Consider the following 72,089-nt stretch of genomic DNA (forward strand, 5'->3'; position numbering starts at 1 on the left):
GAGCAGTTGAGGTAAATGCCACCAGTTGGTTAAGTCCAATGACCCCTGGTGGTCCAGGACGCGGGGCCGGAAAGTTTGGTGAAGGGCAGAGACCAGATTGCTAAAAGTTTGCTGAGGAAGAGGGATCTGTAAATTTCCAAAAATAAATGGAGTTTGAGGGAGAAGAACCAACCCTGAAGGTCGGGACACAAGTGAAATCTAATGGACAGGTTGAGAGGATTAGCCCCAGCTGTGGTTCTTCTGATTTTTCTTTCCAACCCAAATCATGGTTAACATTTTGAGTCCCTAGAAGACAGGCTCTATATGGGAACCGCGGAGATGGCATTATTACAATAGGGAACTCGGTTGAATCTTGTCAGCACTTCTTGCTTGCCCTTTACAGCCCGCTACTTAATGTTCTCCCTTCTCCTGGGAGCCTGCCCTAAATGCAGAACTGCAGCCCCCCCTCAGACCTACTGGGTGGAATTCTGCATTTTAACCAGGTCTCCAGGTTTGAGAAGCACTTCTGGGAGAGCCAGATATACCCAGCTATAAAGAAAAGAGGCTCAGTCCTTCCTTGGGTATCTAACTGACCTCTATTAACTAATACCTAGCAAGAATAGCTCACAGAACTTCAGAAAGGGCTGCAGCAATATGAAGTATGTGGACGGGGAAAAGGGAGATACCAGAATAATATCCTGCCTCATTCCCAAGCCACCTATGTCCTACTAGAACGTTTCGCAAAGTAAGATCTAGTGGATTGCTGGCATCTGGGAAACCTAGAATGCTAGTTCTAAGTTCAAATCCTAGGGCCCCATGGCAAACCTTCCGAATATGAATTTATAGGAATGAAAGCCAGAAAATGCACATTAGCAAGTTCGCCTTGGTGATACATACTAAGATTTAAGAATGATTCTCCCTATTTCCTTTGATTACTATTGGAAGATTTCTCTTTCTCAGGAATAGAAGTAAGACCAACCTAACTTGGATAATACAGTGACCCTTCGTCCCTTTCTGCCCCTGGGTAATTCTTGGAAGAGGTGTGGATGTTATAGCGCTTGAAGGCAAAGCTGCCATTTTTTGGTGCTGCCGGCCTCTCTTAGGCGACGTTCAAGTCGTACTAACCCTTAGACACTTCAAACTCCAGGGCAACTCCGACAGCTGAAGCCAAAATGCCTTTGTACATACCTCATCAACCTTTTGCTGATTGGTTAAAAGAAAATTCCAAACAGCAATGGGAAAATATAGGTCATGGTGGTGGGGCTTCAGTGGTGGTGACAATGACATCTACACCCAGCCTAAAATAGATTTTTCTTCTTATTAACCTCAAGGGAACTAAAAGGAAATGCCAATATTTTCCTTGGCTGGGTTAGCATACCACTGGTTCACCAGTCAGGTACACTAATATGGGAAAATCTTTCCACACTGGAGCACAACTTTAATGGAATTTTTACAAGTCCTCATACCATGCCTGAAAAATGGTGTCTCTGTGCTTAGGTGTGGTTTTGTGTGACTTGGGAGTATTTGCTCACTTCTAGGTAAAATTGCCAGTTGTCTGAGGTTTGGAAGTGCCTTGTTAATCAGGGAATGACATCAACTGAAGTTGTCATTGTAATTGCTTACAGAATTAAAAGTCACACTGAATAATTCCTTAGGCAAGAAGCACATAACCTAATAGGAAACAGCCTGGGCTTGGCAAGAGCCACACTCTGGGTCCAAAGGGAAGTTCAGTGGTAAGTCAGACATTGTTCCCACATGACTAGGACTTGGGAGCCTTGGATTCTAGTTCCAGCAATGCCATTGACCTGGGAGACCCAAACTCTGGGAACTCCTAGCTGTCTCACATCTTAAGTTCTTCTGTAAAGTAAAGGGGCAGGCCTACTCTTTTCTAAGGTCTCATGTGGGTCTAAGACTCCAGATACCAGAGAGTTTTCAAATTTTAGTTGGTAATTTTAACATCGAATTGGCCAGAGGGGAAACAGCATCTGAAACCAGGAAAAGAAACTCAGGCAGGGTTGAAAAATACATTCTTGTAGAGCAAGTATTTAACCTTCTCTCTGATCTGAAACACATACGGCCAGGAGAAACACTCCTGGAAGTTATTTGTGAGAGCAGATGGTAAACGTGGGATGGGGGTGAGGGTAGCCTGCAGTGCCTCCAGGTGCTTCTCTAGCCCACCCATGCCCAGTTACCCTTTGAAAGCTATTAAACTGAGACCAGAATACATCACTGGAAAAAATCACGAGACGGGTATGTGTACAGTGGGACAAGGTGAATGGTGTACCATTGGGGGGGAGGGGGAAAAGTCACAACTCGCATTATCATTGATTAATTGAGTGATTTTAGTCAAGTGAATATTGATACATGGCAGGAGAAGCATGAAAATAAAATGAACACATACAGGAATTATTAACATAAGTGATAACATCAAAACATCTGGTAAAATGCAGTTAAAAAAAAACAACACAAATGAAATGGAATGTAAAACATTTTCACAGTATTCAAAGCTTTTGTAAAAGATTTAGACTCTAAAAGGAGTGCTACATGAAGGAACTAGAGGAAACAGGAATTTTGTCTGTGTCCTATGTATCTGCTGGTGACAGATCAGAATGGCCAGTACATTATTCCATGGGAGTTACCTAAAGTGTGCTTCTAAAACAGATCGTCTGAGCCCACCATACTTACAGAGTGACAGCAGAGAAATTAGTTACCAGAAGACTGATGAAAAACACATATTCTGGGCTTGGGCGAAGGTATTTCTGTAATTTACAGATGCAAATGAAAACTGGAGCTCTGATTGGATTCTACCTTAGAGAGACCTTGGTGCTAATTCAGTGGCACCAAGAGCCAAGTGTTATACGGGATATTCTAAAAGTTAAATGTTCTTGGAATTTTCACCTCTCTTTTTCTATTAGATAACCACTAATATTTTTCAAAGACTGAGCTGAGTTCTGCCAATGACCTCACAGGATTCTACCCAGAATGATTATTTTAAATCTTTGCATATATGACTTTTACACTAGCAATAATTACCAAATCACACACAGACCTCCTCTTTTGGAAACCAATGACCAAGCCAACGAGTCTGCACATTGGTTTTGTTGTATCCTTTGTTGAGAAAAACAAAGGTTTGTAATAAAAATGCAGCTTTGGTCCCTGAAATTGCCCATGTGTTGTAGACAAAGATGTCTCAAATCCACAGTAAAACTCAAAGCCTTAGAACTCTGTGCTCGGGATAAAACCTGTAGCTGCAATTCACATTTCCAATTTATTTTGAACTTTTTCTGAAACTGTCACCTTCTACCTGAGAATTCCCATTTAGAGAGCTGCACAGCATGGCCACCAATTCTTTCATAATCTGTCTGCAGTAACTGCTAATACCCCACATAAACCCCTCTCCCAAGGCCCCTGCCATGGACACACAACCCTGTTGCATGATGCGCTCTGTCAAAACAAGCAGATACATCAGATACACACGATCACTGAACTCTTGAGTTAATCAACCAAAACTAAGACTCAGATCCATGCACTCATGAAATTGCTCTGAATTTCAGTTGACAATAGGAAAGTAGAATATTTCTAATTAACTAATATATATACACATTTAAAAAAAAAAAAACATCCAAAATTACAGACAAATCACTTAAGTTCCCCAACACTTTATGATTAAAGGTCAGAGAGAACCAAAAAAAGTTAAAATGATGGGATCACTAATTGTGGGAGGTTAATTACATCAGTATAACCCTCAAGTAGGTAATGAAGTTGGCAGGCTGTTTTTTCAAACTGGAGTCTTGAAAAGTTAACAGAATCTTCCACTCCTTCTGTGTCAGGACGGGGCCACACTGCAGCATCCAGACTGGGTAAAACCACTCTCCCAGAGGTACACTCACTAAAGTCCTATAGGTGTTACAGAGAATTAAGAATCAGGCTTGGGGAAGAAATTAACATCGATCATTCAGAATTACTTCCTATACACCAAACAAGAAGGATAAAGTTGCTTAAGTGAACAGGGTTATATACACCACTTATGAAACACAAGAGCTTTGAGAAGGATCTTAGGGCACTCAGGGAAAACTGTACAGATGTGTTGTCATTGAAACGCTCTCCCTGGATGGGGACACTTGCAGCTTAACCTTCCCTCTACAGAAATAAACATTTTTTAAATGCAGGAGGACAAGGAGGCTGGCTGTTCTGAATTTCTTTGACCTATAGTAATCAAGTTTAAAAGAACCCATTTCTTCACAGGAAAGAAAAGAATGGGAAGCACTGTGAGTTTTGATTAGTGTTGCTGCAGCCAGAACAATCCAGAACTCAGGAAGGAGGCCCATACGACTATGCTACCAGGCCAATCTGCCTCCCACCCAAAATGCCTAGCGACAGTACTGCTCTACTAGAAAGTAGCTTCAAATGCACCAAGAGACACTGGTCTTAGTACACCTTTCAAATGTTCACTGTAGACATTTTTTTAAGATCTTGAAAAGTAAATGGGCTTTTTGTTTTATAAAATAATATGAAATGAACAAACAGATGAAATTAGAATACTAAGCTCTTTACCCTGACTAGCAATTTGCTGCACTACTCTAAATTTATTTTTTCTTCTTTAAGTATGTTTTCAAAAACCACTAACCATGGCCTTCTCAGTCTGAAAATCATCGTCTCATGCCATGGGTCTGGTACCCACGATGTTTCCTTTTCCTCACACAAAGGTGGGCATGCAACACCCTCCATATGTCCAGAGGTTAGGTCATGCACTGAGGCCAATGTCAACTGCCACTCACATGGCATGTGAGACTGGGTGACTCATAGCAAAAGACAATCACACATTGTAACAACTTATGCTTTTCTCCCTGGACCTATTACTTTCTGGAAGTGATCTTAAGTTGTAAGTATGGTGTCTGTCTGTTTCTGTCTAAAGCAGACAGAAAGAGAAATTACTCTGGAATTGAAAGCAATGCATCTTAGCAATAGTTAAATTTTTTTAGTTCTGAAGGCACAGATTAGCTGATTGACCTACAAGCAATTTGTAATGACACAAAGAAAGTTGCAGAATTTAGTCTTTGCTGCTGTCTCTTACTTTTTGCCTAATCCTTCTTTTTACCAGCAAAATCTTTTTTAGTGACTATGTCTCTGTTTGAAAAGGTTTTGCATCTCCTTTTACTCAGTGACACACTGTTCCACACTATAGATCTTAAAAGGCGTCCTAATCTAAATGGTTTTCCTTACCTGGTGTGCGGCTTTAAATATTGGCTACATTGGGGTATGGAGTGTGGCTATGGAGGGGAATAGTGGGGATGCTGCAAGGGGAAAGCCAACTGGATTACGAGGTCCTCTACCCATAGAAGGAGCAGTGAGTTCCAGGGTTGTCTGCTCAGCCCCAACCCCTCACCCCAACCCACCGCTCCCTCTCCAACCTGCCCAGTAAGATTCACTTAAAAACTGACTGAAAAGTAGGACATTCATGATTTTTCATTTTCTTCATGAAGTTTTTGAATTCCTTGTTTTTCTTGTCCCACTTGTGGATGGCCGTCAGCAAATACTGGCTCTTCACTTTCCGGCCCATGATGAGAAAATGGTGGCTGAGGTTGTCCAGCTGGTGGCAGGGGCAGTCGGCCCCGTTCTTCAGGTATAGGACGAGCTTCTTCAGTTCCTTCTTCTTGATGGGCCCCAACTTCAAGGGCTTCTTCTTCTTGGGGACAATCTTTTTGTCACCATTTTCTTTTTTCACTTCTTTTATTTTCATCCTCAGTGCTAAAGATGACGCGGGCAGGGAAGGGAAAAGAAGAAAAGGAAGGAAAAAAAGCATTTTAGAACACAGCTTTCCATCTAAAATGATAACCCAAACTTATGGCTGAGAAGGAGGGCAAAATAAAAGGCAAATAACAACCAGAAGGAGGCAGTTTTATAAATAAGAATCAAGGTCTCCATAACTTTTTTGTGCTGATTCTGGCCCCCTCGTTTTGTGATGCCTAACAGTATCTCAGTAGTTACTACAGGGTACCATACGAGTCTCAAATACATTTTCAAAACCAAATCATATTTCTTTTTAAAATGCAGTGAGTCAGAATATAACACAATGCTTAAGAGAAGGGGATCATATAATCCAATATAATTCATATACTCTAATGCTATAGACCCCCCCGCCTTCAAAGAAAAATTTACCCTGAGGGTTTTTAAGAGAAAGTTATTGGTTTAGTTTTTTAACATCCAAAAATCCTAAAATTCCTTGAAAATTGTGTCCTGTAAGCAAGACAAACAGACACTATCTGCGCACACCAAGCAAGGGAAAGTTACCGGATGCTTCAAATTGTCATGTTCAAGTGCATTAAACATCAACGTCTAACTTCAGCACTGGAAAATCAGAGCCCCCATCAACATGCCAGGCCCTGCTAATATTCTGTTTTGACAGCAGGTCCTGCTAATATTCTGTCAACCACTAATCAGCCTCTAGCCAGTGCCACGAATGTTCTACGCACTGAGTAGACTCACACAGAACCAAACTCTACTTTGACTTCCTCATACATTAGAGCAAGTCCTGGTGAAGTCTTGATAGTTAAAACCTGGTGACAATCTCCCCTAAAATCCAACACGGTGCACGGGCTTCTTCTGTTCTCGGCATGTCTCCCTGCAGGAAAGTCAGTGTGTCCACCAACTCTGCCTTCTCTTTTCTTTGTCTCTGTAGACCCTGAGTGAACACTGTTTAATGTTAATGTGAGGACCTGATACTATAGTGATGGCTATACAGGGTCTACTGGTGAAGATAAATCAGTGTGGAGGCATTCTATACTTTCTAAACATATTAACACACAGTATCAGTTACAATCAATTCTCCTTTAAGACCAGCCAGCCCCAGATATTTCTAAAGGAGTAAGATGTCATTTTCTAGATGCTAGTCACCATATAATTCATCCATCCTCTGAATCCTTCTGAATTCAAAATTACTAAGCCTCCTCTTTTAAACATCTCAAAGCTTCCACCCACACTCCATGGGGAAAGGCTTGAAACTGAACTCAATAACAATAGCTAACAATTATGAAAGCATACGGCATGCCAGGAAGTGTGCTGAGTATTTTCCATGCTTTTCCTCAATTAAACCTAACAATTCCATGAAGAAGGTACAATTATTTCCCTCATCTAACATATGAGAAAACCGAAGCATAGGGGTTAAGTTTACTTGCCCAAAGTCACTAATCCTAAATTGAGACCCATGTCTAAATGTGTACTTTTAATCACCATGCTGTCCATGCTTACTCTATGGTTACAAAATTCTTTATAATGAACCCAAGACTTAGAGTACTAAGTGGACCAAGAAAATAAGAAGGAGTTGCTCAGACTCTTCCCAGTTTCACTCACATCTCAAAATGATTTTACTTAGGAAATGGTAAAAGAGTTCCTCCTGGTTGAAAGAGACTATTCTAGTAAAGGAAAAACTATATTTGTAAAGGTTTTATTACCTAACATTTAGTTGATTAGAAAACACACTCGTGCCTAACCCAAGAATAATGAAGAGAAGGAAAAATCCTAGGAACAAATCTTTAATGAATGAGTCAAAGTCAATAAATTAAACATGCTCGCACTGCTTTTTTTCTTTTCCTTCCAAAAAGAGCTCTAGACTTTGCAGCCCACTTCACTCCATCTAATCCCTAGGCCTGGTGCCCAGTAAGAAATGCCTCACTCCCAAGGGTGGCAGGAAGTTCCAGGCACTAAGCAGCAGGTGCTCTCGCTGAGGGTTAACGCTGACTCATAGGCTGGTCCAGGCTTCCCGACACACATGGGAGTGAGCTGAGAGCATGGCTTCCCCCTGAGTTCCTTTCTTTAACTCTCCCCCAAGCCCAAACCAGCCGTTTCCCAGCACTCCTGATTATGCTTGACTCCCACCCACTGTGCACAGAGCATAGTGCAACCAGCAGTGGGGGTGCAGAATAGAAGGCCCTCACCCCAGACATGCCCTCACCCTAGACATGCCCAAACAGGCCCACACTGGTTTAGCTTCCTTTATTGGCTTACAAACCTTGTACATGGGGCTTACTTGAGAAAAGACTTCAACTATTCTAGTCTGTGGCTCACTGAATGAGAAAAGTTCTCAGCAAGGTTGAGTGAGGGACCAGGAGAGGGACTCACTGGCCAGGCCAAGGCAAAGTCAAGTCTCTATCTCTGCCTCTCCTCTTCCAAAGAGAGCAAACGGGACTGGGAGAAACCCCAAAGCAAAGCAGCAAAGCGTACTGCAGGGAAGCAGGGCAGTCAGAACAATTCTGCTCCTTTCACAGATCTTCTAAGAAGTGGCCCCATGCTCAGATGAGTCCCAAACTATTTCCCAAAGTCTAAGTCTGGGAACCAAGCTTTACTATTGGAGTGAACGATTACATCACCAAGAGAAGCGAATGTATGCCCCAGCTGACAATGGGGGCCGCCTCTTTTCTGCAGAAAACTGAGCCATCATTTTTTGAGTACCCACCATGTATCAGGCTTTGTCTATGAGCGTAGAATAGTTGCCTGTAGGTATGGCTCCTGATTTAATTCTCAACAGCAACTATTGTGAAGAATCATCATTATTATTTACTACAACAAGGAGGACTCAAGTTAAATAATGACAACATGAGGCCACCATTTGTAAGAGAATCAGGATTAGAACCCACACCTAACCCCAAAGACCATGTTCTTTCCTAGTGTACCATGACTGGGTTTAAAATGATATTGATTTAGTGGAAATTACTTCACTCTTTTGATTATGTTACTTTTAATCACAACTCAAATCAAAAATTAATGGTCCTTTGCCATGACCGTGTAAAGGAATTTAGTTTACATAAGTGGGGGGACAGCAAGGAGAGAAGGGAAATCAAATGACGGAAATGTGTTCTGCATTAGACTCTTTATTTCTTGCCATTTGGCTCACTTTCTTTTTTGAGGTGGGGAAAGTAGGGAAGGAGGAGGCACATATGGCCAGAAATTACTAACATCTTTCCACCTTTCAAGGGTTTATTTTAGGGATGCAGATTACCAGCAATGTTTGGACAGGCGATTAGCCGTCAGAGGTTGATTTCATTGTGCCTGTGGATACGTGGGCAACCCCCCACCATGCCTCATCCAGGGGCTGCTGGGACGGGAGTGGATGCTGGCCCAGGAGCAGCCTGGGACTGATCACCACTTCCTCCCCACCCCCAGCTCCCACCGCACTAACAGGGCCTGGACCCCAGGGGTTTCCCCCCTGGACTGTGTTCACAGTTTGTAATGCACATGGCGGTGGTGGGCGATGAGGAAAAGCCCCAGGAGGCAGCAGCTGGTGCAATGGATGGAGTCCTGGGTCCTGAGTTCTAACCGTGTGACTACAAAATCTGGTTTTGAGCTCCCCGAGTGTCAATTTTCCATCTGTAAAGTGTAGAGGGCAGTCTGCAGAGCTAGCAGTACTACCATCCGAAGGAACCATGTTGGGAAATACTGGGGAGCCAGCAAAGCTCATCTCCAGAACCCCCACCCTGTGCTCATTCTTCTCTTCCCTCACCACAAGCCACCATGGGAGAGAATGCCATAGCCTCAGGCCCTTGACATCAGCTACTGTAATAGCTGACCCTGAACTAAAACAAAACAAAACAACAAACAAAATATTTCTTTGGTTTTTCATGTTGTTTGTTTTGGTTTGGTTTGATTTGGTTTGAGGGGGCCAGTGTTTAGCAACAACTTATTCTCCAAGAGTAGAATATACATACTCCCACCTCTCACCTTACTGGTCACTGTCAGCAAGAATTCAGAGACCTAGAAACTTTGAAAACCCAAAAGTTAAGGTCACCATTAGGAGCTGTCTAGGTATTTCCCTAACAGTCTTAAAATAAATCATCCCTTATATTCAGGTAGATCCCTAAAGTTTCATTCCACTTTCAGTCACCTAAGCCATATTTTTTGCTCACAAATTATACTTCCTTGGTAGCCTCCCCCACAAGGTTTGGCCATATTTCTGAGGCTAAAATAAGAATAGGTAACTCATTACACTGGTCCCAAACCCACGCTCTCTTTACAACCATCTCTTCCTCCTAACCTGCTTATACTAATGGTGCCACCATTCTTCCAGTTTACCTAGACAGGTGCTTGGATGTAGGGTAACCATTAGCTAAAGGCCAGTCATTTATACAACCAACAACATGGAACTGCTATAGAAATGCAAGAAGGATCTAATGGGAAAGGTAGGAATGGGGCTGAGTCAATAATTAGATCTGTGTTTCATCTGATTACAGATAATAGTTACCATAAAGAGTAAAAGTACAGAGAAGAGAAGAGAATGAGGGATCTGGAGATGACAAAAAGTCATCAGAGGCACAGATGGAAAACCAGGCAGTCCAGTGTCTCAGAAAGCAATAGAGGAAGGTATTTCAAATGGAGAAAATTCTCCTCAATCCCAGATGCTGTAGAATTTAAAAATGAGTGTAGAATAGATCATTCGACTTAACGACGAGGGGGTCACTGATGGCCTGTGGGAAGCCAGGACCCAAAGGGGCGAGAGTGAATTCCAGAGAGCTAAAAATCAACAATAGGTGGAAAGAAAAGGTATGCCATACTGACAACCATCGAGCTCCAGGAATGTTTGTGAAGAATTGCCACTGGCCACTTCTAGCCAAACATATTAGACTGAACACACACAATCATTTCTACCCCATTCTGAAGTCAGTTTAAAATTGTAGTTAAAAACAAGAAGTTATAAACACATGCGAGAAAATGGTAAAGGAAACAAGAACATATCAACATTTAGTATAATAGAAAGCAAATGGATGGTGGAACCTGACTTGACGGGGAGAAGAAAAGCTAAAACCTAGCTGCCAGTAAGAAACAAGTAAATCCACACTGCAGGAAAGGCTCATGAATTAGGGCCACTGGGTGCTTTTGCACTCCATAACAGGGGATGTATTAAATATATAGGAATTGGTAAAAAGTCTGTATAAAGGCATTCAGATCCACTGCTCTGGGCCATAAATCCGCGTGACTGTCCCTCACCAACTCCAGCAGCAGCCAAGAGCTTTATTCTCTACAGAAGGTTTGAATCAGACTGTGAGCTTCGGTCCACCAGACACTTAGAAGGACAGGATGGTGAGGTGCTGCACTGACACCAAAGGTTAAGTGAATGTCTATACAGTAAATAGTGAGACCCTCAGGCCTCAGAACACTACATTTATATCTCCCATTTAGAAGAGTGAAAGATTTCTATTTAAAGAAACCATAGCACAAAAGAAAAGACCTACAGTTCCCCACAACAAAACTCTAAAGTGAGGCCCAACAAATCACAAGCCATGCATATGCGCACAAGCTTCTAATTTAGTGCTCTGCTCTTAAATACAAATGGCCAGCCAAGGATCAGCAGGCATTTAAGGAAAGCTTCTAGATGTAAACCACAGAGACCAAAACATAAAAACAAAGGAAAAAAAGGAAGAATTTGGAGATAACAGAAACAATGTAGGGAATATAAAAAATTTTTTAAGAAGATAATATTAGAAATTGTATTCATAAATCCGTAACAGAACGCTATTAAGAGGAATGTTTAAAGAACAGAAAGAGTATTTGGAAATTTAAAATATAAAAGCAGAAGTAAAGAATGCAATACAAGTGTTTTAAGATAAGATTGAAAAAATTTCCTGGAAAACTGAACAAAATGACACAGAGATGGGAAAAGGAGAAAGATAAGATAGAGGATCAAGCCGGAAAGTTTCAAGATGTGAATAAGTGTCATTATAGAAAGAAAATGAATGAGGAAAAAAATCAGAGAAATAATACAAGAAAATTTCCCAGAAATGAGGAACACGAGTTCTCATTAAATAGTGCCCAGAGCTCAATGAATCACGACATTTAGAAGCGCCAGGGATAAAGAGAGCTTTTAAAATCCTCTGAAGAAAAAGAGAGTGTACATCTAATACAAAGGGTCGGGCACCAGAATGGCACTGGATTTATCAGTGGCAACACTACAAGATGGAAGATAATGGATCAATGCCTTTAAAATTCCCACACTTGACACTGAATCTAACTATCAATCAAGGTGAGAGTAAAATAATGACATCTTCAGACATTCAATGATTAAAGAAAAATTAGCTCCTACGTATCTGTCCTTTTGTAGAATCCTACTCCAAAATGTATTCTACAAAAATGCAGAACAAGAAGACAAAGGATTCGGAAAACAAAAGATCTAACTTAAAATAAAAGCAATGGAAGTCTTAGAATGGTTTTTCCAGAACTGTGTGCAGGCCTGTATCTCAACCAGTCTAGACAGAAACAGGAGGAGAGGGGGCTCAGGCAGATTGCCTGCAGGAAATTTGGGGCCGAATTCATAATACAAACATAGGAACTGGGAATGTAAAACGAGGCAATTACCAACTCAAGGGAAAACAAAAAGGTATACAAGAAAGGAAATACAAATGGAGTACACTACATGGCTCAGCTGCAAATAATATTTACATAACTAGAATAAATTAAACATTGAATATTAATGTTTAATGGGAAGAAGTGGGGAGATGGTGTAAAACAGAAAAATCTTCATCCTGAATAACAGAAAATAATGTCTAAAAATTAAAATTAAGAAATCAGATTATAACCATGTTATTTTGCTATATATCACAAGAAAGAGCTAAAATTATTACCTCAGGGTTGTGGAAGTTAGTAGTAAAAAGGCATGGGGCAGGGGAGTGCAGTTTTTCCTTAAAAGGCTTTTATTACTATTTGACTTTTTTACTGCATTTATTTTGAAGCAAAAAACTTAAATTTTTAAAAAACATTCTAGTAAAGAACTTGAATGTGTATGAAATATACATGAATCACAAAATGTGAGATCTTAAAAGAAACACAAAGTTTACATTTCCAGGTCGTCCACTGTCCCTCCTATTAGAATGGTCTGGCATTAGTTAGGACTCACGGGTTATATATGAGTAAGAATTCTGCTTTTTCAGTTACTCTTTGGGGGACGGGGCATAGCCTACACATCTAGTCAATCTCCATTATTTTTCATATAAAAAATCAATTAGGTTAGAATTTGGATTATTTCTTTTGAAGTGGAAGGGATGTTAAACGTAGTTCAACTGATGCTCAAAATTAACCCGCCCAAGGTCATACAACTGGAGGTTCCCACAGCTCTCCCGGGACCTGCTTCCCCCGCCTCTCCAGCAGAGCTCATTGCTCTATTCCACAGTTCCTCTGAAAAGCAAGAGGGACTGAATGGGGTTCTGGCAGATTCTAGGGACAACTGGACAAGCACGTGGATACATTTTCTCTAACAGGTGCTCATGAAAATTCATCACTCAGCAGATAACAGCACATACCCAGATTCCTAGTGGCTTGCCTTGTTCCTAAATTACTTTCTCTTGCACAGAGAGCTGAAGTTCCCAACAGATGATTTGAGGAGGAAGGTAGTAAGACTGGCAAAGTCTTCACAAAGTGGCTTGTTACTGGCCCTTTGGATCAGGAGGGGCCCACAGATGGGTGGCATCAGCCCTGTGGCCTCAGTTCATGCCTATCATCCCACAGCCTCCAGATGAAAAAGGCTATTTAGATAACAAGACCTCGCCAAGCAATGAAGACAGAGAGGACCCAATCTTCTGCCTCTCGCCCCATTTTCGCAAACCTCTTGGAGGGGCTTCCCCGAGGCAGAGAGCACCATCCCTAAATCTAACTGTGCAAATGAGACTTGGTAATAGCACTGGGTAAGGGCTGGATTGTGAGAAACTGCAGCTTCCTTCCAACACAGCGCAAAGGGTTTGGGCCCCATGGCGAGCTGGCTTTGAGGCATTAGGGCCAAGTGAGTCCTACTGACAAAGGCCTTGCAATGGTAGCTTAACAGACCTCTCTTTTCCCAGCAGGAGCCAGTGTTTGGCATCATTAATTCGTTTAGCAAAGAAAGGAGCTCGCACTTGGTCACAATAACTCAGACTCTCTCCCTTGACCACAAACCACATGCTGCATACTTACATGCATTTACTGACTACAGGACATATATTATGAGAGGAAAGAGAGGGAGAGGAAAAAGAAAAAGAGAAGGAAAAAGAAAAAGGAAGAAAGCAAAAACAAAACCATCAAAAAAAGATTAAAAGCAGCTTTTTCTCTCATTTACAAAAAAACAAAAAAACAAACAAACAAAACAGCAGAAAATGCTCCTGAGTGACTTATTTGGGGCAAATTACTTATTGACATTGTTTTGTTTTCTGGATCCCAGACATCTTGGGGAGGTTGGGGGGTGGTCAAGCTGCAGAATGCCTTTGCCACTTTACAAGCCCCTCCCCAACACACTCACACATGCAGTACAGCAGCACTGATGTCAGCCAGCCCGGATCCTGCTGCCTAATTGCTTTATTTCACGGACGGTGTTAAGTCCCCACTGATTTAAGCTAACAGTGCAAAATGAAAACCCCACTTTGAGAGCGAAAAGCTGCCTGGTGTGGTTTTATTTAGGACGACGTGTGCATTGGCAGCCCTGGCAGTAGGGGCACGGGCCTCAGAGTGGGACAAAGAAGAGCTTCAGCCCCCACCTTCCCCGTAAGCACTGTATCCCTCCTCCCCAAGCAGGAGACAGAGGAAAAGAGAACTGCTTAAATAAAGTCAATCATTAGGATTGATTGAATCTTGGCTCCAAGTCCAGGCAAACCTGCCAAGGCAAACAGTTCTTCCTGCCGTGGGGTCACTGGTTTTCCATTCCTCTCCATCCCACCCCCCAGTGTTTGCCCAAATGGCAAGCTGGAGTGTGGAATGGTCTCTTGGAAGGAAAAAGGTGGGGTTTGGGTTTCACAGCCAATGAACCAGAAAAGCCATGAGCTATCCCTAGCTCTGAAAGATACTTTAAAAAGGGGTTCTCAAACTTTAGTGTCCTCAGAATCATGTGGAGGACTTGTTGAGAAAATTCATATTGCTGAGTCACTCCCCGAGTTTCTGATTCAGTAGCAATGGGATAGGGCCCAAGAATCTGCATTTCTAACAAGTTCCCAAGTGATGCTGCTGCTGCTGCTCTGGGGACCACACTTGAGAACCACTGGTTCAAAGAGTTTCAGGGTGGGAATAGGGTAGGCTTTTTGATTTGTCACCTTGGTTATAGAGTGGTCCATACTGAAGACTCTTCCTTGGGTGGTGTTTAAATGTCCTAGAGGCCCAAGACAGCCCTCCAAACTCGCTGAAGCTCAGGCTAAGTCAGCAAGATCAATATGGGCATGTCCAAGACCCAGCTGGCCTCGGGCGACCTGGTCCAGCACTGTCTTCAAAATCGTTAAGTTCTGTGGGCCCCTATCCCTCAGCAGTGCATTCTCTCAGTCAGGAAAACAAAGGCTTTGATAGCAAGAGGCGCACATTTCAGAGGAAAGGACTCTAAGTTCAGAGTCAGCAGACTCCAGCTTCTGGTTCAGACTCCATCACTAAACATTTGTACAAACTTGGGTAAATCACTTTACTTCTCTGAGTCTCTGTATACCCTTTTCGACCAATGAATCTCAAAGTCCATTTCAGCACAAGTGGTCTTTCGGAACCATCATATTTCCTTTCTATGTCTTAAAATCCAATATAGAATCCCTAATAATACAAGGGAAAGTATCCCTCATCTCGTGGTCACATCACCTAGGGACCTCGCTTACACTTACCACAGCCCAGTCTTAGTGAACACACTGGCACAAGAGTCCTGTCCTGGTCGCGAAGCTGTTTAAACTCAAAGACAGCCCCAGAAAAGCATCCAACACACTCCAAGCATAGAGGAGTGTGTCGGGAGCTATCCCATTTGACAGATGGGAGAAGAAGTGTGCCCCGGCCCCTTGGCTGGCTCTGGACTCTAGGCTGGACTATCCCTAAAGAAGCTGTAAGTCCAATGCCTGAGAAATGGCAGCAGAAGCACCTCCGCTCTTATCCCTTTATCGTTTCTTTAGTTGATCCCTCTGAAGACTGAAGGTACACGTCAGACAAAATGTATGTTTTTCCTACCCACTCTTCCGGCCAAGCTACAGACCAACTTCTCCCCAAAGTGTCCCTAGCCCTGTCCAGCCATGCCCAAGGAAAAGGGCATTCTAGGTATGAAAGGAGGCTGAGAGGGACGCACCTCCCTGAGTCATCATGGACTTCTCTAAAGCATCAAGCTAAGAAAGCACAGAGGAAGAAGCCTGTGTCCCAGATCGTTCATCCTAATCGTCACAGGATTCGCTCTGAAGCAGAAACAGAAGTCTCATCTCTGGACCTGAGCCAACACCACCCCCGATATTAAGGTTCTTCTCATTTGAATTTCTGACCTTACGTATCTATCCAACTTTCTGCACTTGCGTTTTCTGTTTTTCTTTTTTTCAGGCTTTCTGAGTCAAGGAGACTCAGAAAATGCAGTCGCCTTGGCAGTCTGCCCGACTATGGCCCTTGGCAGGCACCAAGGTCCAGCACGAGTCTGGGCTACAATGCACACCTTCCCTGTCCATTGGATTGAGCAGTGCCCAGTTTCACTACAAACTCCCAGGAAGAGGAGACAGAGAACATATGGTTCTCCAGGTGGGAGAACTTGGCCAAATCCCGCCAAAACAGACCTGTATCTGGTTAGATTACAATGTACACCAAACAGGATGGCAAGGAATGCTGGTCTTCCGAAGGTGACATTTGTCTTGGCCTGAGGTACTTTTGACTGATGCTGAAATCTAAAATAATGAATGGGAGTCAGCACTAAGTCCTAGCTTAAAGCTGGCCCGCTATTTCCTAGGGTTTGCCCTCTCTGCTGAGTTCAGCTGTCACACACTCATGGTGGCTGGATGGTAGTGGCCTCGAGCTAGATGTTCTGACTCCTGCTTCTAGGTCCTCTGATCTTCACTGACTTTTCTTTTTCTCCACCCATTTGGAGCCTCCCATACAATAATGGGGCAAAAGTTCTGAGAGCCTAAGGGGAGAGGTGGTGCGAGGAATAGAAATGGAGTGGGAATGCCTACATCCTCACTCTATGGTCCTGCTTTTTCGGGAAAGCCACTTATTAAAAAGAGACGAAAACAAAAATAAATTAATGAACAAGCAAAGAAACTTCCCCATGGCTATGGAGGCCAAGTTGGCCCCAGAGGAGGGACAAACAGCCCCAGCCCCAGAGGAGAGCCACATCAAGTCTGGTGGATGAACAAAGACGCGGGGTACTGAAGAGACAGAGTTTGGCAGGAAACAGGTATCTGGACCACATTCTGGGGTGCTGCCCCCAACTCTCAAAGGCATTCCTGCCATGCAGGTGGCAAATGCTTTCTGCGTGTTTACCAAGTTCCTGACTCTAGAACTGGCAGGTTGTCTTTGAATATGCCCCAGTACTCTCCATATACAGTGCATCCCTTCCCACTAATGGCAGTCACAGTCCCAAGGGTTAGGGGTGATGGCTCTGGCTTGGTGTGCCACAGGCAGTCCTGTAAACATGCAGCTCTCCCAGCAGGTGTTCCCATTTCTGCAAGAGAGCCAGTGGATCTGATGCTCAGAGCAGATACTCACATTCCCCCCGTTCCTTTCTCCAGTTCTCCTGCTACCTGCCAGGTGCTCCTACTTCTCATTCATGGGCTTCTGCCCCACCCAGGGAGTGAGGGGATGTCCCTCTCCTGAAGCTCCTCTCCAATGCCTCAGTTATTGCAACAGAGGGCACTCATCACACCACCACTGCAAAGGCCTCACCAGCAAGCTTTGCCTCACTACGAACCTAGAGAAGTCCAGCAGGCTGAGCAGGTCTTTCCCAGATTTGCTAAAGAAATGGGGACAAAGCATCCCTCACTGTCTCAGCATAGGAGGATTGATGTGACAGCCACAGACAGGGGAAGATGGAAGATGAATGTCACTTTGCATATGACCATAGCTAGAGCAGCAGCACAGTCAGTTCAGAACAGAAAATGTTTGAGCTCATAGCTACCATCCGAAGATTTCAGAAAAACTGGTAAGTGGGAAGGTAAGTGTCAATTGTCAGGTGCTATACAAACACCAGGACGAGTTTAGATCTTTCATGGACAGATGTGTATAGAGAGACACCATATAAATAACAGCCACAGTACCAATTTGTCAAAAATTGAGGGTTCGCTGTGAAACCACCCTTCATATGGCATTCACACCACGGCTAATTATGATCAGTAGCCTGAGGGGCTGTGCGCAGTGTTCAGAGGAAACTGACACACCCTCTGCGATACAGAATTTCATGTACATGTCCAGTCAAGAAAGATGCAGTCTCAAGATTTAGCATCACTGTGCAATGCTGCCGGGTCTTTTCTGGAGAGAGGCATGGAACAGACCCTCCCTTAGAGCTCCAGAAGGAAACAAGATTTTTCCCTTCTGACCTTCTCAAACTGTGAGGGAATAAAGTTCTGTTGTTTAAAGCCACATGGTTTGTGGTCATTTGTCATGGCAGCCCTAGGAAACCAATATAAGCCAAACTCAACCCCACTGCATTACTGCCTCTCAACAGGTACAGCCAGTCGGCTATGGCTACGGGAAACAGGAAACGTAGCCATAGTCGACTGGCTGTACCTGTTGAGGGGCAGTAATGCAGTGGGGTTGTAATGCAGTAATGCAGTTTGCTGACATGCCTGATTCCTGAGGCCTGCCCAGCCTGCCCTGTGTTTGACTCCCAGCTCTGCTGTGTGACTGTGGGGAAGTCATGTAACCTCTCTGAGCTTCATTTTCCTCAACCTAAAAGGAGGAATAATAATACTTTCCACACATCACAGGGTCTTCGGTAGGCTCAATATAAAAATAAGCTCATGTAGGAAAAGCATTTTGAAAATGGCAAACTCCCCCTTACTTTTAAATCTTTACTATTTTGTACACTTTTTTATTTTATACCATACGAATATATTGCTTTTCGAAACTAAATTATATGTTCAAAATTAAATTATATATATGTATGTACATATAGATTTATGTTTTTATTTATGTTTTATTCATTCATTTATTTTATTCATCTAAACTTCCATCCAATTTTTAAGTACCTCTCTGCCTTCAGGAGAAGTAGAAAAGTACAAATAAGGTTTCTACTGTGTTTAGGCCAAAATAACTCTAGCTTTAGAATTTGGGTTCATTTCCCTATGGTCTTTCTAGAAGTTTTCTGTGACTACCTATGATCTCATTCTTCTTCATCCCATTCCCAAAAGAGTAAAGATTCCAACTATTTCACAGATAAGAACACTGCTGAATTTCAATCCTTGTTTTTTATTATGTGACCTCTGACAACACATAACCCTTGCCTTATTAATATCTCCCTTTCGTCACTTAGATTTCAATACCTTTATTTCTCCAGGACACAGCCACATCTTTGCTTTTTTCCTTTGCTATAACAAAAAGTACATTTCTCTGACATGTGTTAGAATTAGAGAGACTACTGGGTGGCGGTCACATGTATCTCCTCCTCGTGTCCCTCTTCAAAGCTTGTGGATTCTCCCTTTGAAATGGGAATGGAACAATCTAGGCCTTTTCCTGGGAATATATCAAGTCTTCCATATCAGACAGACCTGGTTGGTGATGGATAGAAAATCCAGTGAAACCGTTCTTGGAAAGACAAGGTGTTGGCACCAGGTTGCTTTGTAAGCCATTCTCAAGACTTACTAAAAGACAATCCAATGGAGGTTTTTAGTAGTTGAGCTAAAAACCTTCCAGATCAATATCATTCTAGACAGAAAAAAAAATTCATTCCTCCAATTTCCTTGTATCTATTGATTACATCATATAATAACGGTGTTGATTAGAGCTTATTCCTTTGCTCAGACTGACTGCTCTACCCAGCCTATCCCTGGATACAGGTGTCCTAGTGGGGTCACAGCACAACTGGTAGTGATGCCCACCCAGCCTCCAATGCCAGCATTATTATCTATGAGTGCAGAATAACTTTAGGGAGAAAAACTTAACCCTAAGATTCTCAGTGATTGGGACCCATATATATGCAGGAACATCTAGAGGAACTGCCAAGAGCCACATCACTGAGAGGATAAGAAGCCACTGGAGACATCCAGGAGAGATAAAAATCTGGCTCATTAGCCCAGATCCAAAAGCAGGACCCGAGGGAAGGAGGGAATCATGGCTCCGGGTGCAGCACAGTGGTCGTTGTGGACTAGCCACACCATGGGGAGAATATGCGCTGTGGACAGACATTAAAGAGCTGTTTCACTTGAGGCTATAACACACTGGAACCCAGGTACCGTTGTGTAGAGCCCGTCCCCCAGAGAACCCCTTCAGGGCCGAGCAAAGCAGTCCTGGGGCTCTCTGAGTATTGGGAGCCCCAGCTCAAGCACAATCTCCCACAGAGACTGCCACCAAGCCTTGGGTGGGCAGAAGAAGAACTCAAGCAAGGGCAGGCTAGCTAGCTAGCACAGTTTGGATGGAAATATCATCATTTGTACCCACGGGCTGCTGGGCAGGGGCCATTTGGTAAAGGTCCCAATGTTCCATCCAGGAAGAAAGTACAGGTGAGTATCTCATTGGATAATCCAGCCCTTCTTCCCTGAGGTCGCACACCCTTCCACATGTCCCGGCAACTTAAAAGAGTGAGTGTCAGATGTGCCCTTAGAATAAAAAGTAGCCAAGCCAACCCAGCTACAGGTCCCCTCCTCTTCCAACCCAGTGGCCTATGTTGACCAGATTTCTATAATAGAGTTCAGGGTAAGATTTCCATTGAAGAAAGATTTTGCTTCATGGCACGTGTGTGTTCAAAGAACAGTAAGTTAGGTAGGGCACAGGAGCACAGATTCTTACAGAGGAATGGGATTTAAGAGGCCATCTAGCCAAAGTCTCATTTCAGAGATCAGAACACCAAGATGGGAGGAAATGAGTGCCACAGTCTCAGCTGTCAGCAGCTGATCAGGAGCTGGAGCCAGGACTCTGACTCCCCATGGCCACCGTGTTCCCCCTCATTCCCCAAGCATATCCCCCTCCTGTTTTTGTCCTTCAAACACACTCTGTCTCAGAAAGACAATTCCCCCAACCCTCAGGCTCCAGCCCATGTGATCACACAGCCTCCCTTCTTCCTTGTCCAAATGCAAGAAACCCTTTCCCTATTTCAAAGCCAGAACAAAATGCCCCAAACCAGGAAACTGAGCTCCATCTAGGCTGAAGAAGTACAACCCTAGTTTACTATCAGATAAGTCACTTCCTACAAAAAAATGTGGCTGTGGTGAAGGAGGAAAATTGGACCAGAAGACCCTCTGCCAGCTCCCCAGCCCCTTCAGCGAGAACCTGAGAAGTGCTGCCCGGCCCCTGGCCCCTCACTCTGGCCCAGAACCATGGATCAGATAAAAACAGTGGGCTGCAGCCCCATACTCAATCCCCTCCAATTCAGGGAAGTCTTACTGAGCAATCCTGGGGCCTGCCCAAGTGAGTCTTCAACTTATCTTCCTCTGAGGAGCACTCTGGAGTGCAATAGGGACGAGGACAGAAGGATATGCTCCTGTGAGCTCACTCATTAGAGAGCAGCCCCCAAAATGGGCTCATGGACCTCACACCACCACCAGATAATCAGACCTGGGGGATCCCAATCTTCCCTCTCAGACCACTTCAGAAGGAGCTCTCTGTCAGTGTCTTACGTCAACTTCTTGCGATGAGGGCCCCCAGGAAACTTCCTTGCTGAGGGCTCCAAGGAAGGAACGAGCAGCTTCTCAATTACAACCTGGGTTTCTCACTCTCAGGAACCGGGAGGGCAAGGCAGGAGCACAGAGAGTTTTCTGCTGGCCCAGACCATTCAGCTCACCAACCAACTCCTAAAGAGTATCAGGACAGGGGACTGGCATGAGACAATGAGCAAAAGAAAGGGAAAGCGCCAAGCTCTTTGCAAGGCTTGCCTGTTCTCCACTTTGAATAATCATTCAAAACAAGGAAACCTGCCAGAAGACACATTAAGTCTGTAAGAAAAGAAGGCTACAGGCGAAGAGCTGTCAGTCACGCAGAAAAATCAACACAATCTATTGATTCTTCTCCTTTTCCAGGGAAGGGGCAGCTTCATGCTCAACCTTCTCACCACCCTTCCCCCATCCTACACACAATTATACAACTGTGAAGGCAAAAAGAGATTTTTTTTTTTTTAAGTCACCAAGAAAACTGATACCAAGGAGTGAGGGGTAGACCAGATGGTCTTACTTGTCTAAAGGAAAGGGCAGGAGAGGGAGGCAGGAAAAGAGGGAGGCCCAGTCTGAAGTCTGCACTTCATTCCAGGTCCATGGGGCCCCCTCTCTGGCAAGTGGAGGACCATTCCCCAAGAGTCATGACCACTAGGATGCTCTAAACCATCTGGTCTTCATCACAAAGACATACGACTAGGAATGAATTTGAGGTTCTGTTTTCGCATGCCCAGGAGCCAGCCCTTTCCTCACTGAAGAGTGGGTCTATACGGAGGTTGGAAATGAACAGGCAACACATTTCGAGGATGGCATTCCATGTGGCTGGGTGATCTAGGGAACCAGGGGCCTGTCAACCAATGGTTGTTGGTGCCACCTGAATGCCAATTTGGAGTGCAGTAAAGAAGGAAATTTTGTTCAGTGCAATCGGTTCAATTGTGATACAGCATGCTCTGAGAACAGCTCAGTAGTGTTACTGCTCAATTAGGAAGCAGCAGGGCTGCGAGGCAGCCCCAGGGCCAGGCCCCTCTCCAGCTAGACAGCTCTGCTCTGCTCTGGTCTGCTCTACCTGCTCCAGTCTGTTCCGCTCTACCCTGAACTGGTCTGCTAAGCTCTGCTCTGCTCCAGGGATACGTCCTTGGTGTTTTAGCTCCAGTGTTTCAGCTTCAGCCAGGGAAATCTTCAGTCTTTGGTGGGAAGGAAACGTGCACTCTCTGAGCTCGAGGGGAACTGACTTCTATAGACAGAAGTCCCCACCCAAGCCCCTGCTTGGTCCATGTTCATGCAAATGAGTGCTCCAAATCCTCTCAGTTGATTGGTCCAAAAGGCACTCTCTTGATTAGCCAGAACAGAGCAGTTCTCATTGGTCAGCGAAGATGCTGATATAGCTGTGCAGCTCCAATTGGACAGGGAAAGTCTCAGTCCGATTGGTTGAATTAGGATTCCAAGAACTCCTCTATAAGGGCTGGCTCAGAAGGCAGAAACATAGTGCAGGAGGCATATAGCTTAAGGCAGGCTTCTTCCTAAAGTACGGTTTGTGTGAGAGACCCCTGTATAGAAATGGCTGCTAGGCTCTGTTTTTGTTTTTGTTTTTGTTTTTAATTTGAGTCCATTTAGCCAGTAGGAGCCCTTCTTAGTAGGTATTTTCTTTCTCAGGGTCCAGAGGCCCCAGTTTATTCCTCCACCTTCCTCAGGAAAATCATCTGACATCTTCATGAGAAGGAAGGTTCACCCACAAACAAAGCCACCTCCCAGGTGTAAGTCATCAGCAAGAAAACAGACAGCAGGTGTTCCATAAACCACTAAATCATGGAATCTGCAGGACTGGAAAAGACCATAGTGTTATGCCTTCTGGCTTTCTGCCAAACACAGGTCTTTCGTGTATCACAGGCAAAAAGCCAGCCAGCCAGCTCCTGTGGTGGGGACCCCGCGACCTTGTTGATCAAGGTTTTATTTCCTCACCAAGCCAGATACTACCAGATGGACTAGACAATCTCAGTTCTTTCGACTACTGGCACTTGTAGTCCTGAGAGACAGAAGTCATCAAACACACAGGCTCATCCATTTGAAGGAGGATATGGGAGAACTGTCAGGCCCCTTAGAAATGGGAAATAGCCGACCTAACCCTGCAACATCTAGGTCTAGCAACAATGGCTGGGCAGCTCAGTTTCTGACACTTCACAGCTCCTGTACACAAAATATCTGCCATCAGCAACTATGGGCCAAAAAGATGCTGAATACTCATTCTACATGCTGGTATCAGAGCACAGGAACAGCACAGAGTATCAGTGAAAGCACCAGGTCACTCCCAGATATGACACGTCTGCACCGGGGCCTGCCCTGGCCACTATGCCCTCTTTGGGGGCCAGGCTGGCACAAAGACTCAGGCCTCGATTTTCCAAGTTTCCTCTCCCACTCCATGCTTTGGACCTCACGTTTCAAGAACTATGTGTTCCCTTGTGAGTCCAGAGATGTTTAGGGCTTAGATCAGCCTGTATTTTAATATCCTCTAAAACTCTTTTTAAACTCCTCTAAGAGAAACATCACCATTACTACCCTGCTTCGGTTTTAGCATATCTGTTAAACACATTCACCCTTTATGTTTCCATGTTTAAGAAACGCCAAGTGTGTAGCTTATGTTATAAATGCTTTAGGGAAAAAATAGCATTCTGGGCATGCTAACAGCCCCTGCTTGGGCACAAAGCCTTTCCTGAGAATGCCAAGCAGAGCTGGGAGATGGCCTCTGTGACCGGCTGCCACAAGGTAACACGTTAGGTGTGAGTTTACATTTTGCCACTTCCAGGACACTTCAATACTATCTCACAGATCTATACACCAGTCCTGAGAGTATGCACAATTACCCCTATTTGGTAAGTGAGAAAACCGAGATTCAGAGAACTGAACCTGGCCAAAGTCTTATGGCTGGTAAATTGTGGAGCCGGAATTAAAACTCGATACTGAGGATTAGATAGCGCTCCTTAAATGCCAGCTCCATGTTTCCAAACTGCTTTTCCATCAGTCTGTGTCTTCCCCGTGCAGGCAAAAAGGGTCCTATGCCCTCCATCCCTGGGTGTCTAAGTATGCACAGAGAATAATAGCAAGAACCTTGGGAACGTGGTCAGAAGAGGGATTCCAAATGTGAAACCAGTCAGAGGAGAAGGCTGAAGTCGGGATGCCCAGCAGCCCCAGGCCCTGTCCGAGAACACTGACTTACAATGTAACAATGCATTGTGCTTTGTGGTTCTACAACTCCAACTGCCCCATCCCCAACTCAACTTTTCATCCGTTGCACACTCTTAGACACTGACTTCTCTTCCACAGGTGTCTACGATGAAGGCCAAGTATTCCCAGCGAACACGCCTGGGGAGCAGGGAGGTGCCAAAAAAATATTTTATCAAGAAACCAAGTCATAGAGTTTTTGCGGAACAAAACCATACAAGTTCAGAAAGAGCCTTGAAGATCACCTAGGGCAGCGGCACTCTCCATCTTTTTGGCACCAGGGACCAGTGCTCCTATGAAAATCTAATGCCTGATGATCTGAGGTGGAGCTGAGACGATGATGTTAGTGCTGGGGAGCGGCTGCAGACACAGATGAAGCTTCGTTCACTCACCTGCCATTCACCTTATACTGTGGGGCCCGGTTCCTAACAGGCCACTGACTGGTACCAGTCAGTGGCCCAGAGTTTGTGGACTCCTGACCTAGGGTGACACCTTCAATTTGCTTAAGGAAACAGGCTCAGAGACTTTAATTGACTGGCCCAAGTCACAAAGCTATTTAGTAGCAGTACTGGAATCAGATTCCAGGACTCCAGAATTTGTGTTATTATCTATCAAATCACATGTTATCTATCTCCTTGCACAGAAGTTTTTATTTTTGTTTTGTGACAGATGGGTAAACTGGGTTATAGAGAGGTTAAGGAGCTTGCCTGAGCTAAACAGCATGTGGCTGAACCAGGCCTTGACCTCAGGTCTGTATGACTCTTAAGGCTATGCATGTTCTTTCCAATCTACTTTTAAATCCTTGGGATTACAGCATGCCCTGTATGACAATCCCCGCTAACCACTGGAATCTGCTAAGGAAGTGAATCCTGCCCAGGGAACCAGCGGTTCTAAATGGACTTGCTGCAAACACTAAAACCTAGACAAAATAGGCCAAGTTGGCATTTGGAGTAATAAACAAAACACTAAGACTGTAGAAGTGTTTCCCAGACTTACAAAGATGGCCCTGGGTCTGCATAAAGGCACGTTGCAGGGAAATCCTTTTGGGCTTCGCTAAAGCTGCCCTGAACCAGGGGAAATCAATGGCATGTTTTAGAAGGCCTCTCTCTGAAGAGATGGGGGAAGGATTAAGCCTCTAAATCTTGCCAGTGAAGAGGCCAGGGTGGCTGTAAGAGGCAGGCTGTCATTAACTGTGCAAGCAGCTGAATGCCGTGGTCAAGCTCACCAGGCATGCACACACAAGCACACGTAAGTGCACATGCACATGGCCCAATGTACCACTCACTACACAAGTGTCTACACTCACATCTCAGACATACTCTTGCACATATATATTTAAACACACACAAACCACGCATACACCACTTGTCCCTCATTGTAGCCACAGCCCCTCCTGCCTCCCTCCTCCAGAAAACCCTATACACCTGAGCTGACCCAGCCCCTCAGGCCTTAACTAATGTCATTACCAATCCAACGATTAAGAGGCTGGCTCCAGAAGCGCTGCGTTTGCTGCCTGCTAGGCCACTAACAAGGTCTGGGGAGAAAAGTCAGGGCAGTTTATGACAGCTCCTAATGACGACTACTCTTGGTAATGACCAGCTCTGCGGTGACCCAAGTATGAGTTGATTACAAGCTCTGGCTCCTGCTCCACACATCCAGAACAAAGGTTCCTCAGGGGTGCTGACCACAGCAGATGGCCCCTGTCCTGGCTGCCCAGGCTGCGTGCTGACCTCATCGGGCCAGCCTTCAGGAGCTCTTTCAAGCGGGTGGCCCAGACCTGATCCAGGCCTGGCCAGCACTGCCATGAGCCATGTCTTACGGGATCTGACTCGAGGGCTTCCTCTCTCCCCGCCCCCCCAGCCTCACTCACAGGCTCCCCCATCCTCACCATCTCACCCTGATGCCTGAAGTGCTGCTGTTGGTACTCTGTCACATAGATTAACGAGTACCTTCTCTTTCAGGAGTCCTTCTCCTCCTCTCTCCCATTCTCCACCCAAGGTCTTCTCTGAAGATGGGAGTCACAGTAACATTTTAAAATAGGCTCCTGATGCCTCTCCATTGCCAAAAGACGAATGCTCCATTCCCTAACATGGCATTCGGGGCCCTTCAGGAGCTGACGTTTGCCAGCTTTGTTGATCTCATTTCTAGATCCACACGCCTCATATATAAGCTGACCCCAAAAAGATTCACCACGCCCCAATATACAGATGCCATGCCTCCATGTGTTGATCTCTGCTGGGCCCTCTACCTAGAATATTCTACCCATACCCATCTTTTCAAACTGGCAAACTCCTACCCATTCCTTGGAGGACAGCACAAGATATTCCCTCTCTGGAGCCTCCCTTAACCTCTCCCTAGGAAGAACTGTTCCCTTCCTTCTGAGCTCTCAATAGTTCTTACCTGTTAAAGGAATTTCAGCATTTGATGACATGATATTATATTCATTTGTTTTCTCCTCTATATCCCCTCTAGATGGTGAGGTCAGGCACCACATCCCAATCAGCCCACACAACCATTCCTAGGTACACTAACCAGCGCTGAGCCTGACACATGATACATCCTCAATTCAATTCCGTGGGCATTTATTCAATCTCTAACACTAACATGTGGTCAGTTCATTGAGGTACTTCCCTCTCAAAGGCAGGAAACACCATATTAAGTAGCACAAAAGTATTGGGGGCCAGGGCCTGTGAGGCAGAAAAGAAGCACCTTGGGAAGCCCATCACAAATGAAGCTTTGTCTTCAAGCTGGTCCCTGAAATAGGGAGAGCAAGGTGCCCTAGTCCTCCTATGAGCCCACCCAGATATACCCTCACCCCATCACCAAAACTCACCAGCTCCTATTCAGTCAGATGTAGGCATGATAAAGTGGGGTGCTCTCACCTTATCAAGGTGGCTTATAGGGATCTCACTCAGAATTCAACTTAAAAGGCATAACTCAACAGGATGGAATTGGACCTACTAAAAATCTCCCCTGCCTCTACTTATGTGCAGGGGACCTATCTTCTCGTCAGCTTTTACCTTCCTTGCCGAGGGCTCAGCTCAAAATTCAGAGAACCTGGGGACAAAGGCAGTTGCTCTCTTTGGCTTTGACTATGGGGACACCCCTCTTGCCAGGCCCTAGAAAAAAATGATACAAACACTGGTGTCTGCACAACTGAAATCTCTTTGGGTGTTGATCCCAAAGTCAGCATATAAAGTATAAGCAGGGCCACGTACACAGTAGAAGTCCCACAACTGTCTGTTGAATTATTGGGCAAGAGTGCACACCTTCTGCGGATGGTTAGATTTTCAAAAGAAGATGCACGCACACGTGTGCACATGCACATACACACATATATCATACACCTTTACTCTATGTGTTTAGAGTAAAGAAGCTGTAACCCAAGAACCTAGGAGTTGGCTGGCATTTGGCACCTTGCAGGTGTCCGAGCCCGTTTGCACCTCTGCATCTCAGAACGAAGGCCGTGACTCTTCCCAGGCAGCTCCCCTGCATGGAAGCGGCTGCACATTATAAAGTTAGAGGCCGCCACCCTCATCAGCTCAGTCTTACCCTTCCACTTCTCAGCACTTTGCCTAGAGCGGATACTTATCAACTGACCTTCTTACCTCCTGCAGTCATGTCCCACCAAGTGGTGTCTCTGCCTCGGGCCCATGGCCACACTGAATGGGTAACCACTGTAACGCACCTGCTCATTCCAACTGCTGCTCAACGGGGAGCAGGCCTGGTGCTACTAGGACCCCGCCACCCTCCCAGCAGGGTACACAGCCAGAGGTGAATCAGAAAGACCAACTCTCCCTCACACCTCCACTCAGCCTTTGAGATCCCACATTTTTGGCCGGAGCTAGCTAGCTCTTACACAGGATGCTGAGTTAGTTACCAGAAAGAACAAATGACATTCTTTACCTGCATTTATTTACCCGAAGTAGGTTTTGTCATGTTAAGAATCACTATTTGTTTCGAGCCTTCACTCCCTTTTCCAGCACTCATCTCCTGACCCCAGGAATGCCTTTTTTTCACTTTCTCCATCAATCCCAAGCCTAAAATTAATCCTCTCCTCTTGGAAACTTCCCTGAACTTGTCCAGCCCCCAAAGAAGACCTCGTCTTCCTTCAGGCCTGGGAATTGGAACTATACACTAAATCACCTGAAATTACCGGGAACAGAGACAAACAAGCATGGCCAAGGCCTGCCTCATCCACCGGATTCTTAAATTTGTTGAGGACAGGGTACTCAAGTACAGAGCCAAGATCTCAGGAAGCCTGGAAGAAGCACAGGCTACCTCTGCCAGACACAAGTACCTGCATCCAAGAGCTGTGCCTGGCAACATGTCACCCTGCCCCATGTGGAGTGCTGCATGAGGGACTCATTCTTTAGGTGCCAGCTGTTTATGAGGGTTTAAAGTGCTTACTCCAGCCCCTGTTTCTAGCTCTGCTGCCAGATGCAAGAGGTAGGGATTTCCTTCAGCCATAAAACCATTTCCAGAAGCTGAATGGATCTGCTGTGGAAGACACACCAGTGTAAGCTAACTTTTAAAGGGCTCACAAAGAGAAGAGAGGCCATCCAAGGTATTCCCTGAAGGAAATGTCCTGGGGAGAACGCTGACAGAAATGCTAGAGAAAACAAGGGACAGAAAATCGCACTCATAATCCCGCCTGGAGTGAGAACAGAGTGTAAGGAAGCTGATTCCTAATTTCTCCCCACTGCCAAAGTGCCATTTTGGCATCTCTACAACTCACAGACATCCTATGAGAATTTATAAATGATTTCCCTTAATTCCAGCCCTAAAGAATATATTCCTTTATTTCTCTAAATATCTGCAAGCCAGTAGGCATCTATTATGCGTACCTTAAGCCCTAAGAGCGGTCAGAACAGCCTGGCCTCACATACCCACAGCCTTTCCAAGCCAGAAGGACCAACATCATTTATTCTCAAGACTCACACATGAGTATGGATGCTCTGCTCAATCCCCAAAGCCCTCATCAAAAGGATACAAATGTCACTCCTTCTCTGGGGTCCTTGCTTCCCTTCCCTTAACCTCCTAGGAAGTCAGGATGAGAGAAACCCAGGGTAGGACCCAGGTCCCAGGCTCCAGCCTCTGGGACTGGGACTACGAGAATTAGTGATTTATAACTCAGTGATCCCTCCCTGAAAAGCCACTGTGAACAACAACCACGGTAACTTCCTTTCAAAATGGGGAAGGCTTTATTTCCTCTCTTCTCCATCATCACCTTTCATTTATTCATTCGCTCATCACTCACACCTGTCCTGGACACTCACTGCAGCACTCACAGAGCTGGCTCTGCCCTCTTTATTCCCAAATGGATCTCTCACAACCACCAATGAGCCAAGCCAGAGATCCTGGGGCAACATCTCCGCACTTTCGGCCACTATGATTCCAGGTCAGCAGAATTCACAACATAATTTTGTCCCCTTCCACCATGCCCTGGCCCCAGCTCCCAAATCATTCAACATGCCCCAGCCCCCTGCCAATTTGGTTTAATAAATGTCTATTTTCATAGAAACCTAAACTGGCTGCTTCTGGTTCACTTTCCTCATAACTCATCACAGGCCGTTTGCGGGATGCTGAGGGAAGCTGTCCTGAGGCTTGTCTCCTCTGAGCCAGGAAGTCCCCAGTGCCAACATTAAGTGGCACTCAAGCCCAGGAAGGCCCACACAGCAGGGGTGTCTCCTGTACATAGGGCCCTGCCAGTCCTTGCTCCTGGTGGCCCGGACAGCCACGCTGTAGTGCCAGCTCCTCTAGCACACAGAGAGAGTGACAGGGCTAGTGACAGGCCGAGCTTCTTACACAGCAAAGCTGTAGCTCATATATTTATTGTACGTGTCTGGCTTTCACACGGAATTTGCAACCTGCCAGTTACCAGTGTTTACCTTGGTAGAAATTCACGGGAAATCTTAGCCTGAACAGGCCCAGAGTTTATTTTACTGCCAGATAAACAACTTTCTTTGATAAATCATCCATGTGACGGTGTTCCTGAAAGACTAAACAAAGATTTCAAGCACAATCTATAGGCCGTTGAGAAGCCTTCCAAAGCTAATGCATGGTTAATTGGCTGCTCTAAGCAAGCCGAAGCAGGGCAAGGGCCTGAAATTTCTTTGGCTGTTTGTTCTCTTTAAAAAATAAAATAAAATACAGATTGGAGCTTCTGGCTCATTTCTGCACAACTAGACAAAATTTACCAATATTTAAATGTTCCGTTGCTTCTGAACATAGCCTGTCTTTTGGTTGACGGGAGTAGATATCACAAATATCATAAGGCGGCTATTGGAAAAGAAATTAAAAACTGCCCTGGGGATACTGCTCGAGAAAAAGGGGAGGGCGGAGTGAAGTACAATACACAAGACCTAAAATCTCTTACACAGACTCCAAAATTGTGAGTAGAAAAATTCACATTAGGAGTAAGTAAGAATTATGAGTAGAAAAACTCATATTAGGAATAAGATTTCTACAAAACACACAAAAACTCAAAAGAAAAAACTTGGGTAAGCGTGTCCTGGAATTGGTCTTTACTCAGCCCAAGTTTCGAGTGTTCTGCAGCCTTTAATGATCCGATGATGACATCCAGTTTTACAACGACTTAAGGGTGCCATCTAAGTAAACCTACTAGTACGTAGGGTTGTTTTTTTGTTTGCTTTCATTTGCTTTGGTTTTTGCTTTGGTTTGGTTTTTTAATTATAGCACCTTGAATCTGCATAAAGTTTTAAAAGTTCTTCCGAATGGGCTATTAAAAAGGATTCTTCAGTTTAATTATCTTGTTAACCAGAGATTAACCAAGACATCTTTCTATTTCCTAAAATTCTTTTGTCAGACAAGCAATTTCGTTAGTGCTAGCATCTTCTTCCTACCTAGGCTAATTTCCATCCTGAAACAATTCTTTCGAAAAAGAAGAGATAATTATTATGAATTGAGCAGCCGCCATATTCCAGGAACTGTACACACGTGATTAATTCAGTTCTCACCACAGTAACACAGGAAGCACCATCCACATTTTGCAAATGAGGTGACAGGCTCAGGGAGGTTAAGAGACTACCTCACGATTGCTCAGCTTATCAGGTTGAGATTTAATCCAAGCCTGTCTGGCCTTAAGGCTATGTTCTGTCCACTCTATCGCACTGCCTCCTTCTCTCCACAAAAAATATCAAAGACTGCTGATTTCTTTCTATGTGTTAGGCACAGGCATCAGTCCATTGATGTCCCACAAACTCTGAGATAGAGAGAAAAGTAGTGAAGGAGAACCCTACGCCGCCTTCCCAGAGGGCTTCCTCTAACCATTCCTGGCAGGATGGAAATGTGATGGGCATGAGAGAACATGAGAGAAGAAGCGTATGGAATCTGGACTGGCTACCCAGGTAAGTGCCAATGGGAATGAAAACTGCAAGGGATGCCAGGCAGAGTGGCCTTGGGCAATCAAGTGACTAACTCCTCTATCCGAGTCTTACTTTCCTCAATCTGTAATATGAGAGACCTAGACTAGCTGATCTTTGAGGTTCCACTAAGCTCAGCAGATCTTTAGAATGACAAAGGGGCACAGATGAGCAAGGCAACACCAAAGAAATGGGCCACTTGTGTGGGCTGTGAATAGCTCCTTTATCCCATCTCATCTCTTAAACTCTCTTTCTCCAACCACTCCCAGAAAAGCTTCAGAGAACAGGGGTGAACTTGAGGGTAAATCCTCCTTGCCCTCCTTCTCCATGATAGTTTATATATATGTCAAATGATAAGAAGGACATTTTGTTAAGTGAAATAAGCCAGACACCAAAGGACAAATATTGTAGGATTCCATTTATATGCAGTACCTAGAACGGTCAAATTCACAGAGACAGAAAGTAGAATGGTGGTTTCTGGAGTTGAGGGGAGGGAAGATTGGGAGGTATGTGTTTGGGTACAGAGTTTCAGATTGGAATAATGAAAAATATCCAAAGATGGATGGTGGTGATGGTTGCACAACAATGTGATTGTACTTAATGCCACTGAAGTGTATATTTAAAAATGGTTAAAATGGTAAATTTTATGTTATATATATTTCATCACAATAATTTTTTTTAAAAGACAAGGAGGGCTACAAATTGGGGTGCGAGGTGCTCACAACCAGAGAATTACAGAATTGCAGGTTGGAGAGTGCATCAAAGAACCCCCAAACCACACCATTTGACAACTGACCATCCCAAGAAATACTCTAGTCAGAACTGAATCTAACCTCAAAGAAGTCATGTACCAGCCAACCCTGAACCAACCATGTCCACACTTAAATCTGTCTTAGGACAAAGAAAAGCAATCATTCCAGAGTGATATAAAGAGCGGAGAGGGCTGAAAACAGAATTCAGTTCAGGAAAGATTTCAATAAATACGCTGAGAGCAGAGGACAGAGAGTTTCTAAGATGCACCTCTTACTTGTTTGGTGAGAGCCATGAAGGGAGGCCTCATTGGCCCAGGACAGGTACCCAGGCTACTGCCATCCTTGCAAAGGGCACCTGTGAATGTTTAGTGAGTCCAGTCTGCAAGCCGGGCCAAGGGCTAGGTTCCTTACACACTATCTCAGCTACATCTATATCTCACTGAAACCTATATCTGGCTATCAGTTGCCATTTCACAGAGAAAAACTGGAAAGGTTAAGAGCTTTGCTCGGTGTTGCAAAGCACATACATAGTGGCAGAGAGAGGATTAAACTCAGTTCCAGAGAAAGCCATGCCCCATCCATGGATCCTGGGTTTCTGTGTCCTTTCTCATACTTCAACATACTTTCCCAGGTTCAAATATGCTAAAGAGCAATGCTTCTCATTGAAATTTGTCTTATCTATCTTCCTGCCACAGGTATAACCAAGAAGGAATTAGAAATGGAGATAGAATGCACCATGTTCACCAGAAATCTGCTGTCTTCCCAGCTTTCCCTCAGTTCCTCAATCAGGCTTCAGCTTGCAAAGTGCTCCCCATGTTACCTCAAGCCAAACTGCCCAAGACCTGATTTCTCTGACCAGGTTTGGGGCCTGCTCAGGAACTCTCCAATCTGAAACAGTGAGTGAGCAGGGAATTGACATCTCAACTCACCCGGACAACTTGAAGACCTCAAAAGTTCCGTGGTTCAGCTCCGGTCCCTGCACTGTCCAACCCAGCCCCACGCAGGGGAACACTACTGTAGACTGGTACCCAGACCATGAGCTGGGAGTTATACTTCCAGTGCCCTTAAAGTGCCTGGCCCCATGTTCTCCTGCATGTGAAATGCCACAACTCTTTCCAAGTATATGTATTTTAGAGATCGTCAGTGATGATTAAAAACAGTTGTTTTCATTCTGCCAACTCCCCCAACCTGGGATAACAGTTTCTTCTCTCATGTCTATTTAATTTTACTTTGACTGAACTAGGTTTCTGAATGTTAGGGATTTTTTTTTTTTTTTTTTACATAAACCATCAGTCACCTAAAACAGGGCATGCAATTTTCCTTGAACTTAATAAACTAGTGGCACATATTCCTTGAAAGAGCTTTCTCCTTTTATGAAGAAGAAGGAAGAAGAAGGAAGAAGAGGAGGAGGAGGGAGGAGGAGGAGGAGGAGGAGGAGGAGGGGAATTCGTCCAATTTCCAGATCCCTGCCGTCCTCTGTCATTCGTATTCTCATCTGACAAACTATCATTTTATGTCTCCATGTGTAAGACACTGTGCCAGAGACTACTGAAGTACAATCTGGCCTTGTTTTGTTCATGCTTAGACACAGATTATCGATACATTTGAACATGAAGTATATTTTCTTTGTCAGTGGTACAAAATGAATAGCACATCTCACAACAACTGATGGGCATCTTACATTAGGTAAAATATGGTACAAGATACAGACCCTGCTCTCAAGCAGCTTACAGGTGTTGCAATTACTGTGCTGGCAGCCAGTTCTCATCTGTGGGAGGAAACCCATGATTTAGTTTGGAAAGGCTGAACCTATTTTTTTGCAAGAGATCAATCTGCCCTTCAGAGTAAAACACTGTGCCTCCAAACAGCAGCACTGCCAAGACACTTTGAAAAAGGAGTGAGAACAAATTTAGTGAAGGTGCAGGAAACTCCAAAAATATTTCTTTTAGAAAATACTCCCAAACGCTGAGAGCTGATTTTTCTTTCCTATGTGATTCATTTTAGTGTTGCAAAGTATGGTTTTGCTCTTTATGAGGAAACATATAAATGGGGGGGAAAATCCTTCCAGAAGGCAAGGAAAATTTCCGGGGGCAAAGAAATCTTTTTCCACAGAGAGAAAATACCAGGCTAAAGAAGCTGTCACCTGAACTCTCAAGCTTAAAAAACTGGAGAAGCCAGTACAAGAGAAAGCTCTGAACTATCTTTAGCAGAAGTATATCGTCATGAACATTTCTACCAAAAAAAGGCTTAAGGGTGTTTGTAGATACTGCAGAAGCAGCTACACAGAGTGGCCAGAGGTGGGGTCCTAACCTCACAGCAATTATAAATCAGAGCCTTACATCCCTGGGGTAAGCTTACCCCAAAGAAAGGCTGCTGTGGGCACTGAGTTGTTAACAGCAGGATTATGAGTGCAGCGGCTTGCAAATACTATATTGGTCTGTTTAAGAGAAGAGAGCGGCATCCTGTTGTCATATAGCAGGAAAAGCAGAGACAGAACATAAAGCAGATCAGTGCGACCTAAGTTCAGCAGGCAGGCTGACTGCCATGTTGAATTCAGAGACTTTGCACCACCTAACTTTTGGCTTTCCTACATCTGGTGCTTGATCCAGGCTGATCCAGCTGCATTCCTGAGCATCAGCACACAGGTGTTTCTACTGATGCTTTTCCCTGTTGGGGGAAAAAAATGTGTTCTGAACTGAGGGGGTACAGTGCAGGGGTGGAGAGACTAGTGGCCAGACCAGCCAGAGAGTTAAAAATGTACTGCCCGAGGAGGAGTAATGGTTCGGGCATGAAGGAATCCGAGGATGCATTGGCGGGAGGATGGGTGTGCAAGCTGACCCAGAAGGAATGCGCCCCTTGTTTCTGGAGCTCACAGAGCCTTCCAACAACCCGATGTCTTCCGGCCAGCGATGTCAGGGCCACTTAATGCAAAGTTTGATCCCTGGAGTAGGGTGTAAAACATTCTTTTTCTTTTCTGTAGTGTGTCAGTTTGCATTGCTGAATTTCTTTGTTTCCTAACTGAATCTCATCAGCGTGGCTGACTGCCTCCCTTACTTGAAATGAACTAAGCTAGGAAACAAGTTTCTCAACAAGGCTGCATTCCCCAGGGTGCTGAGAGGGCCAGAGCTAAACTCGGCCCCTGCAGAGAGAGGGAGGAAAAATCCTATTTATCGTCTTACAAGAACATTACAAACAAAAAAATTTGTGCCTCTCCTGCCTCCAGATCAAAGAAGCCTAGCATACACCATACCTATGCTGAGGAAATAAATGCCTCTATAGCATAGCAGCTGTTTATCTTAAGTGTAGAAGGCAGCGTGACAGAAAGTAAAAGATCTCCAGTTGGGAAAGTCAGATTCCTTATTTACAAAATGAGTGGATTTGATCAGATGACCTGCAGGGTCCAGAAGGAACTCAAAAGTTCTATGAACCCAAGAAGAAAATAACCTCAGAGCTAAAAGAACACAGTCCCAAACAGCTAATCACTCAGATTCACCAAGACCTGATTGGTTATTAAAATAAGATATACCTCTCCCTCTCACAAGCAGTGAGCAAGTGCTTGCTGACTTAGTAGGGACGTACTGCAGTAGGCAAAGGATGTCCACCCCCCAGCTGAGTTCCCTGAGTACCCTCTGGTCCCTTGCTCTACACCACAAGGTCGACCTTCCACATTCAAATTATTTCCCAAGGCTTGCCTCTTCAGCTCACGTCTAGGAAATGTCTCTGGTTTAACTAGTCGCCACAATGCCCACGGCTATCAGAATTTTGATGAGCAACTCAAGGAGGAGGGAGGAACCTAATGACAAGTTCGGGTTAGGAAGCCTCAGACAATAACCTGAACATAAGCATGGATTCTCTTCTCACAGCTCCTTAAGCACTAACTTTGGCCTTGAGTTCCACAGCCCCCTCTGAGCCAATGAGCTATAAAGTGATTCTCTAAGAAATCAATGATTAGTGTTCGGCCAAGATTTTTTAAATTTTTAAATTAAATTTTAATTTATTCTAAGTATTTTCGGCTATGGCATCTAGCACAGTGATTTGCACTCAAGAAATGTTGAATGGATACATGAATCAATGAATGATCAGATGCACTGAATCTGCATTCCCTAATTGGGAGGCATCACCTGCTAGTCAACTCCACACACTCAGTTCCAGGGTTTTCCATCATGCTTCCCTCAGGAGCTGAGCCTGATAAAAGTCATATGAGCATATACATTAGCTGATATATTACTTTTCAGAGTTTACTCTAACACGATTCCCTGGATTTGATGAAAATGTCAGGGGGCCAATTTGCAAAAGTGAGTGTGGTGATTTACAATATCTAAAGAGGATCAATGAAATCTCAAGAGCAGCCCCTTAGTTGTTCCTCATAAGGATCCTTCAGGAACACAGCTATACCTGAGCAGATTCTTCCTGACCCAGCCATGCAGCAAAACTCTTCCCATCAAGATTTCTGAGAGATTTTATTTGTCCCTTTTCTCTTCATCCAAATGTGTCTTTGGGAAGGAATCTCAACCCCATTTGTGGCAGAAAAGCTTATTGCTAAGGCAGTGTGGGGCTGTGCACCCACAAGCTTTACAGCAAGAGGACTGCCAGGCTCAGCCCGGCGTTCAGCACCCCCCAACGAAGCAAGAGTGTGAACATTGAGAAGCAAACATCGCCGTGGTCAGATGGAAGAGTAATCAGAGCCTTCTCCAATTTTATTTGAGTTCACTTAAAATGACAATAAGAAAAAGAGTGTGACAAACATAAACAGCAAAATGCAAAGCAGACTGAATCTTCCTAGAGGTCCCGCTGTCCCCTAAGAACGAAGGAGGCGGGCAGAGGTACCCAGTACAGAAACAAAGTGCACAAAATGCCTCGAGAAGCTCTCTGTGGCAAAGGGTCTGAATTCTCCAACTTCTGTCTTCAGTCACAAGGATAAACACCTGAGAATATGTCTGTCACATATACAATTTCCTTTAATGCTCATGTGCACTCACATGTGTGGGGGGGGGCTCATTCAAATATGGCACTCTGCCAGTACAAGGCCCTTTCATGAACTTTATTATGGTTCATGAAGACATGGAGTAGGTAGTTCTGAATGGACACAGGACTCGCATTACCTACCGTTCTGCTTTTCCTGGTAAGAATGCTGTACGAAATCCAGCCTCAAGGACACAATGCAGGCAGCATGAGAAACACACTGTTCGGTGTCAAGCTGAACCTGTCCTTCAACAAAGCAGGCCTGGCCCTAGCTGCTTCTCAGCATCCATATAAAATACAGGCAGGCACGAGGACTAAGCCCTTCAAATGAATGTGGTATATGTTTACTTTTCCCGCCCCCAAAGTGTCTGGAACATGGGTCTTCTGCAGACCAGGCTCTAAGAGACCGTTCCTGATAAGCCACCTGAGATCTGCTCCCCAGGCCACATCCAGCCCTTCTCCTGGGGCTAAAAGTGCTGATTCAAAAATTCCTGTTTAACCAGGAGTGATTTGAAGAAAATGGAGAGAAATCTCTTTGCCGGGAAGGACTTGATGGGGGCCCTTCCTCTAAATGCCTTCATGTTGGCCTCTCCCATCCCCGGGAAGGCACCCCACCGTCAGCCACTCCAGATCCCTGGTAGAGTGGTGCTGACACCTAGAGGTGGATGCAGAAAGAGCCAGTGTGGGGATAAGACCAGCCCAAGCCGCCCGCTGCATCTCCTGGTAGTGTCCCAGGAGAAGTGTTTTCCCATAGCTCTTGTCCACCTGTCCCCAAAGCTACCTCCCTACTCCTAGAAAAGGTCCCCAAAAACCCGTGCAGTGATCTTTCACACAGAAGGGCAAAAGCAAAATTTGACTTTAATAAAAAACCTGGGCAGTTCTCCCACCCTATCTAGTCTTCCATCTGCCTGAGAAGAGCAGCCATTGAGGAGCCTGGAGGTAGAAAATATAAAGGTCCAAAAAAGATGCATCAACAGGCTCTATTCAGCAGGAACATGAGCCAGAAGGAACTGGGGAACCGGGGAACACCAAACCTCCCCAAGGCGGCCAGGGACACTTTCTTACCAAACTCGCTCGCACAGAGATGTTCAATTATGGCTTCAGATTTCAACTCATTGTCACATGGAGGACACACGGTTGTGCCTAGGAATGGAAAGGGAGAAAAACAAGAGCTGTGAGTTATGGGAGTATGGGTACAGGAACCACCCCTTGGAAAGAGACCAGTCTACCACCAGGATGAATAGTTAAAGATCTTCTGGAATTTCTGAAGGGCAACCCAAGAATCAAAAAGAAGAGTCCTGGAGCTAAAGCTATAAACAGGCATATGGTTTATTGGAAACTTAAGGGATAGAGCTGTTGAATATGGCACAACTATTTAAACCAAATTTCTCTGGAGCTGGATAGGAATTGTGGCTTGATGGGGTCCCTAGGAAAAGTTGACTTGTAAAGCAAACATATGTATTCCAGTTGTTTGTTTCCTATTCTTTCTCCCCTCTCCTCTGATTCCTGCCCATTTCCTATTCCCAAACTCCCAAGACAGCAGATCAATCTGACCAACTCTCTAAGAAAGAAACCTCTTCCAGATTCACAAACTCTTAACCCCAGGCTCTGAACACCCTTCTACAAAAGGGCTGTTGCAATATGAGTTCCTAACAAAAGCTGCCAAATGGGAGGACAGAGCTGGATGGGAGAGACCCTCTCGAGCCATTTTCAAGGCACTGTGGAGTGCTTTGAAGAGGAGGTATGTGTTTGGCCGGTATGAGGGCCACTAGGAGATGGCTATGCCCAGGGGAGGAGGCGTCTGAGGCCAGGGCTAGAAGTCTCCTCTGAGCCAAAATGCTACTGATGCTGGAAGGATCCCTGGGAGGAAAAGTACCTTCGAGGACAGGGAGAAAGCCTACAGTGAAATCCTAAGCGGGGTGAGGTGGCTCATCACCACTACCACCCTCACCATCACCATCAATGCTACCACCACCGCCATCACCATCACCATCGCCATCTTTCAAATTACTTGGAGTTTTATCCATGATCTAGGAAAGCATTAGCATGTTCTAAGGGCATTCCATCCCTGGCACAGCATTGGAAGCCAAACCAGGCTGGAGCTAAGGGGCACAAGAAAGTCACCACCAAGGTAACCAGGGAAGAATGATGTGCAGAGAGACCTCTGCTCAGATATAAGGGTCCTTGTCTTCCTCCTTCCCTTCCTTCTCCATGGCTTCTCAGTGATCTCTGTGACTCAGTGAAATGGGCAAAGCCTCTGAAGATGGAAGATAAGGAGGGATCTACACAGCCCTTCCAAACCAATGCTGCTCCCAGGACACAGCTGATCCAGAGTTGGCCACCCCCACCCCACCCTCACTTCCAAGCAGGCTCCCTTCATGGCCTTAGTCTTTGCTAACAGATTCCTCTCTCACCTTTATTCTATACCCAGGGCCAAACACCATCCAGATTCTCAGTGTAGCAAAAACCACAGACATACTCCAAGCAGAAAACTGTGACTGTCTTTTGGCCCAGATGCTAGAAATTTATTTTTCACCAAGAGCTTGAGATTGGTAGCATTTCTAACAAAGGGTATACCTTATCCAGAACTCTGCATATGGTTCCTGCTTCCATGGAGAGAAAAACAGGGAAAGGAAGTCCCACGATATGGGAAGGGCCACGTTACTTATACCAGAAAAGTCGACTGTGCTTTGGGGGTTTCCTTGTTTAGGTTATTTTTTAAAAAGTGGAAGTTATCATGTCGCGAGTTTCCACAAGTATAATCTTGACCAAACCAGTAGCAGAGCTAAGGCCATCAGACTATAGATGCCAGGTCACCATCCGCTGCACATACGTCATCTCATCTAGACACTCTGAGTTCCCCGATCCTGCTGGCAGCCGAGGGCTCTATACCACACAGGGGCATTCTCCTCAGTCCTATCAGTTACGTTTGACCTTCCATGCCACTCAGGAGATCATTGAGGTGAGCTCTGTGTGTTCTCAATATGGTTTTCTCCCATCTTGCTTTTCTTATAGCAAACTGTGGAGCAGCTCAACCCAGAGAAGGGAGGAATGTGTAATGCAATATTAATCTGTGCTCCCTCCAATTAATTGTCCTTGGGGCCCTGCAGGCTGCCTCAGCGGGAAAAATCCACCCAATCATCCATCTGAGAGGTAGAACTAAATCACTGTTTTAAGGAGTATTCAAAATAATATTTAAAGCAAAGGAGCCAAAAAGTAAAATGTTTTGTGTCTTATTAATATTTAAGGGAGGGGGGAGTAGAGGAGAAAGTTCAATACTGGAATCAGGATTAAGTGAATTTTTAAAAATCAGTGCACACACATGCACACAGCACATTCTCCCCTCCCCTTCTCTCTCAATCTCTCTCTCTCTCTCTCTCTCTCTCTCACACACACACACACACACACACACACACACAGCAGATCTCCCGGGGCCAGCTCCTGGATACATGGAGAAGGGACCCTATAGAAGGCTCTTGGGCATAATGAGGGTACTGTGGCCTCTGCAATCTGTGACTAAAACAGCCAGGCTGATTTAATGCACGATATACCTAAACAACAACAAAATTAAACTAAAACTATACAACTTCAATCAGTAAAACCTGGCAGGAAGGAGAAATAATTTATCAGCCTGGGAGTGTACAGGTCTAATGTAAGTGAAAGCTGTAGAAATAACTTTCCTAGGAAAAAAACAATCACCTCTCCCATAACAAATGCTTGATGCAGTTTGTGCATCAATAGCCTTTTGCGGGGAAAAGTGTCTTTTACTCATTTCTCGTTATCAAGTTTATCTTTAATAACAAAGCTCTGCCCAATATCCCAAAACTGTACATGCCCAAGTATGTGAACAGAAACCAGCCAAATTATGCAGAGATATGACTCTGCTTTGAAAACTCAGTTTTAATTCTCAAGAATAAAAAGAATTAAGAATAAAAGTAGTGCATGTGTACTTACTATCATCTAAAAGTATCAGTTTTTATTCCAAGCCACCAACCTTAAGGTTTGAGTACTAGTGTGGTTCATCTAAACCTGCCCCTACACACACACACACACACACACACACACACACACACACAGAGCCCTCCCATCTCCACCTTCAGCTGACAGTGGCCAGTCAATCTCAGAGGAAGTCATGTGGGGCTCCCTCCCACTGAGTGGCTCTAGTCCTGGGGAGGACCAGATGCCCTCTCAGGACAGAGTCTCTCATCAAAAATGCTGAAGGGGAATCAGTTCCCAGATCCCACACCTGACTAGTCTTTTCACAGCCTTTCTCTCTGTTCAGCAGCTGGTTTGGGGATGGTGGCTACTGGGCACTCCTAGGACAAAGGGAAGGAGACAGGAGGATGGTACAAAGTTCCAGACTGAGGAAGCAGCAGACAAGTGGAACAGCAGCCAAGGAGTAAAAAGGCTTAGAGAAGATGGCAATTAGTTTTCCTAGCTTTTCACCCCAGCTTTTTTTGGGGGGATGGGGTTCAGCTGGGAGGATTCTTTCCCCTACATTAGTAGGCACCCCAGCCAGTCCCATCTCCCCCTCAGAAGGTGTTCCCACAAAGGTCTCCACTTCATGTCCAACCAACTGTCCCAGAAAGAGGCAACTGGGAGTGGACTCAGCTCCAGCAAAATTGGCCAAGGCCTCCCAGGGCAGGGTTGAACTAATCCCCCAGCGGTGGGCAGAGGAAGGGGAGAAGGAAAATAACTGGACTGCAGGGGATGGCTCCACACCGGCAGAACACAAAGTGCTTTGTTTGCTCTAGGTAATTGCTCAGCTCTCCATCTCAAAGGGCTGCACTTCTGGAGGTTAACCCTGTGCAGACACCCAGGAATCGGAGAACAGAGGTGCCCAGATCGCAACAGTGCTGGCAGGCTGTTACCTTTCCCTCGGGCTGGGACCCATGCCACCCAACGTCAGTCACATTGGACTGATCTTCTCCCTCCCTAGAATAAGCAAGAGCATTCAAAATTCCGGGTGCCTCTTTTCCCATACCTACTCCCACCCACACTTGGGGGGAGCATGCCCTTCAGTGGGCATCTCTTTTAGGCATCACTTCAAGATGAGCTAAGTCAGCAAGCAGCTCCACCTGCCCCCGTCCTAAGCCCCCTCCTCAAAAAGCCGGCGGGATGCCGACCCCTATGCTAAGAACACCTGAGTATATGGCTTCCCATCTCAGACTTAATCTCCACATCTTTGAGTCTCAACTCTGCTTCCAAAGAATTAAGGGTTGAATTCACTCCTATAAAAGTTAGGCCACAGTGCCAGGGTTTTTTGTTTGTTTGTTTTGTTTTGTTTTATTGCCTCAACAGGATTTTTTTTTCCTCCCACTCAAGAATTTAAGTGGGAGGGGGTTCTGAGAGGAAACTTAGGCCCTCCCTGAGGCTGTTTTAGGAAAATGTCCAATTTGCAAGCCCCACTCCCCAAGGAGAGACAAACAATGAACTAATTACACCTTTATCTTTCTAATTACCTGGGGATTTGTGTAAATGAGAAAAGCAGAGGGTAGGCAAAAATGAGATACTAGAGACTTTCCATCCTCAACCCTAGGAAGCTGTTACCTGAAAGGGGTGGAGAAACAGAAACTCCAGTTTCTAAACTTTTTTCCTCAGCCAGTTCTGCAGCAGTCCTGGGCTACTTGGCTGAAAGGCTAGTTAGGGAAAGAGTTGTTTGGTTTTTATTTTTAATCCTCATAGAACCTATGAAAATAAAGCTGCGCCTTAACACGTTGTCGGCCTTTCTGAGCTTTCCACACTTTAGGTTTTTGGATTTGTTTTTCCTTCTGGCGTATCCCTTCTAGGGTGTTAAACTCTTCGATGGGGACTCTGTTCCCTCCCGGAGGAGAGATGAGCTCCCTTTTTATTTGGAGCGTAAAGCTTTGTTTCAGGTATGGAAAAACGGAGACTGGACCCCAGGAAGAGCCGCTCCAGGAGCGGAACCGAGTTTGCATAGGGCCGAGGCGCAGCCGCCGCTACCGGGGAAACCCCGCCGTCCGTGCACGTGGGTCAGGAGTGGCGCTAAGGAACACCTCGCACGGACTGGAAGCTTTGAAAAATCATTCTGCACAGCTTGAGATCAATCTTAGGGAGCACGTCCGAACTGCGGAGCGGAGCGATGGCCAGAGATCGTAGTGACAATGGCTTTCCAGCAGCACCCTCTGCAGCCCGGCCCGGCCTGGGGCCCCCAGGGTTGGAGGGTGGGAGCTTACCTTGGGGCTTGGAGGCTTCAGTGGCGTTGGGCGGGGTCATAGCGATGCAGACGTCCCCCTCGGGGAACTTGTCACACTTGAGCATCTCGGGCCAGTAGAAGCCGAAGAACTGCATGACCGGCTCGCATGAGTCGCGCACGGCCTCGCACAGCCAGCGGCATGGGTAGATGGGCCGGTCCAGGCAGACGGGCGCGAAGAGCGAGCAGAGGAAGACCTGGGTGCCGATGTGGCAGTTCTTGTTAAGCAGGGGCACCCAGCTGCTGGCCTGCTGCTTCACCTCGGCCATGGTCTCGTGCTCCAGCAGGTTGGGCAGCACCATCTTCTTGTAGCCCACGTTGTGGCACAGTCGCAGGTCTGCCGGGATGTCCACGCACTGCGGGGGCTTAGTGTAGAAACGCCCGCTCTGGTACGAGCCGATGTCCGACTGGAAGCTCACGTAGTCGTACTCGCTGGCCGAACCCGCGGCCAGCAGCCCGGCGGCCAGAGCCAGCAGCACGCCCCCGGCGGCCCCGCGCCGGCCCCCAGCGCCGCGCCCGCTGCCCATGCTGGCTCTGCGCACTCGCTCGCGCGACGTCGGGGCTGCCTCGGCCACCTCCCCGCGCGCGTCCCGCCGCAAACTTCCCAGAGTCTCCGGGGACAAAAGGGGCCGTACCCACCCCGGCCCGGATCGGCGGCCGCGCGCTCCTGCCCAGTCCTCGGCGGGTGGCGGCCCTCGGCCTGCCGCGGGGAGGGAAGCGTGGCGGCCTGAGTGCTGCCCCGGCTCACGGGCGCGCGGCACCTACTCCCGAGGCTGCAGGACTCGAGTGCCCGGTGCTCCTGTTGCAAAGCCCTTGGAGTCTCCCCGCGCAGCCAATCAGCTCCAGGCTGAGGCCAGCCGCACTCATTTAGCCCGTCAGTCACCGGTGCAATTAGCCAATCACTTCACTTGCAAGAGGGTTCGGTTTACTAGAACTAAACACAGGTCGACACCCCTTAAAAAACCAAATCAAATAAATAAATAAATAAATAAATAAAAGAAGAGAGAAAATAAGAAAAGAAAAGAAAGAAAATAGAAGTGCGGGGTGAATAAAGAGACTGTCTAACGCTGTTATTAACTTACATCGGATCGCAGAGAAGCAAGGAATTTAATAGTACTTGCAAATCCATGAGATAATGAAGACTCTTTTTTACACTTCTTAATTTCAAGCAGCAGCCCACCAGACAAGCAGCTCGTCTCCTCGGTTTTTCTCTCTGTAGCTGCAGTACAAAGACAGGCAGTTTCCCGACAAACCCGAGCTCAGAGAGGCAGGAGCGGCAGAGGTCTGCTTTTAAATCCCCGGCTAGCCAGATTCGGCCCTTGCAAAGACAAGAAGGTGTAGTTAGGGCTGTTTGCTGGTTTAAAAATTCAGCGTCTTTCCAGGTGGGACATCCGGATGGTGGCCCTCCAACAACACCAGAGGCGCTAGGTAAATGTTGCTCAATGTGGCAGGAAATTTTGCTAGAAAGGTGTTAGCTTTAGGAGGACAGCTTTAAAAAGTAAAAGAAAAGAAAAAAAAAAAAAACCCCTACACAAGTCCCAGCCTGACAGCACGTCTGTGTGTGCATGCATATCCACATTGACATGTTTGTGGTGTAGAAAGCCAAAACATTAAAAACACATGTGCACTTATCAGCCTGGTGTGTGTAAATATCGAATCCATCACTCAAGCACACATGCTACATTCAGAGCTGGCCCAGGAACCTCAAGTCAAAACCAAGGGCTCCCATTAAGGCAAAAGGCAAGAGGAGAGTAGTAGCAGAAACACAGTCTGGCCTTCTCATTTTAGCCCTGCACCCCCACCCCCTCCCTACCCTCCCCACCCCAAGAACAGAGGTTCCCTGCCACCTTCCACCTCAATTTCTGAGAATTCTTTCTATGTTCAACATTCTTCTGAGAGAGAGAGTTAAGCTCCAGAGAGCTGGAAGTGTGACCATGACTGACCCCAGGGACAGGAGACAACAGCAAGCAGTTCACAAAGTTCGATGGGTCTCCACATTGCATGTGTCATGAAATGCGGAGGGAGGGAGGTGAAGAATGCTGAAAACCCCGCATCTGAACAGTGTGGTACCGCCCCATGTGGCAAATGGGCCACAGACCTTAGAACTGAAGGCAGACACTGTAGGAGGCGCTGCCTTGCCAGGCCAGCTTGTTTGTAAGACTCCAGGGAAGCTGGCTTTGGATTCTGCAGACCAAATTTCTTGATGGACAGACTCCAAGTAAAACTACTTGAGTTTGTGAAGAAGCAAGACTATTTTCTTAAAGCACTCGTGTCCATATGGAGATTGCGATTCCGCTGTGCACACAAGAAGCATCTGCAGATGGTCAACTTCTCTGTCATTTCTAAGCTAATGAAAGATCCACCAAAGCCAGAAAGGGGCAGAATGGAGGGAAAGCAATCCAAGAGAGATAAAGCAAGACTTTGGGTGCCAAAGGGTTAATTCCTAAACAATTGGTAATGCTCAGCTGGAGAAGCTGGAGAAGACATTCCTCACAGAGAATAGACCACAGGAGACCAAGCCACTATGTCTCAATTCAAAGGGGATTTAGAGAAAAATGTTCTTTGGTAGGGGGTCTTTTCTCTAGACAGGCCCTCAAGCCCAAGCCAAATGTGTCTGTTTACTCACTCCCCAGAAAGAGTTGTATTAGTAGATAACATTCTCTCACCTCTGAATCTGGGCTTGGCGGACCTCTCACTCATGTTTGCACAGTTTACCCAAATGGTGGGAGGACTCGGGTCTCTCCACTGTTAGAATTCTGGAAATTCGTCCAGGTAACTGTTCCTCTACCAGTCCTGGAGTCTCAAGTAGGGTGCAAATCTCACAAATCCATTCATAGGAGGATCTAGCCAATGTCTGGTTATTCCTCCCCTGACTGATCACCTCTAATCCCCAACTCCGGGATTCCTCCCTTGACTGATCAACTCCAACCCCCAGATGGTCTTATTGCTTTAGAGAGAGGCCTCTTAGGCCATGCCACGGTCACAATTGTCTGAAGGACAAGCAGGAAGTGTGGGTGTATATAAGACCCCAAAATTCTAAACTCAGTACATTTCTGGCACCTTCCAAGGCCCAGCTGGAAGGAAGGACTTTAGGTCTCAGTTCCACCGACAGACTTGAACCCACATGTAGGATTTTGGAGGATAACTGCCAGTCAGTTCACATACGGTGTAACAGAGCCTGACAGAAGAGCCTGAAGACTTCGTATTTAGTGTTGAGCACAGTTTTATTTTTCCTTTTACATACTCTCAAATCTTTGCACCTCAAAGCCCAGCCTCGCTTTTCCTAATGTCAGGAATGTGTGTGTGTAAAGAAGAAAGTTCTAGAACAAAGGTTCTTTAAACACGGTACTGACATGACAGAGCTCCCAGAAACCAGGGTTCTTGAATATAAGAACAGGGGCAAAATACAACTTTAAACCTGTGTTTTTTATTTCAAAAAAATTCTGATTTTTCCACACTGCCAGATACCCGTACATGAAAATTGGAAGTATGTTCCCTGTTGCTTCATAACCCAGCTCAAGGAAACATTCTTCAGTCTCCCCATTGCCCAAAGCTGACTACGGAGCCAAGCAGAGTCACTGAGGGGCCTCCCAGGTGCCTACCTGGTGGCCTCTTCCCACACACAGAGCTTCTTTCTGCCCTCTCCTAGAAAAACTGGGGGTGGGAGGCAGGGAGCCTTCCAGCCTGTTCCTCCTATTCTGTTCCATTATCATATCATCAGTGATTTTTTATGACGCTCTCCAAAGATACACTCAGAATCCTCTCCGCCAGCCAGGAGTAGTACCGCAAGGCAGGAGGGTTTCCTGCCTGCAGCTAGGTGGCGGTGCCTTTGGAGCAATGCAGAGAAAAGCATTCTGGCCCAGTCAGAAAACATGGAGTATGGTCTTGGTTGTGGTCCTTACAGGCTGAGGGACTTGCACTTTATCCTTTTGGCCTTAAAGTTCTTATCTATAAATCAAGAGCCAGAATTCCTGCCCTGTTACCCCGTAATATAAAATACATGAATTCTCAATAGCTGGTGTCAGTGAGGCACACAGCTAGATTTTCAGTACAGTCTGAAATGTTTAAAGTGGTATTCCATACATGACATCGTGAAGCACAGTAATGCTCTTACTTGGACAAGTTTCTTTCCCATTCTGCCTCTGCGAAGGTGCAAATATCATGCCCACATTGTTGATTCCAAGCCCCTCTGGCTCAAGAACTGGCCTGACCTGCTATCCGGGGTTTGGGAATGTCTAGGAAGACTCATAAAAATTTCGAGTTGAAGGCAACTGCACCCACTGTCTCCTCCTAGCACCCAGAGCACCTGTGCACACTTTATAGTTGCTCGCTTTGAGGTACCTACTACATGACTGTGAGCTCTTGGAGGACCAGCGCCTTCTCTTTATTTTGTCTCACCTATCCCTGCATCCCAGCATCTAGCATGGTGCCAGGCATACAGTGAGTGCTAAGTAAGGCCCTCCCCCTCCCCAACAAATGCATAAACATGTTGTAGAGGAAGGAGATATGTAAAATACCCAGGCTAAGAGGAGTTCTACTCTTGAGCATTGATTTTTGCATTGCGCTTCTTAAGAACCGAAGCAATAAGTAAGCATGAATCACTCAGGTCTCTTCGTCTGCAGGAAAGGAAAATCTTTCCTAGATCTGAATCCGAAGGGAACTGATCATTAGGGCCTTATACAAAGACTGTAAACAGAATGTGGGAATTTTGCATTGCCTCTTTGTGGACAGATGCCACATCCAACTCATATATCTTCCCAGTAGACTGTTCAACAGAGGATGAGCAGTGGATGTTTTGGTGAATGTAGTGGCCAGTTCCAGGAGAAAAGAATTTCCTGTAAATCCTGCATAGACACTGACCTTCAGATCCTATTGCCATCCAGTGTAAAACGGGCTGGTGCCTGGAGAGTCAGGGTTTCTGGGGGCCTGTGACAGCACCTGGGAGTGGGGTGGAGGGCAAGAAAAGCTGGAAGGGTGCTCCACCTGGAACACCTTGTTCCAGGTCCTGGCTTCAGAGCTCGAGGCTTCACTGGGACACCACAGAGCTGGAAAAATGGGCCTTTGGGAACCCCCTCCCCTCTGGTGATCCCAGAGTGAAAGTGAAGTGGCACATGCTTCGGTGATGGGAGGCCTATAAATCCGCTGAGATTGCTGCAGGGAGGGCAGCGGCCCAGCAGCGGACACATTCCCCTAGGAGCCATGTGCTTATTTACCTAACCCTTCATGGCAGGCACGCCAGACAGCTCCACTGCCTTTCTCAAGGGTTGGAACTGAGAACAACTTGGATATAAATGAGGTGCTGGGGGAGGAGTGGGAGAGAGCCCATCATCACACTCCTTCTGACTTCAGTAGAGCCTCTCCCTCCCCTCTGGGTATGGTGACCTCACTCTCAGCTATGAAAGCACTCACCTCCAGGTCTCCATCTGCACCGCTGGGAGGTCTTCTCCTCCCAGTCTCCCTCCATCCCCCTCCATCTGAGAAGCACTGCTCAGCTAGGTTACGGCACACTGTCCTTTCGAAGAGTAAGCCGCCTTCCTGCAGTCTTTCCCATTTTGCTCTCTGCATGCATCATCGCATCGGGACCTCACAAAAAGCCTCTGAGCTGGCAGAGAGGTTGTTATTCCCATTTCACAGAAAAAGACACAGAAGCTCAGAGTGGTGGAACCCTCACCAGCAGTCCGGCCACCACAGCGCTCTGGTGCCCAATCAACACCAATCTTTGGATTCTAATCCTGTTGACTTTGCACTAGGCCTAATTGCCTTCGTTAAATGCCAGTTCCTGGGGAGAAAAACCCAGAGACCTTTTGGCTGTATTGACTCTTATCATTAATTCATTTATTAAACTCTTCCAAGAGGCCAGCAGGAAGAAAGAGATTGTCCTGAAAGAGGGGAGGAAGGAGAGATGGATTTGAAAATCTGGGCAAGTGCGTGAGGTATCTTCCTATGGGGTTCTGGGATGGAAGAAGAGTAGGATGAAGTAGCGAGTGTCTGAGGGGTCAAAAGTGGGGGATTTGAATCTGGGACTGCTGCAAGGAAGGGTGCTCAGGGCCAGACCTGGGTTGCAGAGGTGACCGCAGTGCTCTGTGCAGGCAGCTGCCAATAAACCACGTGTAGCTGACCTGCCATCGTGCGGATCCCCAGAAGAAACACTCTAGGGGAGAAGAAATTGGGAGCCCCACACAGAGGGAAGGCTTACTACATACACATGAGAGAAAGAAAAAGAAGACTATACAAGAGCTGGTCCAGGGTATAGGGCAGAAAGTCTAGTCTGTCTCTGGTCCTCTGCAGGCCCTGCACGTTTTGGGAGTTCCACGGTCTTTTCAGGAGTGACATTAAAAATATTTAAAACCTAGTATGTCATGACCAATCAGATTGTATGCCAGATGAAAACCACCTGTGCCACCCTGCAGGTGCATGAGGGCTGGATCCCAGCCCTGGGGCAGTTCCAGCAGGGGCATGAGTGGATATGCAGTTCCCAGGACGCACCAGGCTGCCTCCTGCCTCTGTGCTAAGCTCATGCTGCCCCCACAGCCCAGCTGTCCTTCCAATTCCTCTCCAAGGCTGGCCCAGGGTCTCCTAGCTAGAAGTGGCCAGGTGCACTGTCAATACCATGTACCTCAACTATCCAACACCTCTCCTCACTGCTTGTTTACATCTCTGAAGCTCCTCTATGACCTTCTTTTTTTTTTTTGCATGCCATAAGTTTATTTACAAACATATCTAGTATGTTAGTATGTTGAGTTCAACAGTTTGATCCATTTGTCAAAGAGACTGTACCTCTTAAAGTGCTGCTCTTCACATCTGTTTCATGGAGTAACTAAAACATTCTTATTTCTTAAGCAGTTGCTGTCTTAGTATAAAGAAAGGTGCAGCAAACCCGGATCCAAAGTATACAGTTATCATAACTAGTAACCGGCACTTTTTTTCCCACTGAAAATGGCAATTTCTTCCCTGGCTCCTCCTCATGCCTCCTCTGTACCACTGAGGTTGTGAACCTCCAAATGCCCCTGTCCCGATATAGCACTGTTGGAAGCCCAGCAAAAGGCAAAAGGCACAAAGACTGAAAGCAGAGGAAATGACCCTCTAGAAGCTTCTCGAGGACAGAAACTATATCTTTTTTATCTTTTATCTCTAGTACTTAGCCCAGTGCCTGCCACTTAGTAGGTACACAGTCGACATGGAATCACCAGATGAGATTGGTCGGATGACCCAGCCCCGAGCGGTGAGAAGGAAGTACAAGTTGATGAGTGGGGCACAGACAGCCTTAAAAAGCATGTACCTTGACCCTCCCCTCTTCTTCCTGCCTGGAACTCAGATGTGATACCAAGAGGTACAACAGCTATCTCGTGACTGTGAGATCACAAGCGTGAGGAGAAATACCCGTGTACTAGGGCAGAGGAACAGGAAGACAGAAAGAACCTGTGTCATAAGGAATGACCTGAGCAGCCTACCCCAGGATTCTTGTTAGATGAGACCTACGCTCTCTCCCTCGCTTGCTTAAATCTGAAGTCATTTGAGTTTTCTCTTTCATACAGTTAAAAACAAACCTAACTGGTATGGGTCTATAGTTTAGGGACTCTCATAGCAGACAGGAAACCCAAAGGCTGAAAGTTTTAATTTTTACTATCTCCTAGGACTTTACTGTTTAAAGTGTGGTCCCCAGACCAACAGCATCAGTATCTTCTGGGGACTTGTCAGAAATGCAGAATCTCAGACCCCACCCCAGATGTGTTCAATCATAACTTGCATTTTAACAAGATTCCTAGGTAAATCCTGTGTATATTGAAGACTAAGAAGCACCATCCTAAGAAACTCTTCATGTGCCTAGAAGTGTTTATCTTTCTCCTGTTGTGATTCCTACAGCTGTGAAACACCCTATTTCTAAGTGTCAGTGGATTTGTCACACATATGCACCTGCATTGCTCTGTATCCTCTGACTTAGCATCCCACTATGAACCCCCACTTTTCAGAAGAGGAGACTGAGTCACAGAGAGGGTTATCAGCTATCCCATGTCCAGAAAGAGTAGACAGGCAAGTCTTAAGGAAGCAACGCCGAAGGAGTGTTACAAAGTCAGAGTAGGCAGCAAAGAAGCCTCGCCCTTTGGCCCCTTGGAGGCTGACTGCAGCAGCCAGAAAGAAAACAGATCCCGCTTTCTTCTCCACACGCTGTATCATAAACAGCTGTATATCTGGAGGCTTCTGTAATCTTCCAGCAGTTTCACATTCTATCATATTTAATATCTGTCACTCGCACTTTGTAATATACAAACAATGCTTTTTCTCAAACCCTTCTAAGACTAATAGTGTTACAAGTCCCCCCCGCCCACCAAGAAAAGCAGAATTTGCCCATCAAACCCTTTTGTTCTTTATTTTTAACTGTAGTCTAGACCACCAAATTGCTTAATACACAGTATAAAGCTCCATAAATAACAGCTTCCCAAGTACAGCCACTCAGCTTTGGCGTGCTTTCCAAGTTCTGCATTAACTCCTCGGGTGTGAAGGGGTTTTCAGCCATTTCAGTCCCTGAATATATAACCGGCTGCTTACTAAATGGCCATATAATCCTTACCGCCATCACTTATATTTTCTTTTATTGCCATTATCCTTGGCGCCTTGACAGAAGAATAAAATATTCTTTCTGGAGGATAAAATGCTCTACATCCTGCATGATTTTCACTCACCCAAATTCCCTGATTTGGGTTTTTTTTTCCATCCCCACCCCAAGGAAGTTGCCTCCTTACAATTAGGGGGGATTTCAGATTGGAATTTAATTCCATCTTGTCTTTTCTCCTGACATAACCTTTTCCTGGGGTTGGTTTGTGTGGGAAAGAGAGGACATCTAAGATGGATCCTAAAACTCCTAAAAGCATAGAGGTAGGGAAGAAAGATACACATCAAAGATGGGGGAGCAGGGATGTGAATGCGTATAGAGCAAAAGGTTGGGGGAATGGTTGTGAGAAGAGCTTGGGTTGAGATGTCACAGTGAGTCAGGACACCATAATTCATTGTGAAGCATTCATCTGCCCACCCATTGTCCAGCAATTCAGAGAAACCAATGGCCATGCTAGAGACAAGGCCCCAGAACAAGCCCGCCAAGACTATGTCTCACCCCAACTGTGGCACTGGGCACACGGAGAGCCCCATATTCCTCAGGTCTAACAATTCTGTCATACTGAGAGACAACTCTCTCCCCCATCACTTTGTTCATCCACCTGCCACCACCTTACCCAAACTGTCCTAAACAAGTAGGCTCTCAGCCTTCTAATATCTCTCCCACAGGTTGGGTAGTTGTTGTCAATGAGAATAAGTACACTTGTAACATATAAAAGGGAGTGGTGGGTAGGAAAAGCCAGACAGTGCTAAACTACAAAAAAGAGAGAAAGCTCTGAAGCCCTGGGGCCCGGAAAGTCACACTTCTAAACCTCTGCCCTGTTAGGAAAGACACCCAAACCCCCTAGCCACACCCAGCCTTCCCACCTCCCGCCCCTGGCTGAGGTTCTCTTCAGCTGTCCCAGATGAAGGGAAGCCCTAGGTGAAGGCTTAGATTTGCAAAGCACAAGGAACCAGAGGTAGCGACCCAAGACTCACACAAACCCCTCGTGCTTAAAGGGCATGCATGATAAATGTGCAAGCCCAGGCTCCTAGTCTCCAAACCCCTCGCCCTTATCTTTCACACATCATATTTCTCTTGGTGCAAGCACAACTGACCCTGAAACTAGAGATCTGCAGTCTACTCAAATCGAACACTGTGACCTTTCTTGTCCCCTGGAGGAGGACAGTTCCTGATGGAAATAGGTTGCAGAGGAGAAGGGGCACAGACGCACATTGCTTGATTGGTGGATGTGCCTTGCAGAGTGGAGGTATGGAGGTATGAGGGAGGCAGGGCAGAGGCAGTGTGCTTGGTTCCACAGAAACTCCCTACTGCCTCTTGCTCCTCTCAACAGCCAAGACTGCCTCTCCATGTCCATACTGACTTTCTTACTGGACTCACAACTACTCCCAACATTCTTTCTTCCCGCCCCAAGGGTTCTGGGTGAGGCGGCTTCCCCATAGCTGATTTTTAGGGGCTTTTCCTAGGAAGTAACACACCCATTGGCCCCTGGATTGGCTGAGCAGCTCCCTTCTGGGGCCCGCAGTAAGCAGGGCTAGAGTGTAGAGTGCTGGGGGAGGGAGCTTCTGTGGAATGCAGCCCTCTCTCCCCAATGCTCAGAGGCCAGCCTGAGGAGCATAATAGAATACATTAGTCCCACAGCGCATTCAGCTCTGCCTCTTTAAGAACAATGGTGGCAACTGAGCTGATTTTTGCCAAATGACTGGCTTTAGTCCATTCTGAGCAGAGTGAAGCCTGCCAGATAAAGTCCATATTCAGGGCTTTAAAAGGGGTTGGTTAATGGGCACAGGGGCACCAGCACCAGGCTACTCCCTGGGACCCACACTCAAAGAATGCCAGTGCCCAAAAAGAGTCTAAGGCTGACGCCAGCTGCAGGCGCCCACCCCTAGACAGGGCTCACACCCATCCTGAAGCAGGTGAAGAAGTTACTGCTCTAGATTTTGTTTTTAATTTGAGACCTGGTACCAGTGGTTGACTCCAGAACAATCTTTATTATTTGGAGATTTACACAGCAAAACTAACTTGCCTGCTGGAAAGGAATGACTTTGTAGTAACATCAACCAATGTGAGACACCTGCTGTTGTGGACAGAGCACTGGGCTCAGAGTCTAGTTTTCCAACCTGAGGTAACTGAGTGACATTTGCAATCTCTTTACCTCTCTGAGACTTAAGTCCTTAACTTATGAGGAAGTTGGGCCAGATAGGATCTAAACCCCTTCAAACTTTGAAATTTTATGTAAAAAGAAAACTCTAACCATGCTTCCTTTAATTTACCATCTCAAACTATATCAGGAACTCCTAAAAACCAGGACTTGGAAAACTGAAAAGCCCAATGCAAATGTCAGTGATAACTATGACCTTTGACAAAGATCAATATGAACAAAGCAAAGTCAACACCAAAAACAGAGCTGTTCTGATGTGATTTTTTAAATTTCTATAACATATATGTCAAAGTGGAGAGATAAGAGAGCCACCATTGGCGTTGCTGTGATGAGCAGGCACCTGTAATGTCGCTCCCAAGGGACTCTGCCTTCCTCCAACTCATTCTCTTTTATGCCATGGATGCACTCTGACCACCCTGAGGAAAGACCCAGGACTTGGTCATAATATTTGGCACTTTTCTTTGTACTCTTCTTCTTATCTGTTGCATCATTAACATGGCTGATAGAAGAATTTTACCTAGATTTTTTGCGCACCTGAGAAAGTCATTCTGAGCACCCAAAGATTGGATATTGAAAATGGAGTATCTTAGCAGAGAATACTGCCCTGCCAGTTCAGACACAGACATCATCTACTCGGTGGGGTCTTTCCTATGTAAAACTGCACTCAGCCCTCTCCACCATTCGCTATCCTCTTCTACTTTGTTTTCCTACCTATTTCTTATGCTCTTCTATCACACTACATATTTTGCTCATTTATTTTATTGTCTGTCACTCTCCACCGCCAAAATGTAAGCTTCCCCAGGGCAGAGATTTGTATGTTTTGTTCACAACTATATCCCATAGAACAGTGCCCTGGTACCTGGGAAGCACTCATTAAAGCCTTGCTGAATGAATGAATGAATGAATGGTCACATGGAAAATACAAAATACAAAACATATATATAGTGTGTGATTCAAATTTTGCAGAAATAGAAAAAAGAGAAAGAGAAAGGAGGAAGAGAAGAAAGGAAAGGAAAAAGCTAAAAAATCTGAAAATAGGTACACTGAAATGTTCAATATCTCTGGTTGTTGGAATCATAGGTGGTTTAAACTGTCTTTGTGTTTATCCTCATTTTCTAAAATTTCTATGGTGACTATATATCACTTTTGAAAAAAGGTAAAAGTATAAACATTAATTTTAAAGAAAGGAAGATGGGCAAATTTAACAGCATAGATGTTTTTCTCAGACAGAAAGAACAATGTGAGTCTCTAATACTAGCCTCAATTACACAGATTCTTAAAAATCCTGCTTCATTTGAAATGTCAGGTAATTATTTTAAAAGATTTAGTGTGTGTATGGGGGGGGGAGGAAGGCTCACATTTTCTAGATAATTGCCTCCATTGTCCAGGTCCTGATGCCTGTGGAGTCATAGTCTACATCTTCCTTCCAGACCACACAGAAGTGAAGAATAGAGAGAGAACTCTTAGACCAGCAATCAATCAACAAATATTTAATGAGCTCCTACTACGTGCAGAGTTCTGTACTGGATATGCATCCTCACTCTCCTTCATACACACGCCCTCCTCAGCTGCTCCCTGTTACTTCTCACCACCCCAATTTGCTCTGCTCAGGCCTCCTGCGCAACACAGGCCCAGGCTGGGCCTCTATTCATTGCACCATGCACGCCTCTAAGAGAAGAGAGTCTGAGCCGCTTCCACCAAGGAGCATAGGAGGGTTTGAAACAGACTCAGAGAAGTTTAATAGCCTGCTCGAGGTCATTGGTGGACACAAGGCCTCTGAAATCCTTCCCAGCACACTTGCCTTGGGCCCCTCCACCCTCTCGGCCACACTGGGCATAGAACAAGTGCTGCCTGAGGTAATCCACTCATAAGATGGCAATGCCAGGAGGGGAAATTTGGAAGGTCATATACCTGTTGAACCAGGAATGCTCTTGGCAGCCACTCTTTCTGGGCTGCAGGAACTCATCCTGTAATAACTTGCCACACAGAACACATCATTCCTGTATGGACTGGACCCTGTCCCAGGGCGGGAGGGATGGTGAAAATGCTTCCTTGAGTGCCACAAAGAGCCTCTGAGTTGCCTGCACAGGTTTAAGACTGTTTGGTCTGAGGAAATGCTGGACAAGCTGTGTATCACCCAATGAGAGAGCTTGATGGTTCGAGCATCGGGGAGTGTGCCTGGGCATGTGGCAGAATCCAGCTAAGCTTGCAAGGATTTCCCGCCAAACTAATGAGGATCCTGGCAGAGTATAACAATCACTGGCAGGAATGCTTGCTCTAATTGGGATCCAGGCTTGGCTCCTCTGAAGGGCATCGACATGTGAATGCTGGGCCTTGCCGTCCACTCCCTGCCCCATCTACAGGCCCCACGGCAGGATACGGACCTGGGACACTCTGGTTAGCATACCACTGGCCTCAGTAACAGCTCCTCTTCCCTCCACTTCCTCCATGTTAAAATGCTTTTGATGTCCCCACAGGCATAAATCCAGGAAACCTCAGCCTAAACAGAGAAGGCCAGAAGAGAGCAGTTTCTCTCTCTTTTTTTGCAGCCCCAGCTGTGTGCTTTGGGCTCCAGTCCAATCTCCATGCAGCCCACCTCTTGGGGTTCTGATTAGCAGACCTGAGACCACATGTGCTGCTTAACCTTCTTCCTGCCCCCACATCCTCCATCCAAGTGGAGAATGTCAACCAGAAGTGGAATAGCCTGGCTGGTGGTCCCAGCTAGACCTTGCTGAGTGGGGGAACTGCTCGTGGGAGAGGGAAGGAACCGCAGGGTCGGTGGGAACTCCACACCGGGGAAATGTCCTCCAGAAGGAAGGACAATCCCCCGCCTTTCAGGACATGACCACCACTTGATTAGCATCTTGTCTTGATAAAGTTATTATAGTTCTGGCTTTTTAGTCGTTCATTCGGCTACTCATTGGGCCCTGTGCAAAACCAGGAGAATTGAAGTGAACACAAGACAAATCCTCTCTCAAGACATTCCCAGCCTCCTGGAGAAGACCTCTTTTGCCTGTCCAGGAGCTGAAATAAGATTCAGACTCTGATTCAATTAAGATTTTCTGAATGCCTTCTTTGTGCCAGACACTTTAATAATTGTTTGTATATAGATTAGCACAATTTTATCTTCTCAGCAAGTCTAGGAAGTAAGTTCTGAAGAAACTGAGGGTGAGACATTAAGCAATTTGCTCAAAGCCACACAACTAACAAACAGAAGAACCGAGATACAGGGCTCAGAAAATCTTTAATTCAACATGGTGGGCGGCGGGAGATGTGGAGAAAGGAGCTTTCATTGAAAAGGTTAACGCATCATTTCGAGCCCCCATTTAAATTGGCTAGAGATCTTCACATTCACATTGGGCTACACTGCACCTAGGAATCAAAGGCTCTCACTCCTAGGGGTGCTGCTCCACCCACCACTCACCAGAAAAGTTACCCTGTCCCGCCCCACACACTGCGTGGCCCAGCAGAGGACCATTGCACACTCTGCATTTTTCAAACAGCTGTGGTTGCAGACCAGGGTGACACCTTCTACAAGGGGCACAGAGATGGACATTTCGGAACCGCTTTCCAATCTGCATGGCTTTTTCTTTTCCATGTGTCTCTCTCTCTCTCTTTCCTCCTTTTTAAAAAGAAAGCAAGGTCTCTATTGTATCCTATTGTGTGCCGACTGCCTGGCTGCTGGTTTTTTCCGCTTGTCTCATTAAGATGGATGGGGTTGCTGCCTTATTAATAATTGGGAAGGTTGCTCTTTGTTCCCCTTTCCTCTCCTCACTAACGATGCCTGCTCCAGTGGCTCCATAAAGAATCTTGCAGCCCCCGGGCACACTGGAGCACCTCCCCTGCTTGTCGGGCACCGGCTGCCAACGCAGGTCCATTGGCCAAGCCAGAATGTCCCAAATACTCTCACCTCCAGAGCTCTAGAGTCACAGGAAGAAGGGCTGGGAATGTCTCCCAGCCAAATGGAGACTGGCCGACCTGCCCTGATTCACCTGCCAGGTGGAGTTAAGAACCTCAAGCCCTACTTCTGTATCTGTCCCTGGCCCTCTCTGCACTCCTCCATTCTTTGCTCTCCACGGCGCTGCCGTTAGCTTTCTCGAATCCATCAGCAAACATGCATTTGTTACTATGCCATGCAGAAAGAGGATTCATTCATTCATCAGTTTATTCAACACATTATTTTTCAGGGTCTACAATATGCCAGTCACCATTCCAGGCACTGTTCCAGGCACCATAGCAAACAGGCAGGCAAATTGCCTTCTTGCCTTATTTTCTAGTGGTGTGAGACAAGAGAAAACAAACATACAAATAAATGAGAAGATGTTAAAGTGGGAAGTGCTATGGATAAAAATCAAACAGGATGATTCTATCCGAAGGGTTTAGATCAGGGAAGGACTCTCTGAAGAAAGTGGCATTTGCCTTGAGACCTGAATGGTGCCTATAGGACAGTTCCAATTTCCCAACAAGAGGGTAAAGCCCTCAGGGGCCAGGACTCATGTGTGAAACAACTAAGGTACAAGTTGGCATAAAGTCACGTGGGATTGACACTTAGATGTACTTGACTGGAGGTTTCAGGAAGGAGGCAGATCCCAAGTTGGGTGACATCAGGGCTAGCTAGACAAGAGGCTGTTGGGTGTTCCAGGTGGGGGAAGGCTAGAGCTGGGGCAAGGGGTAGAAAGGACGTGGCTTGCTCATGAGACAGTAGGATTGTGGGGGCCAGGGGTGAGGGTGGTGCAAATATAGTAAGATAGCCATTTGCCTCTTTGTTCTAAGTCTCTCTACCTGATGCATCTGGTACTTGCCCAGCTGTACCTCTCCTCACTTCCAATCCTGCCTTTCTCATTTCAAATAAATGAGACCTCATCCTGGAGGAAGGATCCCTGTGGGCCTGTCTGGCCTCTGGATCCTGGCTCTTCCTGGTTAGCCCCACACTGTGGCCACAGAGCCCAGGTTAACAGAGGAATAGCATAGGTAAGAACATCTAGGTCGAGAAAAACTCCATAGAGAGGCGAAGTCCCCACCAGCTTGCCAGAAGTTTGTAGAAGCCCTTGTCTGTATAAACTGTGTTCTCACAAATTTAGATTTCACCAGGCCTGTCCTTTCTGCAGCAGGAGCTTCCCCTCCTCCTGCCCACTCCACCACCTCCTGCTGAGAACATGGATGTCTGTTCTCAGAAAACACTTCAAGTTTCCTCCATGGTCACTGAAACCCCTTCACCTCTATCCCACTCCCAACAAAAGCAAGAAGAAGGAAAAGGAGAGATGATATTTGATTTTTATAATGCTACTTGATTTTCTTTAGGCTCCGCATCCCCTGGGCTTATGAACTAAAGCTTATTCACACAGCCAAACAAGACAAGGATCTCTGCTCACAAGGACATCTCAGTTTGAGGGATTCCAGCCCCCAATCCCCTCCTCCATCATTGCCATGTCAAGAAGATTAATGCTTTTTCTCCAACCTGTGAATGGGAGGCTGAGCTGTCACCAACCTTCCAAGGAAAGGAAGCCCCCATGTTTGCATGTGACCAAGAGAGCTTGGTTGAGTGCACACACACACACACACACACACACACACACACACACACATCTCCCAGATCCAGGGGAGGCTTTAATTCTCAACTTAGTTTTAGGACTGCATCACAATTTATCATGGCATCCAAGTGGAGGAACTAAGTTGATCCTCTATTATATCTGGGGGCCGGCAGGTCCCATCTGAGAGGAGACCTGGGCTCAGTCTAATTGAGTTAACCCCGCAAATTTAGTAGGCCTCTACAATTGCTGCCTTTGGTCCTATTCCCCAAATTAACTGATGAGAAAAAAAGACCAAATCCAGTGAGCACTGACTCAGTGCCCCCCATGGGCCAAGCACGGTGCTGGCATGGGGCTCCTGGAGTGAACAAGACTCAGTTCCTCCAGTGGCTAGCCACCCTGCTCTGACCCCACTCTGAGGTCTGCCCCGACTCCCATCTGTTTTGCTCTTCTGCCTCAGGGTCTGATTGGCTTTTCTCCTACTGATCTCACTATCATTTTAGAATGGCCTTTCCACTGCGTAACTGCATATTAAACACTGGAGGCTGGCTAAGTCTGCACTCGGCCCTTTTCCAACCCCCAGGCATCTCCTGGCCCTTGCTCATTTGATTTTTAACACTATTTACATATGTTTATGAGCATGTTTCCTCAGCCTAAAATAGTGATAAGCCTAGTAGCTATCCCACAAGGGCATGTTATGCATTTAAATGAGATAATGTATTTAAAAGCTTAACAGTGTCTGCCAAGCAATACTTGTCACCTGCGAAACGGCAGTCTTGCTTATTCTTCTTTGCTACATTGCAGGACCCTTTGAGTATCCATAGCAGAGTGACTGAAATGTGTTCATCTTTATTCCCCACACCCTCAGCCCCAACTCCAGCTTAGACCTTTGCACACAGTAGATGCTTGTTAAATATTTGTTTAAAATACTCCATATCCATCCAGTTTTGGGTGCTGATCTGCCAAAAGCTGGTAGCATCAGGATTTGCTAACCTATGGAGTCCACTTGCACTGAGGTGTTAGGGGCTCAGCAGTTCTCAATGTGTTACCCTTTCCAGATACTGGATTTACGTGCCAGGAGTTTGTATTCCTTAAACCAAAAGAACGCTCAGTTGTGGCCTCTTAAGGCACCAGAAGGGGAGAGATAATTATTGTGGACAAAATGTCTTTTAACAGTCATTTAAGTACCATAAGAAGTAAGCTAACTTCTCATTAAAAAGGATAGTCTTGACTAAGATATTTACGCCCACTAAGCAGTTCCTCTGTCACTAACAAAGTTAATTGCCACAAACTCTGCTTCCCAGAGACTTTAAAGAATTCTTCTGGACGATGTTTTTCTTTCATAAAGGCTGCCCATCACTTAGCCATCTGGCCATTCCTGGCAGTACTTTCTCATTGGATTCCCACCTTAATGTGTGTGGAAATCCAATACATTGGTATAAATTGGTCACTGCCAAAAGAGCAGGGACAAGAAGAACAGGACATCAACTGACTAGCAGGAGAGTAGTTGGCTGGCCTAGCCCAGCCAGCAAGGACTCCAGCAAGGACCCCTCCAGGCTCAGGGAGTGAGAATGGTGTGCACTCATCCACTGGGCATCTGAGAAGAGCCACAAAGAAGCCTAGTGATGCCCGTGTCTCTGCCAGCTTTGTCATCCCAGAGCATAGCTCTAGACATGCCACACATGTATCCAGAAGCCCAGAGTGGAACTTGACTGCCTCCTGCATCAAAGCCTAATTTCAGGGACCTCTGCTATTGTCTCAGAACTGTCCCTTCAGCTTTACTTCCCACTCAGTCTCACTCTATGGCCAAACCAAATAGCTCCCTTTGCTCTGAACAGCCACAGGCTTCCCACCTTCCAACTTTTACCCTTGTTCTTTCTGTATCTTTAAAGGCTAATCCTGTTTCCTCCATCATTTGAAATCCTCTCATCTACCTCTCCAGGTTCAACTCAATCATGCCCTTTCCTGAACCACATCTGCAAGACCTCTTCTCTAAATGCTCATGGCAATTTATACTCTGCTGCATGGCCCTCCTGTTTTTCTACTTTGTTTTATGTGTGTATTTGCCTCATCCATGTTCCTAGATTGGAAGCTGTTAAGGGGCAGGGACCTAGTCTTGTATATTTGCCCCACAACTCCTGTACAATTTCACAGATGGTTGGATGGTTGGTTGGATGGATGAATGGATGGATGGAAATGGAAGGGAGAGAGGGAAGGTGAGAGAAAGGAAGGAAGAAACAAGGAACAGGTGAATAAACAAAAGACCCCTTGCCCTGGGGATTTACCAGCATCCTAGTTGGTAACCAGAGGCCTGGCTCGAAGATGGGATGGTAAAAATGCAGGCCCTTCTCTGAATGGCTTCCTCCTACTCCTCCTCCCCTGCCTGGGGCCTCCCTTCAGGAGCATTCATCACACAGGCCTGGGCTCATTGAGGAAAAAATATGCAAAGGCAGAGCAAGGGTGGCCCTGCCCCATGAAATCCTCTTCTTCAAGGGCCACTGCCCCCACAGGAAATCACCGAGGGGCAGACCAACCTGTTGGGCCCCTTTATCCCAAGGCCCTGACACCCTGGAAGCTAACTGTGACCACACACAGCAGGAGACACACACAATAGTCTCAACCAGTGAGTCACTGTTGTCACTGGCAGTGACAAATTCTCCGTGCTGCACAGGCACACAAAAGCCAATGCCGAGTGACAATAAGAAAAGCCATATTCAACAATGATGCTTCAGTTAACCAGAACTCCATTAGCTGCAATTCTCATTTCATTGAGGGTTTTGGTTACTTATTTTGTTTTTGTTTTTGTTTTTTGCTGGGGTTTTTTTCCTTAGATCTTTGTACCCTTTCTGTAGGAAAAAGAGAAACAATCCAAGAAAACAAATTGACATTAGAATTGTGGTCAAGAAGAGTTCCAGGGGAAAAAAAGAGGGGTGGTGCTTTAGCATCTGGAGTTTCAGTGGCCATTTTAGTAAAGGCAGCAGTTGTGACTCCCCCAGATCTGCAAACACAGCAATTCTCATGCTTGCAAGTTGGAGGTTACCTGCGTTTGTTAATTGATTGACAAACATTCATCACACAGGCCTGGGCTCATTGAGGAAAAAATATGCAAAGGCAGAGCAAGGGTGGCCCTGCCCCATGAAATCCTCTTCTTCAAGGGCCACTGCCCCCACAGGAAATCGCAAAACCTCACCCCAAAGGATTCCGGGCAACCCATCTTGTGCTGCTTAATTTTCTCTCCTTTGGTAACTGTAAGATGCATGGATAGTGTGGTGACTAAAGCCAGTCACAGACCATGGCACAATCACACTGCCCAAGAAAGGGCTCTTTTTGCTGCAGTGGTGTCCAGCAGACATGTGTCCTCATCTCTGTCCCATCACCTACTCTCCACGGGACCTCTGCAAGCCAGTTTCCTCATCTGTGAAGAGAAGATGATAATATACCCTGGTCAAATGGCTCTGAGGATAAATGGAGATAATTAATGTATATCAAGTGTCTAGTGAAGTCTCCAGCACACAGTAGGAGCTAAATAAATGTTGAGTTTCCTTTCCTTCCTTCCACATTACAAACTTCTCTCACCATCCCTGGCAATCACTCCTGGAGAGTCCTCTTGGCAGCCCTCCAGGCCTCAGGAGAATGATCTAGCTCCCAAGGAGAGCTGTTTGGACCCATCAGACACTGAGACCACCCGGGACGTGGCCCTTGAAGAGTATGAGGCAGGCACCTGCCCTCGCTGAGCTACTCAGGCCCCACGTAAGCTCCTCAGAGCAGCGGCTCCACAGTAACTTTGGGAAGGATGGAGCTTCCAGAAGTAGGAATCAACAGTCAGCCCATAAAGTCCTCACCCTGCCCCCAAACGCCTATCCTCTCTGCCGGTCCGGTCCGTTTTACCTGGCACAGTCCCAGCTTCATTACATACCTGAAATACCTCATTTAATCCTTCTGTCAACACAATGACCTAGGAACTGTTACTGTCCCCTATAGGTAAGGAAACTGGGGCCCAGGAAAGTAACTTTCTCAAAGTCACTTTAGTAAGTGGTGGAACCAGCATTTGAGCCCACAAGGCCTCCAGAACCAAGGCCCGCAGGCCTGCCCTTTGGGGCCCTCTGCATCGTCACACCCAAGACTGTAGGAAAGTTGAGCCCTCATCCCAGCACACCTTGGTAGACTCACGGTGAGTAAACATTTTCCATATACTCTTTCTAATTCTCACAGTGAGCCTGCATGGTAAGTATAATTTTCCTATTTTTGCAGATGAGAAATACTGAGGTCCAGAGACATTAAGTCAAACTGTTAAGTCACAGAGCTTATGAGACCAAGTCAGATTCATCTGACCCCACAGCCTGTGGCTTTTCCACTCTACCAGATCAGACTCTGCTCTCAGAGGTTGGCATCGGACACACAGAGGAAGCCTGAACTGCCACCTTCATGACATTTGAGAGGTAAAGAGACCCCATCTGTTCAAGCGCTGCCTCATGACTCCCAGGTACAAACTAAATTCCAGCTTGAGGCTTGCGGTTTCAGGGCCTTCTCCAAAAGTCCTGCCAAGTATCTGCAGTAATGAGTTATGTTATCTGGGATGGGAATAAGCGCGCTAACCGACAGATTAGTAGGGCTGCCTTTATCTGGGCTCAACTGTCTGTTGGTAGAGAACAGAGCCCAAAAGGATTAAGACAGGATCGGGACACTTTAATTTGGGGAGAGAGGGTGTTAGATGTTCAAGGGGCTGTCAGGGTGACTAGGGTGAGGGAAGCCTGATGGATGGAGGCGGGAGAGCCCAGAGAGAAGGGTGCCAAATGTAAATTCCACATTTTCCTGATGTGGGCTGGCCCAAGGCATTTCCACTAACAGAGCTGGTAATGCCATAATTCCAGTTGTGGCTACTATTATCATTGTATTATTATAATCATTGTCAATATCATTTATGTATCTGTATCACGATGAATATCTCTTTTACCTTCACCACAGTACAGAACAGTACCCTTATAAGTCTCTCCTTCGCTAATGCAGGGACCATTGAGTCACAGAGCACTCCACAGCAGGCTCCAGCCCAGCCCTTCGAAACTATCCCCGCTATATAACAAAGCACAGACCCCTCAGCTGGACTTCCATGCCCTGGAAATTGAGACACTGCTCTGACCAAGTGAGGACCCCTGAAGGGACAAAAAGAGATGTTGCCCCTTGAGGGCTAGCCACCTCTGACCCTTTAAGGACACAGGATCTTTCTGGGGGAGAGGGAAGGGCAGGGGTGTGACTGGTACCTTGAGCTATCAGAATGAACTCCAGTCTGCAAAACTCCTGTGCCCTCTGAGGGATCCTCAGCTGGCGCTCTCCCAAGTGCTCACTTCTGCCTCTGGTGTATCTATTCTCATCAAACCTGGGAATCTGGTGATGACTACTCACACTTTGCATCTTGTCTTATTTGTGACTGGGAATCCAATAAATATTTATTATTGATTTCATGCCAAAGGTTATAAGAGAACAAGTGGCTTTTAAGAAAGTGATTGAAAAAAAAAAAAAAAGATCTATAGCTGGCCCCTGCAGAATTGTTTTGGGGTTATAAATATGGCACATCTTGGTGTAAGAATGAATTTTTGGTTGGAAAGACATGAGAGATCCTCCTTTATCTCAGCCCCTTCAAGGATAATGAGGAGTGTTATATCAGTTAGTTATGACCGCAAAACAAACAACTACGGAACTTAATGGGGTTAGTCATATCTGATCATTGGCAGGCTGTTGGCCGTGAAGACAGTGGCAACTGGGCCATGTGTCTCTCATCACTAGAAGCTAGCCCAGGTTTCTTCAAATGGTGGCCGTCACAGGTGTCCAAAAACAGCAAAAGAGGACAAGTCCCACTGCAAGAGTACTTTTCAGCCTCTGCTTTGTCCACAGCAGGCAAAGCAACTCATGTGACAAAGTCCAGTCTCTGAGTGGGAAGGCAGCCAGAGTCAGAATGTAAGACAGCGTGGGTTCAAGGATTAAATCTACCACCAGGCAGACTGTCTTTTACAAATATATTCCTCTAACAAAATCATCAAGAATATCTCTTTTGTATCTGAATTAAAATAGATAGTTAATAAATATGTTAATGGAGGTATAAACAAATACACAATAAAATAAAGAAAAGGAGTGAATGAATAAGGAGTGAGTGAGAAAGTGAGTGAGTGAGTGAGTGAGTGAGTGAGTGAGTGAGTGAGTGAGTGAGTGAATATAGGTCTAAAGACTATTGAGATCCTCAGACCTGGGGAATTATTCTAGAATTTTGGGAAGCATAAGAAAGACACACAGCTCTCTAAGTACAAAATCCCCAAAGAATATTATGTTTGGAGAGAAAAAGCTTATGAGTACAGTGAGAAGAAACTGAACTAAAAATCAAAAGCCTTAACTGCTCATACTTTATTTCCTCCCTAATCATAATGTAATTAATTAGTTTCTTCACTTTTTTATCTCAACAAATATTTATTGAGCTTCTACTCTATGCCAGGCACTGGGCCCTAAACTCGTTATTTTGCTAATTGGAGCTTGTTCTAAATGAGTAGTTCTCAGACCTGTTTTGAGGCACATTTCCCTGTTCCTTCTCTGAAGCCCAGCATCACCATCTGTATTGGAGAGGGGAGGCACCGCTATGCTCCCTCCCTAAACTTGGACGGCTTCTCAGGCAGGGAGCTGCTTGGAGACTAGGTCCAGATCTGATTTTCACAATCGACAGGTTGGGAGCCCCTGGGCAAGATGACCTTTAAGACCTCTAAGCTCCTCTGTAGCTCAAATGTTTTAGGATAAGAACAGGAACCATGATAAGCACCTGAGTGATGTCATCCATCACACCCAATTATCCTAGGCCATGCAGAAAGCAGATGTCTACTGGTAGTAAACACAGGAAAGCCACTAGGAAAAACAGAAGAGCAAGACAGGCTCTTCAGAGCATCCCCAAGACAGAGCTCTTTGGCCATGCATAACCTGCCCTCCCCTATCTATCCAGCCATCATCCCATCATGAAGCCCAGCTTCCCCAGTAAAGACAAACAATTCGATCACCTAAGCAGAGCTCTATCTTCCAAGGGACAAATGGCAGAGCCACAGCTCCCAGTTGAGCCTGTTGGTCCTAAATACAGAATAAAAACAGAAGCAAACATCATGCAGGAGGTTTTGATCCCCACTCTCTGCCAAGTAGTGTGTAGCACCCACCACCTCTAAAGATCTCGAAGTAGCCCTTTCTGCCCTCTGACTTCATCAGGATGAAGTCAGGAGCTCTCTCAACTCCCCTGTCTCCCTCTCCAAATCTTTCTGGGCACCCACTCATCATATCTCACTCCCTCTTCCTGCAGGCTTTTGTATCCCTCCTCTCCTGACACTCTAATTCTGTGTGTCATCCTCCTCCCTTATCTTGAGTTTCTCTCACCACTGGCTCCTCCCCTTCACCTGCAAACATCCTAATACCTTTCCTGGTCCCCATTTGTCAGCAGCATAAGATACTGTTGATTGTCCTTTGTGATACTCCCCGCCCCCAAAGCAGGCTCTCTTCCTAACTTCGCTGCCCCCCAATTCTCAGTATGGAGGCTTAAACCGCAAGATTTGTCTCTAATAGCATCACATGTCCAAAATAGAAAATGATCTTAACATTATTGCTTGAGGATTCTTCTATCTTCCCTCCTATCCCCCAATACCAACACAATTAGTTGCCAACTTCTATCTATCACCCTCCCTAATAGTTGTGGATCATTCTTTTCTCTTTGTTCCTATGAACACCATCTTCCTTAAATCTTACAAGGACTACTGTTAGAGTCTTCTGGCCCTAGTTTCTCTATCTCCCCCTACCACTACCTTTTTAAATTCATAGCCTATTTAGGAGCAATCCTTATACATGTCTATATTTGATCCTTTCACATTCCCTTTAGCCTGGAAGGATTCACCTCTGCCCTGCCAAATCTTACCCAGCCTTCAAGAGTCTGCTCGGTGGGGTCTCTTCTAGATATCCTTTCATCTCCTACCCTGCCCCCTCTTGCCATCCCGCCTGCCATGAGCTGGAAGTCATCTCGCTATCCTCTGAATTCCTATAGCTCTGTCTCTGTGCCTTTTCTAAGACGCTAATCATTTTCTATACTGTGTCTTAGATGTTTATGTCTTTTCATCTCCCTGCACACAAAGATTCCTTGAAAGATATGTACTAAGTCCTTTATATCTTTATATCCCCTACTAGGATGATGCTTTTGAATAGATTTGTCAAATGAGTGAGTGAGTGAGTGAGTGAGTGAGTGAGTGAGTGAATAAATCAAGCCCTCGGCTTTCACAGAAGGCAGTCACAGAGCATCTATAGCTCTTTGGGCAAGGACTTTGGGATTCTTGCCCTAAAACAATTTGGTGATTATAAAAGTATCACTTGAATTATTTACCAGAGCTATGTCTCTTGACAGCCGTCTACAACCACCTCTGTGTACAGGCAATGAAATTAAAATCCACTATAGTGAACCAAATGCCTTGAACAGCCCTATCTTTACCCAACTCCCCACCCCTACACCCCACCCCCACCTATGGAAGATGGAAAGCTGCAGCTTCTCCCTTGTTCCTTCCCAGAACTCTGAACACTCACCCACAACCCTGGCCACCCCCACCCCAGTTCAGCCACTGAGCTCATGTCTTCTAGCTTAATTCGTTTTCTAGATAGATGGAGCAAATATCTAGCAAATATTATTTATGACTTTGTGATAAATAAGCCGTTTACAGAAGTTAGTCAAGGAGTTCTGGGGAATTTCAAGGATAACTTTCAGCAAGTTTCAAAGGTCGGGTCAGCCTGGGATACTGAGCCCATAGTATTTGCTGTACTGTTCATCTGTTTTGAATTATTGGTCTTACCCAGCTTCAGTCAACTCTCAATGGACTAGCTGTGCTTTAGTTCTCTGGCTGTATTTTATTTAGATAGTGGGCAGGGGACTTTGATAATTATTATTTGTGCTAGATTGACAGTGGGGGGAGAGGGAAAAAAAGGGATCTTAATGAAATTCAAGCTCTAGCAGATGTGCTGAAAAAGATGGGTTATACCTTATCAGCCACCTCTGCCTATGTAACCCTACCACCATGCACACAAAGCAGTAGTATGCCCCTCCATGCAGAGGTGAGAAGGCACCATGCTGAATCTGGCAGCACAGAGGTGGGGTCATAAGGGCAGGGCTTTCCCAGACGGCCAGGAAGCAATGGGCTAGCCTGGGCCCTTTACTAACATGTAAATGCATGTCTGATCCTTTTGCAGATGCTACAGACATAGCTTCTTAGGAGCAGAGACTGTGTTTCACTCAACTCTGAATCCACTCAGAATCTAACACTTTGCCAGCACATAGTAGGCACTCAATAAATATTTATTGGATTGGGTTGGATTGGATTGGATTGGATTGGATTGGATTGGATTGGATCAGATCGGATTGGGTTGAATGGAATTGAATCAAATCAAACTGGGCTCTCATTTCCCCTATACCCTAACTGTAGTTTCCTTCCACAAAGCTTTTTCACTTTAAATTTTTTTTTCTTTTGTTTGTGTTATTGTTGGTTTTTCATTTGGGTTTTTTTTTTCTGTTTAGTTTGTTTATCTTGGTTGTTTGGGTTTGATTTTCATTTACCCTGAGAATGAATTTGCCTGAGGTAGAAATTTTAAAGTAGAAAACAAAGGCCTTTCCAGATCTAGACATTTCTCCTTAGATAATTTGGCAAAACCCATTTTCCATTCCTGAGACCTAAGACTATCAGCCTATTATTCTAAAAATGGTGTGGAATAAAGAATTAAAGATTGCCGTCTCATCTTATGCCGTTTAAAATAGTTAAATCTGTATCGCACTGGTATAGTTTGAAAATGGCTTTTTTTCTGAGCCTGTTCTACTGATTTGAAACTCTTTATTTGGTATATTTCACTAAGCACACATGGGTTCCTAAAAAAGTATTTGGTGAAGTAAATTGACTGCAGAAAGCTGAATTTGTTCAACTCTTTGGCTGTTTGTTTTTAACTTCGGAAGGTAGAAAAACGTCTCCCCCTGTGAGAAATCAATCAAGGCCTCCCTTTGTCTTTTGACTGAGGCACATTCTGCTAGATCCCGTTCTTATGAACATTTGTCCCTCTCACTTTACACAGTAAGTAGGGCCTGAAGAAATGCTACCTTGGTTATTTTTTTTTTAATCAAATTATGTTTAAATGTACTAGTGGACATTTAAAGAAACACCTCCTGCAATATGAACAACTCTCTAATTTACCTACTTTCAAATATAAACTTTGTCATATTGGGTTTTCTCAAGGAATATTCATCTCTCCTTTTTCTTCTTTCGGAAAAGACAATTTGCAGCTGGTAGGAACATAGAGACCGCAGCTCAGGCCCCAGGAAGGTGTGCCTATTAACCAGAGTTGCATGTGGGTCCAAATGGAAGCCCACCTCCGAAAGGGAGGTTTAGTAAAAGAGAAAGAGCTGAGATCGTCAGTCCCCAAAGCAGTCATTAAATCATGAGGGGGCTTCTATTCCAGAAGATGCAATGAGATGGAGTAGCAGGGAAAACAAAACAGGAAATAATAAATCCATTGGGCAAGAGAGATTGAAACCCCATGGCGAGGGTCTTTGAGATCACTGGCTTGTACTTGCTCCTGAATCCCACTCTGTGTTGAGCCAAGTACACTAAAAAACCCAGGGACAGAGCCGATAGGGTCCTTGGCTTGTGACCTGATGACTTTGGATTTCTGCAAGACTTCCCAGCTTCTGGAGGCAAACTCTCACCCACAGGCCTCTGTCCGTAAAGATGCCCTGTCTCTATTTACCCAACCTGAGCTCTCTTCTCCCTTCAAGTCTGTTAACATTCGGATTCACAGGTAAGGTGGGTGGTGGGGTGGCAGTAGGGTTTCCTATCAGGGTGAATCCTTCAGATCCAGTTCATGAGGAAAAGCATCCTTTTGATGAGAAGAGGAAAATGAAGACTCTTCCCTAGAACTTCAAAGCATCTGATGCCACCTGCATGTCCTACATCACTGAGCTCCTTCTCTCTTTACCACCTTCCCAGAGATGGCTTTAAAAGAGACAAAGAGTCTCATTGCTTATTCTGGTTCATTTGTTACTTAACAAACCAGTCTAAAACTTAGTGGTTTAAAAAAACAATTTATTATTATCTCTCATGTATGTGTTGACTGGGTCAGCTGGGCCGTTCTTGTTTAGCATCTCTCACAGGATTGTAATCAGATAGAAAGGGGCCTGGGCTAGAGTCATCTAAAGGCTTGACTAGACTAGATATCCAGGAAGGCTTACTCACATGGCTGAGAGCTAATAGTGACTGTCAGCTGGAGGTCAGCTATAGTTGTCAACCAGTGCACCTTCATGTGGCTTCTCCATATGGCTTCTCACAGCATCGTGGCTGGGTCCCAAGAAGAAGTGTCCCAAGAAGCTAGCATTCCAAGAGACCCAGACAGAAGCTGCCAAGGTGCTCATGACCTAGCCGAAGTTCCTGGAAGTCACTTCCAGCGCATCCTGTTGTTCAGGCAAGGCATTAAGTTCAGCCTAGATTTAAGAGGAGAAAGGGAAATTCTGTTCCACCTCTAGATGGGATGAGAAGCATGAGAGCACAGGGTAGTGGGAATTGATGGCAGCCATGTTCGTAAACTCTCTATCAGAGTTTTACCGCGTTCTTCTCTTACTCTGAGGTTCTAAATCCATTTTATTCATTTTTGACCCTGTGCTTCCTAGCTATCCCCTTCCCCTCAAACTCACAATTCCTCCTAATTCATGTTTTTATTAGGAACATACCTTTT

The 72,089-nt window shown here is 45.7% G+C and overlaps 1 protein-coding gene across 1 annotated transcript; it reads right to left on the minus strand.

Moving 5' to 3' along the window:
* Positions 1-2,297: 2,297 nt before the first annotated feature.
* Positions 2,298-44,839, minus strand: SFRP1 (secreted frizzled related protein 1). The gene is made up of 3 exons (XM_039853654.1): positions 44,010-44,839; positions 38,878-38,955; positions 2,298-5,727 (listed from the first exon to the last, which is right to left on the minus strand). Exons 1-3 carry the CDS (start codon positions 44,551-44,553, stop codon positions 5,405-5,407), a joined length of 945 nt encoding a protein of 314 aa, XP_039709588.1. The 5' UTR covers positions 44,554-44,839; the 3' UTR covers positions 2,298-5,404.
* Positions 44,840-72,089: the final 27,250 nt, after the last annotated feature.

The sequence above is a fragment of the Pteropus medius genome, unplaced genomic scaffold (assembly GCF_902729225.1).
Source record: "Pteropus medius unplaced genomic scaffold, Ma_sr-lr_union100, whole genome shotgun sequence".
In the NCBI taxonomy this organism is placed as follows: Eukaryota; Metazoa; Chordata; class Mammalia; order Chiroptera; family Pteropodidae; genus Pteropus; species Pteropus medius.

Excerpts from the sequence above, each read along its gene's own strand:
- SFRP1 (XM_039853654.1), bottom strand. The coding sequence starts at position 44,553 with ATGGGCAGCGGGCGCGGCGCTGGGGGCCGGCGCGGGGCCGCCGGGGGC. Across the intron at positions 38,956-44,009 it reads TGAAGCCTCCAAGCCCCAAG|GCACAACCGTGTGTCCTCCA; the intron begins GTAAGCTCCCAC and ends TTCCATTCCTAG. Across the intron at positions 5,728-38,877 it reads TCTCTGTGCGAGCGAGTTTG|CACTGAGGATGAAAATAAAA; the intron begins GTAAGAAAGTGT and ends CGTCATCTTTAG.